The sequence below is a fragment of the Pelobates fuscus genome, chromosome 6 (assembly GCF_036172605.1).
Source record: "Pelobates fuscus isolate aPelFus1 chromosome 6, aPelFus1.pri, whole genome shotgun sequence".
In the NCBI taxonomy this organism is placed as follows: domain Eukaryota; kingdom Metazoa; phylum Chordata; class Amphibia; order Anura; family Pelobatidae; genus Pelobates; species Pelobates fuscus.
In genome coordinates, this window is record NC_086322.1 from 163,241,701 (window position 1) to 163,313,789 (window position 72,089).

The 72,089-nt window shown below is 41.0% G+C and overlaps 1 protein-coding gene across 1 annotated transcript; it reads right to left on the minus strand.

The window, feature by feature from the left end:
• Positions 1 to 6,017: 6,017 nt before the first annotated feature.
• On the minus strand, positions 6,018 to 49,939 carry MGARP (mitochondria localized glutamic acid rich protein). The gene is made up of 7 exons (XM_063458441.1): positions 49,749 to 49,939; positions 40,679 to 40,782; positions 38,994 to 39,087; positions 34,528 to 34,746; positions 13,412 to 13,606; positions 12,408 to 12,460; positions 6,018 to 7,693 (listed from the first exon to the last, which is right to left on the minus strand). Exons 1-6 carry the CDS (start codon positions 49,828 to 49,830, stop codon positions 12,414 to 12,416), a joined length of 741 nt encoding a protein of 246 aa, XP_063314511.1. The 5' UTR covers positions 49,831 to 49,939; the 3' UTR covers positions 6,018 to 7,693; positions 12,408 to 12,413.
• Positions 49,940 to 72,089: the final 22,150 nt, after the last annotated feature.

Here is a 72,089-nt window from a genome sequence, read left to right on the forward strand (position 1 = left end):
GCAGGCTCTTGATGTGCGGCCATGCAGCAGGCGGGAGACTTGAATTATGCCCAGACTCGAACGGCACACAGCTCCAGTCCGACCTATCTTGAAGAAGGTGGTACAAGCGATGGGACTGATTCCAGAATCACACGGGGGCATGGAAACCCTGATGATCATAAAAGACTTACTCAAATGCCACACACACCACCATTCCAGCGGGACAATGGGCCTACTACTGGGATCCCAGGTGTCCCTGCCACTACCATACACAGCTGAGATCAGGTCTCCCTTCTGGCAATACCAAACTTTTAACTCCAGTCATAGCCATATTTTCCTATCTCCTGCTGGGACTGTCTTTTTAGCTAAAAGGGGGGCCCCCTAAGGGTTAAACTCGTAGAAAAGATGTCTGTTTTACTCTCCTTTTAAAATACTCGTGTCATATAAATCCTTGTTTTAAGCTTGTACAATCTACCTTTTACTAACGTAGGGTCTCTAGCCTGTAATTTTCTAAGTCTTACAATACAATCTACAATTCAGCATGTTTCTTTTAACTATAAAAAAAAAGTGCAATTGTTTCATATGTCATGGCACTGTATGCAAATATCTGACCATAATAAGCTTGCGGACGCTGTCGTGGCTATGCAAGCCGGTATGTTATTCTTTTATTGCACACTAAAATAAAGAATTTAAAAAAAAAAAAAAAAAAGAATACAGGATGTAGTATTCCCCTCCTCCATTATGCTGGACAGGCCATGCGGTCAAGCAGGAAGTTAATTCTTATTTGTATTGATTGGTCAAGAGAATGTGCGGGTGGAGCTTAATATGGGAGGAGTTATGTGCCTATATAAGGAGCCTGCACTATTGTCCGGGGCTCAGAACTTGCTGTATTTTGGTGACATTAGTCCCTCTGAGTCCCGATCGGTGATCCAATAAAGAATCTCTTCCTTCCTGAAGAAACCTGTGTCCATCTCTCTGTGCTTTGCTTACGTCAGTTTCTCCGGTATCAGTTGCAAGGAGGGGATCTGTGCAGGGTACATGGAGGAAGGGGATCTGTGCAGGGTACATGGATAAGGGGAGGGAGGCTGTGTTGGGTACATGGAGAAAGAGAGGGGGCTGTGCAGGGTATAATGGAGGGAGGAGGGTTATACAGGGTACATGGAGATGGGGGGCCTGTGCAGGGCATAATGTAGGGGGGGGGGAGTTATACAGGGTTCATGGAGGAAGGGGGCTGTGCAGAGTATAATGGATGGAGGGAGCTGTGCAGGGTACATGGAGAGAGGGGGGCTGTACAAGATGCAGGGAGGGATGTATAAAATATTAACAAAGCCTGGTCTCTGCCAGGCTGCTCCTAATCTTCAGCGAGCACAGGAAGTGACTTCACTTCCTATTCGCCGGGCCCGCCTCTTCCCTTCTCATACAGAGCAAAGCATGGAGGAGACCTGGCAGAGCAGGATGGCTGCCAGGTCTAACTCAGAGGGGATAGGGGGGGTCACTTCACTGGAAATATGGGAGGGAGGAATTATTGCTTTCTGGCTGGGAGGATCAAAGATAGATCTCTCCAGCCAGAGAATGGCTGTTAAGCCGGGCCCGTGACTGGCTCGGGCCCTCGTTCCACAACCGATCTGCCTGAGTGTTCAACCGCCCCTGCCAACATTACATATAAACACAGCCCTGCAATCAAACGCAAACATTACATTCAAACACATCCCTGTATTAAAACACTAAAATGATATACAAGCACCGCTTCAGTCAAACATGAACACTACACACAGAAGCTCCCCTGCATTTAATAGCCAACACTAATTACAAACACACCCCTGCATTCAAATGCAAACACTACACACAAGTACACCACCATTCCAGTGGCAACAGTACATACAAATGCACACCTACATGCACAAATATACTCTATACAAAAACATCACACATGCTTCTATTCAAACGCACAAACACTGCACAGAAATAAAGCCCTGCAAAAATGGGCAAATGGTAGATCCCCAGCTGGCATAGCATTGTTGGAGATGTATGACAGATGTCGATCTACCTCTTGACCACTCTTGCACAAGAGGGAGGCCCAAAAACCTTACTTACACCAGGGCCCTCTTTACATTAGTTCTGCCACTGGTGCAATGTGTGCAGTGGTGCAGTGTGTAAGGGGTGCATAAGGTCTATATTGTGTGTGGGAATAACGGAGCAAATGTATATTTCTTTTTTACTTATTTATTTATTTAAATAAAACCTTTATGGCCACTGCATCCTTCTTCTTACCTTTGGCCGTGGATGAGGTGACTTTGTAAGCCCTGGTGGTCCGGTGGTGGACAGGGAACTTTAGCCTGCAGCTCCTCTGGCTACAGACTAACTTCCATCCTCTTGTGATATCCGCGCTCTGTTGGAGCGTTGCCATGGCAATGCACGGCAACAATCCTAACTGCCTGCTCACAAAAGAAACTTACAGCCTCCCGGCACCTCCTCTCCCCTCTCCTTCAGGCACGAGAAGGCAGACAGCAAGGTTGGCTTTGCATGCGGCTTTGCACGGGCCAGCAGGGGAGATGAAAGGATCATACCTGTCGGCCTCTGCCCGTGTCTATCACAGCCCCAGGCATTTGCCCAATTGCCAGTCCCCGCTATGTGACTCTCTTTAATCCTGGAGGTTTACATTTGCAGAGGGGGCAAGAAATATGAGTGCTTTTTATATTCTACATCAGGCAGTTGGCCTGTTACAAAAAGGAAGATCAATAGTACGGTGCTCTGTCAGACTACTCAGATGACTGTCAGGAGAACTGCTGCACAGAAATGTCAGAAGAAAACCATGACCTAAAAATACAAAACCTAAACTGTGAAACTTCAGAGGCTGCCATCTTGTGCTTAATTCTGGTACTGTCATGTATTGTAAACTTTAGTACAGCACTGCACATGGTTAGATAAAAAACATAATCTCTCTAAAAATGTAATCCCTCCTTTTATTCTGGTCACCAGATATCCCAAACCATTTAATACTGGTTTGGAACAGTTCATCAATCAATTTAGAAATAAGAAAGTATAAAGATGATTCAAAATGCTGATCTTGGTTAATCCAAGTTACTTTGATCTGTGTATTTCAACACATTTATATCTTGTAAACATTTAGTTCCACGCTTTTATTTCAGATTAAAATGTTTATGAGATGATTTAAGTTTTTTTGTAAGGAAAATGCCAAGCAGCATAAAAAGTAACGCTCACTGTAGTGGTTATGGTGTCAGCAGGGTTGCCACTTTTCTAAGGGGAAAAAAACAGCCATGCTAATTTTCATAATTAATTATATTTGCGTGACATCACAGGATATGACCATATATAGGTGCACTCAACCCACTCAACCCTTCGTCATGGAATCCAGGGTGCTCCAATGGACAAGTCCCAGTACCAAAAGTAAATGTAGAAAATAATCCAGGCACTCCAACGAATTCCAAAGCAAAGGCAATTTTATTAGAACCAGGAACCAAACGGCAACGTTTCGACCCCTTAGGGCCTTTGTCAGCTTTGTCAGTATATATATATACACACATTCACAAAGTATTTTTTTTATTATTTGATGCACTCAAATAGATACACACCCAAATTCAGAGATACACAAATACACACATTACAGATATCCACATACTGTCCCAGATACACACAGAAATGAAAAATGTAAATAAATAAAAAATACATATTTTTAGCCACCCTCCTGTTTCCTACCTTTTGGACGCGGTGGGACAGGGAACAGCAGGTAACAGTGGTGCTTGTTGCGGATGATGGTCTGGTAAAGACTTCCCCTCTCCTGCTGTATCCCCGTGTAGCTCTCTGTGCATCGGGAGGAAGTGAGGGGAACTGTAATTCCTTCCTCCCGGCATGGATGTCGCACAGGGGAATTTGAAGGTGGGTGGGTGGACGGACAAACGTGTCTGTGGAATGGGAGCGGACAGGAGTTCCATGCTATGGAATGGGACTGGAGGTGGGCGGCGAGCAGAGTCAGTTACCTAATGACCTGCCGGCTTGCAATTCCCCTGCACGGCCTCAGCGCTGGGAGGAAGAAATTACAATTCCCTTCACTCCCTCCCAGCCTGCAGAATGCTGCACATGGATGGAGGGAACAGGCTGACAAATCCAGGCGCCAGGACAATATTCTGAGTCGCCTTGGTGACCTATAGCCTGGGATTTGTCGAGCTCTGAGTTAATCCATGCAGCTTTGTGAAACTGTATCTTTAGTGTATTCTATGGACCACAAAGGAGCAGTGGTAGAGTTAAAACAGCACCAACTCTCACCAGCCTCAGCACATCACTGGTTTTCTTATAGCACCTTTTCCCACTTCTGGTTGTTAAAATAAAATTAGAAAGATAAATAATAGTAATATAAAAGCAAAAATTATTTTCAATTTAAGATATATATATTATACACTTTACTGTAGTTAATTCATATTCTGAATGTGTGGTGGTTACAGATGTCCCAACACAAAGCACAGCTAGCTCTCTGCCTACTAGTGTAGTTAATTCAAATTCTGAATGTGTGGTGGTTACAGATGTCCCAACACAAAGCACAGCTAGCTCTCTGCCTACTAGTGCCCCCCCCCCCAATCCCTCACTACCCGTGTCCCATCCTATTCTTCACTACCCGTTTCCCATCCTATTCCTCACTACCAGTGTCCCATGATCCCATCTCTCACTACCAGTGTCCCATGTCAGGAGGGCTGACACCCTCATCCCTCCAATGGTAATGAGTCAGGCTGTTTCTGAACAGTTTGACTTCTTACCTTGGGTCCTCTAGGTGCTGCTCCCCACCTACACCCCCCGAGAACATGAAGTTCCTCAGCAGGTCTTAGCTCAGGAGAGCTAATGGAAGATTCTAATGAGGAACTTCTGGCTCTCAGGAGATGGTAGTAGAGTGGAATCAAGCAGACACCTGGGAACTCCCAGCACCATAATCACTACAGCAATCTGCGCTGAATATAATACCTGGATAGTTCCTTTAACACTGCAACCACCCAATTTTAAGTTATCACGTCTTCTGATAGAGACATGGCAAACACATGAAACTTGAACTTTGTAACTTATTACACAATACTGAACACAGTTCTCAGAATTTTAAAATCTACACCACTAGCCAGACCTAAAATGATTTTCTATCAATAAAGTAAGAGATCTTCACTGCACTGCATCCAAAAAAGTTACTATGAGAAAACTCCATGAAAAGTGTTAATTTGTTAAGATATATATGCATACATGGCAGATATTCAACCACTAAAAGTATGGGCTAACTTGCAGTAGGTTTACACTCCTGAAAATGAGAAATTGAAGGGGGTGGACTAAAAACTTGCTGAACGCTAGTGAACACTGTTCATTGCATTTGAAGGGTGTTCAATATAGTTAAATTAATGTAATCAAGCTGAAGGGGGAGGATCTGTTTATGGATCTGCTGATGAAGTGCCGTTCACATATGCGCAATGCCTCCAGCTAGTTTTTTCGTTTTCCTTTCCTCATTTTTCCAGGAGTACAAAGCTATTTGTAATTTTGCTCACTCTTTAGTCGTTAAATATATCTTCATATATTACTTTTCATGAAGTTACTTGTGGCCCTCCAGTGGATACCAGATGAGGGCAGTGACAATATCTTTATTTAAAGAAAATTGTGAATCAGAGAAACCAGCACCAGGTCACACAGCTGAGAAGGAGTGACTAAATTAGGTTGTATGGCATATTAGCCATGTGGGTAGTAGCTCAATTGTTATTTCTTTTATGTAATGATAAAGACTATTTGGTACAGCAAACCTTCAACTACACCACGATCTCTGGCCTGGGAATGGGAAAGTCAGCAGCATATAATCAGTTCTACTCAAATGAGTCAAAAACCTTATAACGTTACAGGTTGCATGTTAGCACAGTTTCATGTCGACGCCATATTTGTAGTTTTCAGCTCTACTTGTCATTGACTAATGGGCAAGTGGAAATTTTGAGCACCACTGAAAGAATCAAACCTGTATTTAAGCAAGCAAGATGCAGTTAGTGATAATGACAAAAAGCATGGTTAAAAGTTGTATTTATTTTTCAAGGTAATATTTCAAGCTGTAGGTTTCCTAAATGAGAATACTGCAAGTATGTTAAGAAGAACATATTAGGAATGTTTTTGAACCCTGCCCGCTGTGTATCTGTGCTAAAAAAGTGGTACATACACACCTCAAGCATTCGACAATGTATTTAAAGAAACAGAGTGAGGTAGGACTTCAGGTGTAATAGCAATTCACAGTGGTACGATGAGTCTCCTATGTGGTAATACTTTAAGACCTATTTGACTCCTTTTTTCACAAAAGGTATTAACTAGTGACATATGTTAATATACCTTCATAGTGAAAGAATAGAAGGTCTAATAACAATGCAACAGAATTCTACAGTGTCAATACATTTAAAAATAATCACGAATCAATTTTTTATTCTAAATAAGCCATATTCACATTTGAAATTGAGAACCGCCATTAAAGCATGATTTGGGTATTACCCAAATTCCATTCCAATGAGTATGTCACTAAAATTGGCTCATGTTGGCTCATCCTTGAAAACTAATTTCAGACCCACAAGTCTAAACTGGTATTTCAACCAAGGAAAAATTACTGAAACAAACCTGCAATCCTGAGATACGTTTAAAGCTTTACTCCATATTATATTTTGTGCTCCTGGTAGTTTTTGTTTGATTTGTAAACCTATTTTACGATATGTGTATTTATGTAATAAAAAAAAAAAAATCAGTTGTGTGTTCAACACCACCTTAAACAGAGGAGGAGCAACAATGTACAGTGCAGTTATCGATTAAAGTTTCCTGATCCACGAATGATGCAGACTGTGCAGATATTACTGACTAGCGTGTAACAATGCATAGCATACAGTTATCAGAACATGCCCAATTGTGCATACTTTTTCCAGTCTATATACAGATTGTCTATAGCATGCCCATGATCCTAGTTGATTAAATTCCATTGCAGCTAAAACAGAGATGGTTGTATAATTTCTTACAGTGGTAAAATAGTCTTTGGAATGTGTATTGCTATAATTGAAGTGAATATGCAGATTGTATTTTGTATTTAGATGATGAATCCCATGCATGATGTGGGGCAGAGACAGTAGTGCATTGCTACACCCCTGTACCTATGGTAGCCAACCCAGACAGTTTTGGTTTTACAGGAAATGCTCAGGAATTTAACAGCAAATTCTAGTCTAACATTGACAAAAAGAAAAATCTATAACCACTACTGAATTTCAAGTTTGGGGACTAAATTTTGCCAATTATAAGCTTGGCAAATAACCCCTATAGTGTTTCAACTGTTATTGAATTGCAGATCTTAATATCCCCAGATATAAATATATAGTTAGCTATTACTTGTTTATAAATATCTTTGTAAGGGCTTTCCAAGTTCGGATAACAGACTAACATGGGTGGATTGTGTAGGTTCCAGGGACGAATTTCATTTCACATCCTTTCCAGGTGACAGTTGACAATAACTCAGATCTTCACTTCCATTATTGATGGAGTTAAATAACCACAGCGTGTATACCCATTTGTTGGGCCAGTCATCTTAGCACCATAACAGAATAACGGGAAGGAAAGAGCGAGCACTCTATGAAGGGTTCAGGAATGTGCATTCGTGCTGGTTCCGGATTGGTGGCAGAGAGTAATTTGGGCATCACAGTAACAGTACCTTCTCTACTTTCTGTGAAGAAAAAAAAATCAAAACACAACATTAACCCTTGAATTATCCATACAAGAGTAAGTTGAGAGATACAAAAACAGACCATAAATTAGATTCTGGAATTTCTTAGAATTCATTTTATCAAAGACTCTTTCCTCATGCACTCTGACAGCTCAGGCCATTACTTTTAGAAAGGATGCATCCAAAACTACCTGCCATTTTCATTCAGCATAAAAGTTTTACGCACTGTACATTTTCTTCTCCACTGGATTAAAACAGTAGTAACAAGTGTGTTTTGCGAATCACCAAAATTAATACATCCCTCCTATAACCTCACCTCTGGCAACGACAGAAAAAGTAGGTGTTATAACAGCTCTACGTGGAATGAGGGGTGGGTTATGTTAATTACAATAATTTTAATATTTGGGTCCTCCCTGTCCTTCATGAGTAACGGTTGCAAAACCCATTCATATTTTTTTACTGCCACTATCCATATAGAAAATGAAAAAAAATAAAAAATAGGCACAAACACATATCTAGAGATTATTAAAGTGACACTACAGGCACCCAGACCTTTCAGCTCATTGAAGTGGTCTGGGTGCATAGTCCCAGGTCCCATAACCCTGCAATAGTAACTATTGCAGTTATTGAGAAACTGCAATAAATTAATATCCAGGATTAACTCTACCTACAGTGGCTGTCTACATACAGGCTTTCCTATGGGGGAAAACCTAATGCGAGCACAGCCATTGCCACCCAGGTGCTACCACAATTTATTTGAGGACAAAGTTAAAACAGCAAACGTTTCGAACAGCAGCAGCAGGACATTAGCATTGAGAAAGGGCTGCTGCTCAAAACGTTTGCTGTTTTAACTTTGTCCTCAAATAAATTGTGGAAGCACCTGGGTGTGCACACCTATACTGGATGCGCAGGACTCGTGTTTGGTTTTTGGTAGCTTTTTGAGAAGTCAGCTGACAGGGAGGATCGGATTAGCAGATTTCATGGCTCTCTGCACAGCCTCTGTTCTGATCAGAGCAGGAGTTTTTTGGATCTATAGTTCAAATGATCAGTTTTCAACTTCTGAAAGCTATTAGCTCCCAGAACATTTGCTGTATAATTAGGTTATTGTGTTGGTGCCTGGAATGTCCAATGAATCCCTGGACCCTCTAGGCAATTTGTGTGCTGCCTTATGGAGTAAGGGATTGTTCAGTTCGGGGGAATAACGCTAATGAGGGAGGTGTTGTGAGGGGAGGAGGTGTCCCCCTTTCATTTTAATCCTCTCTGCAGCACACCTCAATGCTCAGTCGTGTGCCTACAGTGTGATTATGTACCTGGTGTCTGACGAGAGGGATAGCTGTAGCTTACTGTGCTCTCGTCTGACTTGGGCACAAGTGATAGGGAGGCATCCGCAGTCTCTAGCAGTTTCAGTGGGTGACCAGTGCTGAAGCAAAATAATCTAAATTACACTTTGTTGTCCTTGCTAGCATCTCTTTGGGGGTTTGCATCATGGATTACACCCCATACTTCTGCTTTACTGGAAGAAGGGCACTCCAGGTTGATTAAAGGTGGTTACACCAGGCCCTGGCTTTGATCGGAGGCTGTCTCTGTAGTGCAACAAGCATTGTCCTTAAGAGTCCCGAGGTCCAGTCTTGTCCCAGCAGCGCAGAATTCTGAGGACAATTTTGTCTGAAATGCTCCACTAGGTTACATTGGTAGCACTTTAATTCAAGGGCTTTGCCAGAGGGAGCAGAAGTTCTGACCAGTTGTGTGTTAACAGGCCAAAGCACAACCCTGGTCAAGGAACTGCTGGTGGAGCGATTTTGAGGCGAGACTGGTTGCAGTGTAAGGGATACTCTAGTGTTCCGCTGGGTATGCAGGTGTCATCTGCCACCCTCTTCTACTGTGAGAAATTTGGTCTCTTACCCAGTCACTGACTGCTAAAGCAGTCAGCTGGAAAAACTGCTCCAACATCAAGCTGGAGTACAGCCTCTAATGTAGAAACTTGCTACCAGCTTGAGACTGCTTGGTATAGTCAGTATGCATATTCTCCATAAAAGTTCTGTTTCCTCTTTCACAGATACCTTCTGCCAATAGGCTTATGGAACATGTCAAACTCACGGTCCACGGGTCGCATGCGGCCCACAATGAACATCTTTGCAGTCTAGCAAATCTATTCATTACTATTAGGGGAGCAGAGGTGGGAACAATCCTGGACTGGTTCCAGGAGGTAGGGGGCGCCGTGAGGTGCATCTAGGGGTGCCCCCGGAGCAGTGCTTACGGTTAAGGCAGAGTAGGCACCGGCTGTCTCCACATTGCAGGTGCCTATTCTGTTGAAATTTACCAGGCCGGGGGGTGGGGGGGGGGGGGGGTAGCAAGCTGGTGGCAGTCAATGCCACTCAAAATCCTGCAAGTACCCATCAAGGTCTTCTTTCTGGGCTCCTACTACTTGAAATGCATTGAAGGGTAGTTTATTCCTCCTACTTCCAGTAGCGCTCTGTGGTGATTCAGCTTTCCCTTGTCTATTTTGTATTTCCGTTTGTGATATTTGATGGACTTGTTCATTATCTAGGTCCTGGATCTCCACTAGCACTTTGGTGACCTCTGCTGTAACCTGTCTCACCACATCCAAGCTGGGATTGGGTCTGTAGAAGATGTGCTCAAACCTCCCAAGATGCTGCAGAACTATTACTTTTCCTGTCACCTTCCATAAGATTGCCATCAGTAAGGTTTTAAATTTATTGCAGACAACCTGTTCCTCTGGGATCCAGCAGATCCAGGGTTGACCTCTTCAGCCAGCAGTAGGTCTGCGCCATAAGGAGGTGTCCTCACCATTGGGACAAGTCTTGGGTCCTGCAGATCAGATGCAGTCTCCATGACTTGTCCCAATAGTGGTCTGGAAACCCTTAGCAGAAAAGGGACATACTACAGTTTTTGACCAGTTGGTACAGGTGGTGATTGGTCCCTGATCTGTCTCGCTTTGGGGTTTGTTGCTTTACCTCCAGCACCAGGGACCCTAAACATCTTCCAAAGGGAACTAGATTGCTTTATTTTAAAACTGTGACATCCCTTTAACAATGCTTTATTCAACTTATTGTAAAAAACCGTGCATGCAACATAAAACATAAAAGCAACAATCAGGGCCAGCCCAAGACATTGTGCTGCTCCAGTCCAAGGATAAAATGCTGCCTTCTCCCTCATCAAAGCCACGCCCACCAAAATACAGTGTGTGTATAGTGGATGCAGAGAGTGTGTAGTGGATGCAGTGTGTGTATAGGGAATATATTGTGCGTGCTGATGATGCAGTGTGTTGGAGATGTAGAATAAGATAGGAGATGTAGTGTGTGTGCTGGTGATGCAGTCTGTCTAGGGGGTGCAGTGTAAGTGTGAAATCTTTTGGATGCAGTGCGTGCTTGGGATGTAGTTTGTATGTGTTTGTGCTAGAGTGCAGTGTGCGCTGGGGATGCAGGGATATCAAGCTTGATAAACACCTCTTAGTAGGTCTAAATGTTGTTTTGCCTTTTTGATCCAATAAATCTGCCTGTGGCTTTAATTCCGTGAGTGCCTGAAGATTTTTTCCTGTTTTATTATGTGTGTTTTAGATTTGCTGGTCCCGCTTCGGTGCACCCAGTTTTAAGTGGATTTGAGTGCGGTTCCTTTCTTCGGGTTCAAGATATGGGTGGGAGTCTGCCACTCCGACCTGGCCCAAACTCCAGAATTATAAGTACATTTCAGAGTTCCGGAACTTTAGTGAGAAACATGTGCATAGCCCCGAGTCCCCAGCCAACCGCAGGAATTCTCAGGGGCACACCCTGGAAGAAGGGCCGATCGGGAAAGACCCAGATTTTCCCAAACTGCCTATTATCCTGTTTGATAATACCAGGAATGGCAAAATGCTGCCCCTGTCAAAGGACCGCATGGGGCCATGACCCATGGACGGGAAGCCTCTGGCAAGAATACAATAAAATGTCACAGAAGGGAGAGTCAGGGGAAACCGGTAAAATCCAAATTGCAAAGCATGGTGTCTGAATTTCACATAAAAAAAGCAAGTCAGAGTCATGGTACTGCATTAAAGTCCATGGTCTTTGGGATCTAGACTTAACAGGTTGCAGTCTGTTAGTGTCACAAACTGTACTTACTGCATAAAAGCATTATAACCAAAAGCACACATTATTTGTATATTCTGCTGTTGTTTTTAATAGGCTATACTGCTAGTAATGTCATTAGGGCCTTTACAATTACCTAGAAGCAGTGGCGGCTCTAGACTTGGCGATGCCTTAGGCGAAACTCATACATGAGGCCCCCTACTAACACCATTAGGCGGCCGCCTAAAATCTCCTAATTAGAGAGCCGCCTCTGCCTAGAAGTAAGGTAGTTAAACAATTGTATCCATTTTTGAGAAGCACTGTATGTGACAAATTGTATTTTTGATTATATAATAATATTGTAAGATTAGGGATATTGTATGTGTCTAAAGCTTTCCATTCCCCTAATATTTCTATTAATGACAAATAAATGAAAAATAAAAAATTGTGTACATTTGCATAATTTTAATTTGTAGGCTTTTCTAAACTGCAATCTATACACAGAATTGCTGTTTAATCATGATTATGTGTTAGCTTTGTTTCAAATGTTATGCTAATTGTATTTTGAAAAACTATCTACTTCGTAGTGAATGGTTTAAGAGAGAATAGGTACAACTTTATTCTCCTGTCTTTGGTAAAATATTGAAACTTACCTCTATCTAGGAGCTTGCAGCCACTTTCTCTGATTCTTCAATCTCATTATACTCTGAAACAATAAAATGGAAACGTTCCTTACCTTTGTACTCACCAAATGTTTACGCACACTGTGCTCTCTCACATCTCTATTTGGCAAATACATTTTTTTTCATTTAAAAAACAAAACAAAAAACAATTATTTCCCATATCGATCAAATACGGAAATAAAGCACCTTGGCCAGTTAGCTGCAAAGTATGCGGAGAACAAACCAAGCCCAGACCGGCAAATGGGCAAATCAAACAGATCCCCAGTAGGCCACACTGGTATTGAGCTGAGGACTGGCACTTGAGATGATGGGCCACTGGGTTATATATAAGCTAGTCACCAGGTTTCTCATCTTCCTAAGGCCGCTGGGTAGCTATGCTGTAACATCTATAGGTCAGTGTATTCTGTATTAGCCTGATAATGGAGTTCTTGCAGTGTAATATGTGATAGTAAAGGAGCTTATTCATATGCTAGTGACATGGTTTCACACTGCAATTCAGAAATGATCAGTGTTCCATGCAGGAAGCAGCACAGGTCTCTACTGCTCCAACGTAATGGCTGCAGGGAAAATATGTGGGTGGCACAAGAAGGTAGATATGCGGGTTGGGTCAGGATGGGATGGGCAGAGTATAGTGTGTTCAGGGCATTTTTATTTTTTTTCTTACCGATCTAGGAACAGGGGAATGTTTTGAAGGTTTCCCTTGGTTTTAAGGAATCAATGAGTCCCAAACATCTTTTTACCTGATCCGCCATTCACAGAGCAGGCATTTTACTGTCAGACATACATCACAGAAAATGAAGGGAAAGTCGGTGAGTAGTCTTAGACACGTACGACAAAAACAATTTCTAGATATCTATTAAACATGGGAATAAAACACCTTTTAGCTGCAAAGTATGCTGAGAACCAACTAAGCCCAGACAGGGAAATGGGCAAACCAAACAAATCCCCAGTAGGCCATAAAGTTAAAAACACACCTTCTGTAACCTGTAAAGTCTCTTCAACAATCTCCTCTGGTTTCCTTGCCGAGAGCTCAGCCCAGTCATCTGTAGGTGAAGCCAGTTCCTCTACTGCTGAAGCCAGGTCCTCCAGGACATTGTCTGAAACTGCCTCTAGTACTGGAGAAGAAGAGCCACCTAATACTTCTTCTGTAACTTCAATTATTTCTTCCACTGTAAAAAAACAAAAACAAAACCCAGGTACTTTTTTTAGTCTAACATACTCACATGAACGCTGAGACAATGGACTTTAAGCATGTCTACCATTTCAATTACTATACAAGATAAACCAGAAATTATTAGAAGAGTGCAGCTTATAGAAAGCCTGAGCTTGATGGCCAAAATATTAGTTATCAAAGTTTAACAGTGACCTAGCTAGGGAGAAGATAAGGAAGTTAAGTCCAAAATACAAAAATACATTAGATTATTAAGACTATAGTAAAACAGAACATAAAAAACACAAGTGTCTCTTGGAGATTGAAATTATTTTGTGATTGGACACCGGCTAGTTTAAGGAGCCGAACAATTTTAGAATTTTTGACTTCTAACCTGGGGTCTGCCTTGCACTGCTCTGTGCATTGACTACAGCCATCAGAGATCTGGTGAGCCAAGTTAGCTCTCGGAGCTAAGCTAGGCAGTGTTTGCTTTAGCAGAATGGCTGAGAGAAATCAGCACATGCTGAAAAAAAGCCAACAGATCGCACTCTTTGCACCCAAATATTTATTGAAACTGCTATGTTTACAATAGTGTTAATCCAGCCTCTAGTGGTTGTCATTGACAGCCGCTAGAGGCGCTTCTGCGCCTCTCACTGATTTTCACAGTGAGAAGATGCCAGCATCCATAGGAAATCATTGAGAATGCTTTCCTATGGACTGGTTGAATGTGCGCGCGGCTCTTGCCGCGCATGCGAATTCAGCCGATGACGGCCAAAGGAGGAGGAGAGTCCCCAGCGCCGGGCTGCTTTAACCCCCTTCCTCCCACTTCAGCCCGGCGGGAGGGGGACCCAGAGGGTGGGGGCACCCTCAGGGCACTATAGTGCCAGGAAAACGAGTTTGTTTTCCTGGCACTAAAGTGGTCCTTTAAGTATTATTTATTAATTAAGGTGTACTGCTGCATCTACAAACAGATGTTCCAAAAAGGGAAGTATATGTCTAGCAAGATACTTTGATGAAGTAAGAGAAATATATTTTGCAAGCTGATCAAATATGTTATAAAACAATGTCCACAATTAAATGAAAGATATACAATTCTATTTTTAGAAAGTAGTGATGTGTAGATTTGGTCATGACCTGTCTACCTTGTGACCATGAACTAATTTTTGTCTATAATCATTAATATTTGCTAAATTGCAGACCAAGGACAGTCTGCAGCCGTGAGTAATCCCCGGGGAAGAATTTCTGCCCTAACATATCTGCTTATAAATTTCCCCCAAAAATCTGGCAAAGAGATCTACATGTGGGATATTTTTGTATGCATGAGATGCAGCAAAATATATTTTTTTTTTTTAGTGGAACATACAAAGCATGTGAAATTTACTATTAAAATTCAATATGTATATGCGTTTCCAAAAAAAAAAGTACTGAGAAATTCAGCAGAGGTTAAATGATAAAATGGCGTAGGGAAATACTAAAATTTTCATATACTAAAAAAGCCCAGAATGCTTTATTTTGCAAATGTTGTGCAGTGATTCGAGTAAAGTGCATTTGGGGGCTGCTATTTTGTTTCAAAAAAGACATGGGCCCAATAAATAAATAAAAAATAAAAAAAAAAAAGTTACAATTTAAAAACTAAAATTGTCAAGTTAGATCGTAGAAGAATAAAAAAAAGTTTATTTTTATTTTATTATTTTAAATAAAGTGGATATTGTGACTATAATGCCCCTTTAAATTAGTTAATGAATACATCTCACTTTAGTTAAAAACCCTAATAGTATGTATGGGTGCAGTTTTAAGAGAAATCCTTAAAATATGGTGGATCGTTTCCAAACACTAAAAGGTTAAATAAAAAGTAAACTATTTTGCAATAAGGTTGGAATTTGGCTTTTCAGGGGACTGTGTGTGATCCGTTGTGTCTGCATTCCTCAAGTTATTACATTCAAAATATGTTATTCTGTCATAAAAGCACATTTCTCCCCAATGTGATTCCAGATAGTGGTGTTGAATTAGGGGATTTAAAATTGATTCTTACACTGACAATATACATTTTAATATTTACATGACCACTTTGCACAGGATTAAATCAAAGCAGTCTTGTGCTAAACTACCAGCTTTATAACAAGTGAAAAATGCTGAGTGCACATCAGTTCCCAGGCACACTCAATGAGAGAGACCTTACAGCTGTAACCATGCAGCCAGTACAGATTCTTACTCTAATACGGTCTGTCGCTCGCAGATATCCACAGAGAGCTGACTCAGAGGAGCCTAGTGAAGCCAATATAATGTAACATGGCTGGTGTAATCCTGCTGGAATTTGCCTGCAGTGATTAAAGCATTTGTGATTAGCAGCAGTCCCGGATACTGAACTCTGTCTGCACAGCACCAATATGCTATATAATCTGAGCTTCACTCTAACAGAAGACACTGATGAAAGATTAATATAACTGCAGTATATAGAGAGTCAATACGGTAAAGGGGAAAAATAATCAGGCTGATTGCATGCACTGGAAGAAGTTTCATTTTCATACTTTCTGTAATTTTCTTTTCCTGATCATTCACCGTGACAGCATTAACAAATGGGTTGACAGCTCCCCTCGCAGCATAAAGGGCAGGAATCGGAACCCTGAAATGAATACAAGTAGAACTGCACCCTACCTATCAGGTAGACTGTGCACAGAGTTCTACAAGAATGCAGCCCTGGTGAAGCATGGAGACAATTTCTCTTATTCCTGATCATGGCAGCATTATCTAATAAATATATTCATATACATAGCGGAAGAGACAGAGAGATCACAGAGGCTGCAGGTCAGAAAACCAATGGTATTGCCATTTAATCACAGGGGCCAGCCTGAATAAATACAGTGCAATATAGGAAATAAGTTAAAGATAAAAAGTCTTATTACATGTCTTGGCTAATACAAGTCTAACTCCTGGAATTAGCAATAAATACCTTTCTTACAAGTATCTTTCTTCAATTTGCTATGGGGATACAGTAAGAAGAATTATTAAAAGAGTAGCTTCAAAAAACACAGCCTGATATAGATATTTAGGCAAAATTGACAGAAGCAAATTGGCTTCTTTCAGTGGTGGAACAAATGTAGAGAGGGTGCAAGGAATATTTTGGGACCCCCTCTATTGTAAGGTGGGCCAAAAGGTAGACCCTCAACTGTCGTACAATTCCCACAATAATTTGCCAGATGAGGATCTACCATTTGGCTATTCTTGCAGAAACGGTGTCATATTTGCGAGCATTATCTGTAGGTGTTTTTACTATGTATTTTAAGCTGTTGGATACTAAGCTACTGCTGCTGTAAGCGCGGTGCTTTATCTTTGTGTTTGATTATCTGTAGGTGTGTTAATATAGGGTGTATTTGTGTAAATATCAGCGTTTCAAAATGCAGTTGTGTTTGAACGTACTGTTCCCATTTACCCCCTTACACACTTTATACACACACACACACTTTGCGGTAGTAACATCACTGCAAATGTGTGATTTCTGTTGGAAAAGCAAACCTTATGACTGGTGTGCAGATTTTTGTTTAACATTGTATTAACTATCCACAGACTTCAGGTGGAAGGGGTTTTAAATCACAATTTTTACATATACATTTAACCATTAACTACATAAATTATTTGAGAGACCTGCCTGACAACCCAGGCAGACATTCCAGAGAATTAAATTGGCAAGCCCTATATTTAACCACATAGCTTTCCAAAACACCATAAAACTTTTACATGGGATGGGGGGGGGGGGGGGGGGGGGGTATTGTTCTAGTCTGACTTCACAGAACACAAATATAAGTTAAAAAAAATATATATATATATATGGATCACAATGCTATTACCAGTAAAAGTGCAGTTTTTGTCTAAAAAATAAAAAATAATTATAAACAAATACAAACGCTAACTTTGGCAAGCATTTGTGGCCCATTTTGAATACCCTGGGTTGTCTACTTTTTCAAATGTCATGTCAAGGTATCTGGGTCAGCAGCGCTGGGCGAGAGGCTCATGAGCCACCTTCCCCAGCGCCGGGCCTATCCTCAAGGCGCACAAAGGTCGGGGCGCCGAGAGGATCCCTGTCACAGGGGGGCCGGGAGGTGGCCATCTGGCCACCTCAGGGCGCCCCTGAAGCTGTGCGCTAGGTTAGGCAGAGGTGCCTGCTCTGCCAACAAATCCCAGGGTAGAGAGGGGGTAGAGAAGGAAGGTGGCGAGGGAGGCGATTTTTGAAGTCTCTCACTCCTCCCTTGCACACCCACTGATGCCGGGAACCGGAATATCACATAATTCCGGCCCTGGCATACTAAACAGCGCGCTGGAGGAGTGAGAAGCTGCCCCACACTGGACCCCAGGGAGGTGAGTGTTTGACTGTCAGAGTGTGTGTGTGTGTGTGTGTGTCTGCAAGAGCGTGAATGACATGAGGGGGGGGGCGGCAAAATGGATCTTTGCCAAGGGCGGCAGAAATCCTTGCACCGGCCCTGCCTGTAAGTTTGCAAAAACCCATACAACCTGTACACTGGGGGCACTGCTGAATGCGGGAGACGTTGCTGAACACATATTGGGGTGTTCTTTGTCAGTAAGACATAACAGGAACTGAGAATCCATGCCTAAAGTACAATGCCTGACTGCAGAGCGGGACAATCACACGTATCTGTTGCTCCTGCACTCTACCGCACAAAGAACTGATTCCCGCTGAGCAGAATCTGTAACCCGATTCCTCTTGGCTCCCTGGCGACTCTGGACACCGGGGCCTACACGATGATACCAATCCCGAGGTTCTCCGCACTGTTCCCGGTCGCCCAGCCGTTGAGGCCTACACATGTGGCGGACGCGGGGGAGATGGCCGCTCTCCCGCCGTCCCGAAGCAGTACGAGACAATGCGTGAGCCACCGTTCCCCCCCCTCTATGGACCGGAGGGGGTTATCCCGGTCCCCACTACTCTGACACACACTGCCATGAGGACTGCAGCTGCCCACCCAGGCTGGGGCCTTGAAAGCGCCGAGCCCAGCAACATGGCGGATGCAGCACCGAGGCCTCCACCCACACAACCCCAACTTACCAGCCTGGACCTGATTTTCCAGAGATTCTGGGTCTGGCTGGAGAAACTCCTCGCCAGCATCTCCCCCGCTTACGGAGGGAAGAAAGGGAGGATGGTGAAGAGGAGACGGAGCGGACCGATCCCGGGTGAAGCATGCACCCCTACCCCCGCTAAGACCACTGTCAACCCACCCGAGCCAAGGGTCACAAGGAGGCACCCTCCAAAGCTTCAGCCACCTCGCCGGAAGTCTTCCCACTGGCAGTGAAACACCGAGGCCATCTGCAGCGCCCGTTCAGGGAAAGGCCCGGCTCACATGTATCCCCAAGCCTGTGGCACACGGATCATGCAAATCACTAATGCCGATATACTCAACGAACATGACGGTTTAGCTCATCACATAACTATACAACTCTGTAACTCATCTTTTTAGACCGTGACTTCATTACTTTAAAAAAAAAAAAAAATACTGTGCAAGTACGAATGTATACCCCATTGTGACTAATTTGGTTTAAAGATTCATTTTATTTGCAAAAGACTGGCACGGCGATGGGGACCAGGTTCGCGCCCAGCTATGCCAACCTCTTCATGACGGAATGGGAAGAGAGAATGGTATGGAACGGACATGGCTGGGCGTTATATTGACGATCTCCTTTTTATTTGGAAAGGCCCTATTTCTACGGCCAAATTATTTTTAGACTTCTTAAACACTAATAATGATGGTATAATTTTAAAAGCGGATTTTAGTAAGACAAATGTAACCTTTCTGGATTTGGATATTTTCATTCACAATATGAAAATTAATACAAAAACTCATTTTAAACCGGTTCACGTTAACAATTTTATTGGAAGAGACAGCTGTCACTATAGGAGTTGGCTCGATGGTATTCCTAAAAGCCAATTCCTTAGATTAAAAAGAAATTGCTCAGATGTTGAAACATATAAAATCCAGGCGAATATGATGACGAATAAATTTATTGAAAAAGGCTATGACGAAGAAAAAATTAAAGGAACCCTGGAAAATATTACTAGTCTAGAGAGAAAAGACCTCCTAACCCAAAACAAGGGTCCAAAAAACAGTAGAAATAATGGGACAGATTTTATATTGCCTATTGTCCTTGACTACAATAATAAGAATAAACAAATAAAAAAACTAATCCAGAATAATTGGCACCTCTTGAAGGAAGATCCCATATTAGGAAAAATTATCCCAGACCGTCCAAAAATTATATTTAGAGGAGCCCCAAACCTGAGAATGCATCTCACACAAAATTACACAAAACAAAAAAAGTCTGAAGTAATCAACAATTTTATGAAACACAAAAATGGATTTTTTAGATGTAACTGTTGTGTAGCATGCAGAAAAACTAGTAAAGCTGACCGATGTATTTATAATTTTAAATCAAATAACACAAATAAAAGCTATAATATTAAGGACACAATTACATGCATGAGTAAAAATGTCATATACCTACTAGAGTGCCCTTGCGGACTTCAATATATAGGAAGAACAATAAGACCATTGAAAATCAGAATTGGAGAGCATTGCCGCAACATAGAAAAAGGACTAAAAACTCACCTGGTATCCTCACACTTTGAGCTACACGGCAATGATCCACGTCACCTAAAATTTATGGGTATTTCAAAATTATCAAAACACTGGAGAGGTGGTGATATAATTAATAAATTGGGCAAAAAAGAAATGGAGTGGGTCTATTTTTTAGACACGCTCCACCCAAAAGGTTTAAATGCAGAGTTTGACCTTTTTAACTTTTTATAGTATTTTTTACATTTTTATCACCTCTGCATTTTCTATTTTATATTTTTTATGCTTATATTTATATTTATTTTTATTTATTTTTTACCCTCCCTTTTCTATATTTTTTAAAAAGTGACACACCACCTCTTAAGTACCACTCTAAGAACTCTTATGCATGGTTCACTTTATGCATGGTATTTTATAACTATGTCCATTGCTTTATATTTATATTTGTATGCATTTTTTTTATATATATATAAAAAACATATGTTGGCCACCTTTTTAGATATGTGCCCCTTTTGTCTCTTTTATAATAATATCTACCCTTTATGTATTTATATACATGCACATGTTTTAATAGTCATATATATCCTCATTATCTTTGTCTTTTCAAATGTATGCCATAGGTACTTGTAATATTATTATAATATCTATTTACTATGTTTATTCTTTTCTCTCCGTATAAACTATATTCTATTTCGGCAAATTGCCGAACTACTAATCCCATAGTACTGTGCACGGCGATATGTCACTTCCGGGTGACGTAATTATACCCATGTGAAAGTGGACATTATGAACTATATGCCCCATAAGACACTAGGAGCTACGTCACTTCCGTGTTGCGTTCAACACAAACAGAGGGAGACTACATGTCCCAGCATGCCACGGAAGGCTATGATGACGTCACTTCCGGGCGACGTGCGCGACCCGGAAGTAGGAAACGAAAACACACCAGGACTTAATTCTATCAATCAGGAACACCTTTATAAGCGGATTTTACTCAAACTCGGACTTAATACTTCTGAAGAAGCCCTAGACTGGGCGAAACGCGTTAAGTAATAACAATTTGTTTTATTATATATTTTATATCTAAATAAAGTTATAGTTTTTACTATTTTATTTGCTGTTCCTGATTTTCCTGAATCCTGATATATCCTGATGTATATCCGTTGGTGGGGATTATACCACCGTATGCTGTACACACTAGAGCAAGATATTTGCTCTGAAATCTGTAAGTAGGATATTTTTCCTTTTCTTACCAATATTGTTTTCAAAACACACTATACTATTGGATCGTATCTCTATCTTTTCCATATACTACTGTGGAGGATTGGACCGTGCACTGCATCACCACTTGATATCCTGAGACGGGGATTGTACCGTCTAGGCGCTATACGGCAGAGCTCTGAGTAGCTCTGCAAAGTGTGAGTTAGTCTTTTATAAGCTTTTACTACTCCTATTTGCCTGATATACTGCACTATTATTGTTTTGTATTTTCTATTGAAGGTTCCATACATCTACTGTTATAGAACACTTTGTATGTATACATCTTTATTATTATCACTTGTACTATTTGGGCGCGGTTTGCCACTTTTTTCTTTGATTGTTTCACTATTTTGAGTAGGCGCTGGGAATTCCTACTCGGTTCACTGCTGCCCACCTCTAGTTTATTTAGTGAGCGCCTATTCCCTTTGTTTTTTGTGTTCCCATTGTGACTAATGTCTGAATAGCATGAGGATTGCCTTTGGGGTACCCCGTGCAAGTCTGTTACTCCATATGCACTGCAAAATAAAAATAAAAAATGACTACCCAAAAGTTGACAAAGACTGGTGGTAGAATTAGTGCATAGAAAGTGTTAAAATACAACCATTTGAAATACCCTAGGGTGTCTTTCTTTGCAAAAATATATGGTTTGATGGGGGGAAATTACATTGGCCGGCTTCAAAAATGTCCCAAATAGGACATGGGTGCATGATGACTAGCTGTAAAAATTCCAAGTTGGAAAACTGGAACGCGCACCCGCCAAATAAGGTATTTTAGCCACCAGAGAAGCCAACACACCGATACATGGGTGATATCACTGTACTCTGGATATGTTGCTGAACACATATTGGGCTGTTATTTGGCAGTAACCCTTAAAGTTCTCAGTACATCTATTCTTAAATTGCTATGTGTGTAAAAAAAAAAAAAACACAATTTTTTTTTTCATTTGGCGTAGAATGGTGGTAAAATGGTTGCATGGGGGCGTGGCCTGACACCGAGCTGCATGGACGCACTCTAACGAAGCTCCTGCTAACCGGGTGATTCAGGGCTCAAATAATCGGTCTGCAAACAATTTAAAGCATACTTACCGGCACTCGACCTGTTGGAGATGTCGCAGAGACAAAAAACTAAAACAGCAAAAGCTGATCGAGCCTCCTTCTTCTTAACGAAAACGGCGACATCACACATGCAAGAAGGCCGCAACTTACAGGAAGATGGCGGCGCATCTCGATCCGTAGAAGTCCCTCCTACATCCCCGATGTCCTCAGGAGCAGGACCGGAGGATAGCCCGCTCACAACTACCGTCATGAAACGCATGCTGTCGGACCTCACGGATACCATCCAGAGGAACATGGCGACGCAAATGCAATCTCTCACAGCAGACCTCAGAAAAGAGATACTGGAGGTAGGCCAGCGCACAGCTCAAATGGAGCAAAAGATGGACGACTTCGCCGAGGCACACAATGGTCTCGCTGTAAAAATACAAGAGCTGGACACTATTCTACAAGACCATGCGGTCAAAATGGCCGATATGGAGGACCGATCGAGGCGTAATAATTTACGCATCCGCGGCATTCCGGAATCAGTACTAAATCCAACTCATACCTGCAAGATCTCTTCCAGGCGCTGTCACCGGAGATTCATCCAGACCAGCTCATTATCGATCGAGCGCACAGACTAAGAAGGCCGAAACATCTCCCCAGCTCCACCGCGAGAGATGTGATAGTAAGAGTACACTTCTACCACGCTAAGGAGAGGCTGGTCAGAGCGTCCCGCAATCCAGGTATGCCAGATCCCTATCAGGACTTAAAAATCTTCACAGACCTGTCAGCTGCTACCCTACAGTTTCGTAAAAGCCTGACCCCCCTTACGACAACTCTACGAGCAAAAGGGATCATATACCGTTGGGGATACCCTGCTAAGCTGCTCATTCAGTACCAGGACTCGCTTCACGCGGTAAATTCCCTGCCGGCTGGCAAGGAAAAATTCAAGATATGGGGACTGCCAGTTGCTGTACCGAGTGACCCTAATCAACCTAAGGTGCCTCGGATGTCGCCGGAATGGACCCCTGCCTGAAGTAGAGAATGGACATTGCAGCGAGAACTACCTCTCCTCCCAGTAGGGAGTGTTAAGTATACCTGTCCTCGATTGCTTTATTCCAGCAGCCCTTATTATCTATATGTTATTAGTTAAATAATAGTATAATCTGTTATGTTCCTTTTCTTTTCCCTCTTCCCTATCTCGTGATGTAACTCAGGGAGGAAAGTTTGCGGCTTCTAGAAAGCCTCTACACTCCTAGAAACAGAGGGTTTTGACCAGGTGCAAACTGAGAAAATAAAAAAAAAAAAATGTATAAAAAAAAATAAAAAAAAAAAAGGGGAAAAAAGGAAATAAATAAATAAATAAATAAATGAATAAAATAAATAAATCAATAAATAAAAATGACAAAAAAAAAAATAAAAAAAAAATAATAAGTTGCCAGACACCTCAGAGTGTATACATTGTAGATACAGCTAACATCTCATGCCAGGCTAGTAGCCCTGAAGGCCACCAGTGAGCCACCCTAACATCAGGCTCATTTTATGTACCCCCTACATTGCGACCAAGGTCAGCTTGGCGCGCTTCAGCTCTCTCGTGTAGAGCTCAAGAGGGGTTTCTACCCCTTACCCCACCCCAAGTTTATCCCCTCCTTGGTTCCCTCTTTCACCTACCTCCCCTGGTTTACATTAGCAGACTATAAATTAATATGGGACACAGTACCCTACAAGAGACGTATAATAAAACCCTACTGGAACAACCAGTTCAATATGTCCGCGATTTGCTTGTCATCTAGAGACCATTGTATGATAGACGAAAAGAAGGTCTTCTCGCTAACTTTAGTTCACCCATATTCAACATATGCTATAGCGAAATCTGTACCCAGTTACCATAAGAGTAATAACGTATAATGTGAAGGGGTTGAATACCCCAGGGAAAAGGTGTTTATTGCTTAAAGACCTGATCAAAGCTAAAATAGACATTGCATGTATCCAAGAGACCCACTTTAAGAAGGGCCATACACCTAAGATTTTTCAGAAACAATTCCCAATACAATACCATGCGCTATCGACAACCAAAACTAAGGGCGTGTCTATCCTCATACATAAAGATGTGGCATTTACTGTACAGAGGCATCATATAGATCAACAGGGTAGATTCATAATCCTGCAGGGCCTCATCAATGCAGTCCAATATACGCTGGTCACGGCATACTTCCCTAATGAGAATCCCAATCAATACCTTAAATCTCTTTTAACAAAAATAGACCAATATCGCCAAGGTAAACTAGTGTTATGTGGCGACTTTAACTTCACCCAAGCACCCCTAGACAGATCGACCCAGTGGGGAAGTAAGACCCGTGCATCTCAAGATAAGACCCATAAGACCATCTCCAAGACAATCTCGTTACACGACCTCTATGATGCCTGGAGAACCCTCAATCCTGGGACTCGAGATTATACCTTCTACTCGAGGGTACATAATTCGTATTCTCGAATTGACGGGTTTTTTGTAGATAGAGTGACCTTGCCTTATGTCTCCGATTGTCAGATTGGCGAGATAACGTGGTCGGACCACAGCCCGGTCATACTAGTGCTAAAAGATGACTTCCAATACAAGGGGAAAGGCACTTGGAGATTAAACGACTCCCTACTGAATGACGAGAAATTCACCGCTACCATTGAGACTGAACTCATAAACTACTTTAAATTTAACGCTGTCCAAGAGACACCGGCCTCCACTGTTTGGTCCGCACATAAGGCGGTGCTTAGAGGCCTGTTTATCAAACGAGCTTCACACGTTAAACGAATCCAAGATTCGGCACTATTAGAATGCCACACGCAGATAGCACGACTCTCAGCATTAAACAAAACGCAGCCCACCGTAGCAACAGGGAAGGAACTCACCCACCAATATGATAAACTGAGAGATTTGACAGCAGATAAAACTAGGAGACTGCTCCATAAATTAAAGGCTACGGCCTACCACCAGAGCGGTAAAGCTACTAAACTGTTGGCAGCAAGATTACGCAACAACTGCAATGTACAAAAGATAGCACACCTTATAAATGATAGGGGTCAAAAAATATTAAATCCCAATGACATTTCTCAAACATTTGCGAGATTCTATGCCAAGTTGTACAACTTACACCTTCGGACTGATACATACAGTCCAACTATAGATAGCATCAACAAATACCTCAACCAGACACCTTTGCCGCAAATCACCCCTGAACAAGCCACAGCACTCCAGCAACCCATAACCTTAACAGAAGTCAGTGCAGCCATCAAGTCCTTGCCTTTGGCAAAATCACCCGGTGCTGATGGTTTCACCAATGCATATTATAAGAAATTTACAGACACATTGGCACCCCACCTATTACGAGTCTACCAACAAGCCTCCCTGTCCGGTTCCCTGCCCCCGGAGATGCTGCTGGCCACAATTATCACCATTCCCAAACCCGGTAAACCCGCAGATGAATGCAAGAATTTCCGTCCGATCTCCCTCCTTAATACGGACGCCAAAATCTATGCTAAAATAATCGCAAACAGATTGAGCGGCTTACTGCCAGGACTGATCTGCGATGACCAGACAGGGTTCGTCAAAGGGAGACAAGGCTCGGACAATACGTACAAATTGATGCATACACTGGAGCAGCTCCGGAGGCCTAGCCGGGGGGGTCTGCTATTAGCCTTAGATGCGGAAAAGGCGTTTGACCGCCTCGGCTGGGCCTTCTTGAGACAAGTTCTAGCGAAATTTGGTTTCCCCCAACAGACCATCACCCAAATTTTTGCACTATATTCAGCTCCCAAAGCCAGAGTTCTACAAGCCGGGTTCCTTTCGGACCCTTTTGAGCTGTCTAATGGGACCAGGCAGGGATGCCCACTTTCTCCTTTGCTATATGTGTTGGCCCTGGAGCCGCTCTTGGTTGCAATAAGATCTCATCCCAATATTACAGGTATCCAAATCGGATCTAGAGAAGTTAAAATAAGTGCTTTCGCGGATGACATCCTTCTCTACATAACTAGGCCATCTGTATCCCTACCTCATATCATGTCCCTTATACAGGACTATGGGGCACAATCTTACTATTCCCTTAATACCTCCAAAACCCAAGCACTTAGTATTGGTGTACCGGTTAGCGAACTGCTAGGCCTAAAAGGAATGTACCCCTTTGAATGGCGAAAACATGACATTACTTACCTTGGGCTTCTATTTTCTAAGAAACAAACGGAGCTTTATACGGGCAATCATGTTAGAATTTGGAGGGAATGTATCTTACAACTTAAACGATGGTCCCCCCTCTATTTAACGTGGACGGAAAGGATTATGGCACTGAAGATGTCTATCCTTCCCAAATTACAGTATATTTTTAGAACTCTCCCGATACCCGTCCCGCGCTCCTTTTTTAAACAGGTTCAAAAAGATGCGGATAGCTTTATCTGGGCGGGTTCTAGACCAAGAGTGATCAGGAAACTCTTACAAGCTCCTAAAAAGTTAGGAGGGCTAGGACTACCTGATGTGCAGGCCTACTATCACGCATCCATATTGTCCTCATTGCTCCCCCACCACACGGACAAGACACCCCCTCAATGGGAGATAGAAAAACACTTGCTGAAGCCTTTCTCGCTACCCAACATTATGTGGCTTCCGAAAGCCTATCGCCCGACCTTGCCACTCCCATCTGACTTAATCGACTTAAAGCTACAAATATGGGATAGACATAGAGCAACACTTAGCTCTCCCACTAAACTCTCCTTAGCAATGCCAGTGGCTGCTCTCCCGTATTGCATACCTACCTTTCATGCCAACCCTTGGTTAGAAAACAAGCTAACGCACCTGTATCATATCCTCCAACATGGGGCACTAAAAGCATTCTCCACGTTGAGAGACACAAATAAACTCCCTCTAACCTCGCAATTCTCATACATACAGTTGAGTTCATTCCTCCACAAACCAGGGAACACTGGTGAGAAACTGCTAACGGAAATGGGACAACCCACGCTGTGGGAACAAATATGTATAAATGGGTCTTTGCCACTCACATGTAAACCGACCTCCATGTGTTACCGACTCATAGCTGATACTATGTCATTTCCTACTACTACCATAGCGCGACAATGGAATGTAGACCTGGGAGAGTCTATCTCCCCCACACAATGGAATACCTTATTCCAAGACATGAATCAGCTACTTACATCCACCTCCCTAGTGGAACAACAACGTAAGACTGTGTATAGATGGTACATGGTACCCACACGTCTCCATAAATTCTACCCTAACAGCTCCCCCATCTGTTGGAGATGTGGGATAATGAGAGGCGATGTCCTCCATATATGGTGGCACTGTCCAACCCTTAAACCGTTCTGGACGGAGGTTCACTCATTCCTGCGCAGCCTGACAGGCACCTTTATACCATTCACGCCCCAGGTGTGTATCACACTACTCCTCCCACCCGGAACTCCAAGAGCAATGAGAAAACTCATGTATCATATTCTCATCTCCGCTCACAAGGAGATCGCAAGAACATGGAAATCTAATGTATGCCCGTCCTTCTCCAAAACTTTAGCTGCCCTGATAGAGCAAAGAGCATACGAGGGAGCATACACTAAGTTGTGGCCTCCATCTCAGACCTCTGTAAAGGCATGGGAGATTTGGGACACATGGAGATCGGGTCAATTGAGTTAATCCCGGTTGAAGGGAAATATGGATATTATGTATAAATATGCACATTGTCTATCATTATTCATCTGATCATTACTGGCTGTTCGGCACTGTAAGAACAATTGTTGTACAAATTCTATGCCCATCGCAAAATATATTCTGCTACCCCCTTCCCCCCCACCTTTTTCTTCTGTACCCTCTCCCCCGTTCATAATCTATGTCGTCGTTACGACATAAAATACCAATAAAAATTGTCAAATTTAAAAAAAAAAAAAAAAATGGTTGCATGAAAAGAGTCAAAATAACCCAATACCTTAGGTTGTCTTCTTTGAAAAAAAATATACACATGTGAAGGGTTAGTCAGGGATTCCTGACAGATATCAGTGTTACAATGTAACTTTAACAGTTCATTTTGAAGAAAAAAAAAAAATGGTTTGGAAATAGCAAAGTGCTACTTGTACTTATAGTCCAATAACTTTCCAAAAAAAGCTAAGAACATGTTAACATTAAGTATTTCTAAATTCAGGACAAAATGTAGAAACTTTTTAGCATGGGTGTTTTTTGGGAGTTGTAGATGCGTAACAGATTTCGCAGGTCAAAGTTCGGAAAAGTGTGTTTAAAATGTTAATCATATTTTATAATTTATTGTATAATAAATTATATGATATGATGAAAATAATGGTATATTTAGAAATACCATTAAATGGCGAGAAAAACGGTATACAATATGTGTGGGTACAGTAAATGAGTAAGAGGAAAATTACAACAAACAGCAGAAATGTAAAAACAGCCATTGTCCTTAATGGTAATATTTAATTGAAAAAGGTCTGGTCACTAAGGAGTTAAATGCAGTGGTGTGTACGTACTGTTCCCATTTTAATGCAGTGGTGTGTTTGAATAAATTCTTGTGTTGGCATTTTAATGCATGTGTGCATCTGAGTAGTGTTGGTGTTTGAATGCAGGACTGTGTGTGTATATGTGCTTTCATCCCAGTATACAAGATAATTTACAGATTGTTTTAGCCACCTTCCTGTTTCCATACCTTTTGGGTCCAGGAGGGTTAATTCCCTAGGATCTAGCTGCAGGGTAAGGCCGATGGGAGTCTCACCCTCTCAGTCTACTTTCCCCACCTCGTCTTCTGACCTGTTAAAGGGCTACTGTGCCTGGCCGGCCCCTGACCTAGCCACACTGGCTCTATTGCCACCTGAGTTCTTTCCAATACAAAGAATATACACACAATGGACAGCACTTCAAAAGTGAATCCCAAAAGTCTGTAAGTTTCACCATACCTGGGGATATTTATCAAAATGTTATGAAAAGTGGCGGGTAAATGTAATCATTATGTTGATCGTATTGATCTAAAGTGATCTAAAGACTGCAGGCTAGTTCAGAAAAAAAATAAAAAAATGTGGAAATATTTATAAATCTACTGCTGGTGAGCATATTAAAAAATTACCACTCAGACCACTTCATCTTATTGAAGTGGTCTGGGTGCCAGGTTTAACCCTTTTTTCTATAACCATAGCAGTTTCAGAGAAACTGCTATGTTTATAATAGGGTTAATCCAGCCTCTAGTGGCTGTCTCATTGACAGCCGCTAGAGGTGCTTCCGCGTTTCTCACTGTGATTTTCACAGCGAGAAGACGCCAGCGTCCGTAGGAAAGCATTGTGAATGCTTTCTATGAGACTGGCTGAATGCGCGTGCGCTGGAGAAAGAGGTAGTTTAACCCCTTCCAAACCCCTAGAGCCCGGCGGGAGGGGGACCCTGAGGGTGGGGGCACCCTCAGGGCACTATAGTGCCAGGAAAACGAGTATGTTTTCCTGGCACTATAGTGGTCCTTTAACCCTGCAAGTGAAAACAATGCAGTTTCAGAGAAATGTTTACATTGCAGGGTTATGACTGCTTCTAGTGGCAGTTTTCCAGACTGCACTAGAGGCACTTCCTGGCCTTTCACAGAATTTAACAAAGTGAGGACATCCATGGTCTTGAAAATCCCAATAGAAAGCATTGCTTTCCTATTAAAAAGGCCTAATGCGTGTGCAGCACTCAACACGCATGCATATTAGGTTTCCCCCATCGCCGATGTCTGAGGAGGTGGCGAGTGATTCAGCACCGTACATGTGTGCATTTCGGACCAGTGAAAGAAGAGGATGGAGCGAAGGAGGGTTTAAAAAAAAATTAAATAAAAATACTGGAGTGTAATAGAGCGAGGTTTGAGGAAGTTATCTTCCCCTTAAAAGGGAGAAGATTTCTACATCTGTTGTCAGCGTGCTGTGCATGCTGACGACAGATGCAAAATATGCATAGAATTGACATTGGCAGCCTAGAACGGGTTTCTGGGCTTCCCGTGTCACACGTGCTGGGGTGTCAACGAGCTCCCAGCACACAATTACAAATATCTAAATATGTGCAGTGTTTCAGGTAGAACACTGGACATATGGACTCCTAAGACCATGACCACTTCAAATCACAAAGTGGTCATGGTGGTTGGATTAACCCTTTAATATATTTTAAGGCTATGTATGTACTGTATGTGTGTTTATTTTCACAAATATGTATATTTACATTCATATGTTGTACGTCACATTTGGATTTTGAGTTCTGAAAAAGCTCCTTACAAACTCTGGGACTTCTCACCCCACAGATACATATAAAAAGGTATTAACTTATAGTTTATACAAATAATATAGCAAGTGCTCAGCTAATACTGGCTAATTAGTGAATCATGCAGTTTTTAAGTAAAGGATTCTTAATAAAAAAATTAAAAAAAAAGTACTCCCTCAGGTCCACAAATAAAGCACACCAAAAAGTGTCGCACAAAAAAAGGCTTTTATTCATGTAAAAAAATACATTTGAAATAAAGTGCAAGCATGCAAAATGTAAAACCATATAATAACGCCTAAACCTTAGTATAAAGTATTTTGTAGTCTCCAGCTCTGGCTTAATATACCGGATGAGCACTTTATGTTAAGTTTTATGTGATTATTTATATGGTTTACATTCTGCATGCTTGCACTTTATTTCAAATGTATTTTTGATGATTATATGAATTAAAGCCTTTTTAGTGCAATGATTTTTGGTGTGCTTTGGTGTTTTCCTTTATATTAAACTTATAGTTATTATACTTATAGTTTACCGGTGTGGTTCCAGAATTAATTCAGTTAGCAGTCCCATCAGGTTGGGCTGGTATATTTGGGATACAGGAGTCAGAATCCATGGGGTCCTGTATTGTGGGTTCGCTAGGTGAAATGATCTTCCCAATCTATGTTTTAGCTGTGTTGCATCCCATTTGTGATGACTGCAGCTTAGACATATGGAAAAAAAACTCAACTTTACTTACCAAAATGTTCATTTTCCATAGTCCAGGCAGCAGTTAGGATTGCCCTCCCTTTCTACTATGGATCAAAATACAGCCTTCTATTAGCTTGTCGTTTATTGGGGAGCTCAGGGTGGAGTTGCCATTTAGAGGGCTAGGAAGTGAGGAGACTCTGCATTTTTTTTTAACCTTTTCAGGGCTACCTGTCCTGCAGGGGAGTAAAGGGCACTGTTGGATGTGTGGAAAATAACCATTCCTTTACATCATTAGTTATTAACACTCAGAATGAAGTCAACTGCCTGAAATCCTTGAAAATATTAGAATCAAGTTACCTTCCATCAATTGTACTCATTATTCCATAATCATTGTGTTTTATGGGTCTCCCATGATATGTGTAACTAACAGGGTTATTCAATCAAAGTGTATTTTGAATTTAAGGCCAAAGTAGCAGAGTTTGATGCATAGCCGAGTAAGATAATTTTACCAGTTCAACTATTTTGACCTTAAATGTAATAATTACTTGAATTCTCAATTTAGTGAATTAGACTGATAGTATATTTATGTGTGTTTTAACTTTGTAAGTTAAAAGATCTGTTGCGAATGATGTAGAATTATTAAAAATCTTTATTGAACTTGTATTGAATTATTGCACTAACTCCGTTTTAACCTGATACTGTGACAAATCCTCCATTTTGTCCTCATAACCTGACTTCTCCATTTCAAAACTACATTACATGACAGAATTTCCCAGCACAACTAACACAATAGACAAAGACTGTATTTTCCATAAAGACATGACTACCCAGGAACTGCTGAATTTCCCCTAACTCGCAACATAGTATAAAGACAAGGCCATGAGAACACTGTAGTAATGAAATGTTCTATTCATAAGAGACCTTGCACCTGACCACAAGACCTGACATCACTGACCGTGTAAAATGACGCTCAAGCCCCCCTTTCCACCGAGTAAACCTCATGCTAAGGGAGATGGCGCTTGAGCCCCTTGTCCCCACCCGTGTCCAAAACAATACCACCTCTCGGTGGGTGGACACGAAGCTAACCACTTAGTTTTTGAGCCAATTAATTATACTGATAGGTGGACACTAATCCAGACACTTAACAATTAATCCAATTAATGATGTTTATTCACTGATATCTTGATAATCAATGATGACGCAAAATGCCTCTTAAAAGGGCCTGCGAGCCCGCTCTTGCTTCACTTGCCAATAAATTTCCTCGAAGTTATTTTAACCTGAACTCTGTGTGTCAGACTGAATTACTTCAGCGTATATACGCAATTCAATTCTCTTTAATTTGGACAGGAACATATAGACATTTAAACATTTTTGGTTTACTGAAAAAGTACCATAACACTAATGTCTTGGAGCCAGATACAACAGAACACATTCAGAGGTCTACAAGCAGTGAACTCGCAGGAAGGGCTTCCGTCAGAAATTTTGGGACCTCTTAAACTGTTCAATGTCTTGTGCCCTGGGGCTTGCCCCAGAATCAGCCTACAAGGAAGCAGTGTGTGTAGTGGATGCAGAGTGTGTGTTGTAGATGCTCTCAAGTGTGTAGTACATGCAGAGTGTGTGATGTGTGTTTGTAGTGGATACAGTGTGTGTAAATTTGTTGGGTAAGTTAGAAATGTTTTGTGGGCAAAAAACAAAACAAATTTTTTTACAATTTAGTTTTATTCCTGATTTCCACTTCTTACCTATGGCCATGGAGGGAGGACATTACACTTCCTTGTGGTCCATGAGTATTGTGCAGGCCTCTAGCAGTTTTTATATTGAAGAGGAAAGGCAGTGTTTATATTACTGCCTAGTAACACCTCTAGTGGCAGTCACTAAGATGGCCACTAGAGGTGCTTCCTGTATCAGTGTTCAGTGCCTCCATGCAGAACCGTCCTCAGAGAGATGCATAGATTCCTGAAAGAAAACATTGGATTGACTGATGATCTTAGCCAGGGAGGCGGAGCGAGGGGGTCTCGCCGTGTGTGAAAAAAGGTGAGTTTAAACACTTTCACAATGTTCTGAGAAGGGAGCCAGTGACCTCAGTAGTGGGTTTATCACTATAGTGTCAGGAGTACATTTGTGTTCCTGACACTATAACGTTCCTTTAAAGGGGCACGCCCTGCAGGTTGCTGAAGTTTTTTATGTATGAGGAGCATTTCCTCTTAATTGCAGTTTATAAAAATGCTGATTTTGATTTGAAATCTGCACTTTTAGAATTATCAGAAGCCTCTGACTGGCCATTTTCATGTGCTGGGAAACAGGAAGGGGCTTGCAAAGGTCGCAGACAGCAAATCTGCAGTTATTACAAGCGGTTTTATAAATACCCGTAATGAAAAATGCACCAATAAATTCACACATTTTCATTTGGGGGTATGTCTACTAAATGTAATATATATATATATATATATATATATATATATACACATACACATACATACATACATACATACATACACACACAATATTTTTCCATTTGAATGTTACTTTAACTTAGAAACTTGTATTCTGTGGAGATCACATTAAATCTAACACAAACTATCAGATAAGCTATCTGATACTATCATGTTTTGTATCAGGCTATCAGTTTGCCCACTGACAAATAAATGATCAGTCTATAATTTTAATGGTAGGTTTATTTTAACAGTGAGAGACAGAATAACAACAACAAAAATCCAGAAAAACGCATGTTAAAAAAGTTATAAATCAATTGAAATTATAGACCGATCATTTCTTTGTCAGTGGACAAATGTTCAAAATCCACAGGGGATCAAATACTTTCCCCCCTCGCTGTATATAAACATTCTGCATGAATAAAAACTTAGGGTTGAAATGTAATTGTATCTACTGACTTGCCAAATTAGATAAAATCCCTATCAGTAGGTTACAGTTGATAAAAATGTCCAACACACCAACATTTGGGTACACTAACAGGCTGTAACCATTAAACATGTATTCTACTTTAGCAATTTCAGTGCTTACATTTCTTCAGCATTAGGCAAGATTACACCTGCAGTTTACTAACAGATTTGGTTGAAACTAGAGCTAGACTACTGAAGGTAATTCTCTTAACCTGGCGTTGGGGTGACCTCAGAACTTGCAGTTATCTCCTCCACTGCAGGAGATGCTGTTTCCTGCTCTTCTATCAGAGGTAGCTCCTCTTCCAAAGATGCAGTTTGGATAGACTCTTCTTCAGTAACATCTTCTACAGTCACTGCAACAGCTTCCACTGTTACAGATTCAGCAGCCTCCTCAATGGCCTCAGACACATCATTGGGTTCAGCCTCCAAACCTTTTAAATGATTTGAATAACATTGAGGCAGTGCTGACAAAGAAAACCAGTCATTACACCATCAAATCTGCACATTTCCTGCAGGTGCATAAAAGCACAAATGCAAAATGGTGAGCCCATTCCATATAACCTGAGTAAATGTTGTATGATAGGTCAGGGTTTTAACTCTGCTTTATATGAATGAAAATCGTACTTGTAGGGTTGTGTATTTCAATTCAAACTGTTATATACTATAGAACTTTACAGTAGTTCACCCTGTTAAACAAGAAGGTCGTTGTGGAATACAGTTGCCTATTTAGACTAAAAGCCATTGCCAGTGAAGGTGTTAACGCACCGGCAGGGTTCTAAATTTGTCCTTCCACCCAGTGTAGACCACAAGCATGTACTTTTTCCCCCTAAAACTAAGCTTCAATAAATAGACATTTTTATGCAGATTTGAAGCTGGGGAAAACTATTTATATGCTTATTTATAGTGTTCTTACTGCAAGACTGATAGTTCATGCCTGGTTAATCCCCAAATTTTTACCTGTTGGCAGGAATCTGTTACAGGAAGGTTCTGAATTCACGTCCAGTTTTCTAAAGTTTTAAAACAGGGCCGCTGCTGCACACCATAAAAACACAACCCCATAATTTAAGGACAGTACTATAACACTAGTTAAACAGTAACACGACTGACCCAAGGTGGCTTCTCTATGTGCACATGGACTGCTCTCATGCAATTTGCTAAATAGGATACTGAAGCAGAACTTCTGACTGCCATGCATCAGCCCTGGTGTTTGTTAAATGAAGTCCATGCTGTATAAGGCCGTTAATAAAGGAGATCCTGACCACAGCAAACCTGTTATATTATTACAAAATGTGATGGTTATTACCTATGTGCTACCGTTTTTGCATGAGTGCATTTGTATGCTTGCAACGAACAGCAAAAGGGTGAATGGCAAAGACTAAAGACATGAGGGATGAACATAAAAGCAACAAAGGGGCAAAAAGGGAACAGTATTCTGGTTTTTACCCTTCACACCTGTGTATTTCCTCAATGCACACCCACAATAAGGGTAAAGCCCCCTAGTAATGACAATTAGTAATTGTACAGTTAGTAGCATGCCATTAAGGTGATCACGATATTTGTGTTATTCATGCACTTAGAGAAGATTATTGAACCAATTGACACAAAATCTAAGAAAGCCAAGTGAGCAGTGCTATTTGCTGCCTTGCATCCATTCATTTTATAAACATTTAAATCACATGCCTAGTATAATTAGATTGGGAAACATACTACTCTCATTGCTATACCTAAAGCAGGGCTATTTTATTGTAGATATTCATATGGACATTGTATATATATTAAATCTAGGTTTAAAGCCATCATGTCTGAGCACGGTAAAACTAACGTTGTTTTGCTTTCTTCCCAGATTTCCAATCAGAAACATCTCACTTTGTCCCCATGACCACGTGTCTGGTTAGTTTCTTGCAAATACCCCATTAATAGCTGCATTTGATAAGAGGAGCGAGGCTTATGGCCATACATTTCCATCCCATAAACTAGTTATGTGCAGCATTTCACATACGCTGCACATACAAACACCAAGCATCAGGACCAAGAATGAAGTCGTCATGGTGCTTGGCGACATCCTTTAACGCATAAATGGAAGCGATGTATGCAGAGAGACTGCCAAGGCAAAATCTACATACCAAGCTGCTTCATTAAAGAAGCACTCTAGGTACCATAAGAACTTTATAGCAATTAATTTATGGCGTGAGGAGGTCCTGGACACAGTCTATCTTAAACCCCCAAACGTTGGCAGCCGCCACCTGAATGCTCTGCCTAACAACTTACTTTTTTTTTTTTTTTTTTTTTTGAGGCTTCAATCAGGAAACCTTGAACCGTGAAGCCGCTGATAGCTTAAGAGCGCCAGCCGATGCTCTCAATTCAGAAAATGGAGTGAAAGAAAATGTAGGTATGAGGACTGCAGAGGCTTACCATTCATTGCCTAGCATTGCCTAACAAAGTTGGATGAATAATGGAATGAAAATTCTTCATTATCTCAACAGCATTAGAGGAGCTAAATATGGTAACCAAAAAAAGGCAACCAAAGCTTACTGTCCCCGGAACTACTACAATATGCTGTATCAATGATGATAGATTATACAGGGATGGACAAGGCTATCTATTCCCACTGTACATGTATGTCAATTAGCCCCACCTTGTGCATAATAAATAAGACCTATTAATCTAGATTCGCACATCTACTCAAGCCAGGATACCCTTAAAATCTGTCCTCTGATTAGTGAAATATAAGAGCTCTGAGCCTGCAAATCCCAAAGGGATCTGGACAATATCGGATGCAGCTTCAGTGACCAGACTACATTACACATGGATAGCAAAACTATTGCAAGTTAAGCCTTGCGCACTAATAAAAGCAAGCCAGATACAATTTGTTAGTTACATAATCACATCCAAAATCCACACAGTTATATTTTAAAAGTTATTAGCTCAAAAGATAGTAAAAAAAAAAAAGCCACCTCTAGAAGAAAATACTCAAAACCAAGAGAAATTAAATCTAAGTTGAAATAACGAAGGACAGACAACCAAAACTCAACATTCATAGTGGTCTTTTATTGTATAGGCATAAGCAATCATCCAGTATTTATTTCTATTTCTTTGAAAAGGTTACAATATGGCTTTAAAAGCCACATTTATTGATGGCTCATACCCCAATTTACACAAGGGCCTTAAACAGGTTGAACAAAAAAGATGAATAATCAATAGTAGTTTTAAGGTAGAATGCTAGGCAAAAAATCATCTAGTTAGGCTGCACGGCAAGATGGACTGTCCGTTTTTGCTCGTATAGCTTGAAGTTTTGGAAGATATTTCCTTGGACCTTATTCTGAAAATTATAAGAAGTAAAGTGACAATTAGAGAAAAAAAAGAATGTGTGAGCCCTAAATGATTAATCTTTTGTGAGAGCATACCAGAATAGAAACACAAGACACATTCATACACAGTCACATTACACAAAACACGTAGGACGTTGACTGCTGTGAACAACTTACAGATTGAACTGGATTTTTATATGATATGCAATTATTGGTGACACAGAATCTGTCTAATAGTATTTATTAAGTGTTAGTAAATTATATTATAATACAAACCAGATATGGAGGGTTGCTTCTAAATTCTATAGAAGGAGATTCTTTTTTTTTTTTTTTTTATCTGTCAAACATGTCTGCAAAATGTGTTTACCCCAGCAGAACACAGAAGCTGAATTTACAAACCGTAAGTTGTTCAGAACACAGGTGGTTATTTATATACTGAATAGGCTCTAATTGATAAGGGAAACGCCAAATACAGTCTAGATAACACTAGAATTACACAACATTTTCACTTGTTTTGGTACAAATATATGAGTACACAGCTGTAATGGTATATGGTTTGATTTACAAACAGTGTCACTTTGAATGTACTTTTTTGGGGGATGGAAGATGGTTTACTATATAAATCATAGCCCATTCAGTATATGTATTGTGCAATAAAATAACACAGACATAAAGATTACATAGATTACGTTAATAAGGGACAAAGATACTTACTCTTGCCACCTGAAGAGACAAAAATAATAAATATGAAAAAGCGTCGTCAAACTACTGTTTAATATTTCAAAAAGCTTTAAAAGCACATTAAACTGATAATAGTATAGCAACTAAAAGATAATACGAGCCTACCTAACACAGCTTAGATGTCATCAGGCAGCTGCATATGTTTTGGGAGCTGCCATCATGCCAATTACTGTTGCTGGCAGTTCAAATAAAAAATATATTTGTTTCTACAATTATATATATGCACAAAAACGTGCTCACACACACATGCACAGCCACATGTTTCTCTTAAATGCAGCGTTTCGGTCTCACATTCAGGATTGCATGACTATACTGATTTAAGCCTGTTTTTCTGCATCTGGTAAAGTAAACAAAGTGCTGCTGTTCTTGTTTGGTTTATAAATTATTTATATATAAATTAAGCTCCTCTTTAAATAATGGAAACAAATATAAATATTTATCATTTGCAGTGTTCCACAAAGCTTGTCAATATGGTTTTATGAAACAAGTGGTCTTGGTGACATAAGCATTCAAAGCTGTTGTAATGTGCAATGTTCCTGAGCAAAGTCATGAGGAGAAATGTACCAGGAGTGCATGTGTGCATTATTTGGATACTTGTGTGTAAGCTGACACAATTGCTGTATTTTTACCTTTTGCACTCAGCTCAGGTTCTTCTTTGGACCGGCCAAAGTAGTCATGGCGATCCTGGAAACGAGCACGGTCTCTGTTTAGGGTTCTATAAACCTACAAATAGGAATCAGCAGCAAAAGTAAATCCAACAGGCTTAGATCTTAATATAATATTCATTTTTATGCAAACCCAATACTTAAAAGGCCCACTAAATGTTACTAAAAAGACAACACACCAAAATATATGCTCTTGTCATAAATTGAATATTCCAGGTACAAATAATTTATATAATCCTTATTTTCTATTAAATAACGAGCAATCCAAAATTATGTAAAAAAAAACAACAGAGGACAATTGACCTTTACATTAGGGTGGGCCCTAGTATATCTCATAATCATCTATATCCCAAAATGCCTAGAAAAGTCTAAAATAAAAACAAAAAACTGTATTCACATCTGATCCACTTATGTTAAAATACTTTTTAAAAATGTTTTCAAGACCTGTCCATTATTGTGGACATGAAGTCAAAAGTTTCTATTGTTTGTTGCGTTGCCCTCTAATCAAATCTGGAATGAAAAGTTTAATTTGCTAACTGCCTACAAGCTAAGCTTGATCTCCCCACCCAACCCAACTGATAGTTTTGTTTATTTTGTCCATACACTACCATTGTAATTCAACCCTTTCCAGGTCCACATTTGTCCAGAAATTAGACAAGAAGACAGAAACAATGTAATTCTGTCTTCCCAGCTGCTCTTAAAATACTTATTAGTGTGTATTATGGAAAATAATGCCATTGACGGATTCTGGATATATAATAAACCATGAGACTGTGGGTATATGAATACATTCAGAATCAGCCGACCGCCCACTGGACCCCAGGAAAAAACGATCCACTCCAGCTCTCCCAAAGGCAGAGAAGCTGGGTGGAATAGAATTGCATCAAAACAAATAATACTGTGTTTGTATGTATGTGTGTATCTGTGAAAGTATCTGTCAGTGTATGTGTGTTGTGTGTTTCTGTCTTGGTGTGTGTGTTAGTGTGTATTTAAGTAACAAGCTCCCTCTCCGATCATGTGGGAATGTTGTTTAGGTGACCAGCTCCCCCTCCGATCACGTGGGAATGGTGTTTAGGTGACCAGCTCCCCCACCAATCACGGGGGAATGGTGTTTTACTTTTCTTTCCATGTCGTACTGGCCCACCTCTATGGCGGAGATAATCACGCTTGATGATCTCTGCTAATCCAATGCTTTCACATAGGAAATCACTGAGAAACTATTGCGCATGAGCTGCAAAATGCTACGCCAATCAGCATCAGCTCAGAGATACATTGAATCAATGCATCTCTATAGGGAATGTTCAGCGCCTCCATGCAGAACGTGGAGGCGCTCAATGTAGGTGCTGCATACTGTGCAGCACCGAGATAGGAAGCACTATAGTGGCTGTCTGAGTGACTGCCACTAGAGATATCACTGGGCAGCATTGTAAACACTGCTTTTTCTCTGAAAAGTCCGTGCTTACTTTGAAAAGCCTGCAGCTGTAGTGTTCCTGGTGACTATAGTGTCTCTTTAATAATTGTATTTTTGACGTTGAAAATAAAGATTTGTACGTTTAAAAAAAAAAAAAAAAAAAAAATTTTTACTGGCTCCAAGATTCAGAGCAAATATGTCAAGCCCTGGCTTAATTTAAGTAGAAAAAAAAACTTACGTAAAAAAGACCTCCAGTAAAAGTGACACCAACAAACAAGTAGTAAGGCAGGGCAACTCCAGACGAGCCAGGAACACTAGCAGATGACATTTTGCGGGTGCGAACTATGGGGAGCAAATGGACAAACAGAACAGTCAATTAATCTTCTGACATTCCAGACCATTTATTTTTTTTATCCCTATATTTCAGAAGTCTGCATCATCATTATGCTGTTCAATGTGTGAGACCTAATTTTTCTTATTTAAATTTTCAGCAATGTGAACACAAAATTTTATACATTAATAAAAAAATTAAAAAAAATAGAAAATAAAAAAAGTGAAGTGTTCTGCATGACTTATGTAGTCACTTTTGGTTTTATATAGCCATTTGGAGAATTATATGGAAGGTTATGGACACGAAAATGGGTTAACCGTTCATTTCTGTTAAAACAATCTGAATTATTTTTTTAAATAAATAGTCTAAATATGTGTTGGGCATACAATTTTTACACATTGTGAGTGTGGGAGAACACATGTGATCTCTTCATTTTTCTTTAAAATCAAGCTGTTGAAATCCTCTATACACAAATAATAGCATGATAAATACTTTCTGACATTCAGAATTACAAAGGCAACTGCACATCCCAATTATTAACAAAACAGGATCCATGTATAACAATGGGAAGCAGGGAGATATATTAAAAGATCAATTCCTGCTTAGGATCTTCCATTCGCTCTCCCAAGCATTTTTTGAGAGGTTCAGCTTAATGCTTTTTTGCCAATGATTTAAAGGGACACTCCACTAACCAAATACAGAAAAATAAAATACAATTTTAAACAATCACTGTTTAGTACAGGGCTTGACAAATTTGCTTGGAATCGATGAGCCACCTAAAAGGACACTATAGTCACCAGAACAACTACAGCTTATCGAATTTGTTCTGGTGAGTAGAATCATTACCATCAGGCTTTTTGCTGTAAACACTGTCTTTTCAGAGAAAATGCAGTGTTTACAATACAGCCTACTGATAACTTCACTGGCCACTCCTCAGATAGCTGTGAGAGATACTTTCTGGGTCATGGCGGCTTAAAATACATTCAAACAATCAGTGTCTCCTCCCTCTGCATGCAGACACTGAACTTTCCTCATAGAGATTCATTGATTCAAGTCATCTCTAAGAGGAGATGCTGATTGGCCAGGGCTGTGTTTGAATCATGCTGGCTATGTCCCTGATCTCCCTCTTTGTCAGTCTCAGCCAATCCTATGGGGAAGCATTGTTATTGGATCAGCCCACCACTTCTGATGATGTCAGCAGACTGCTTGTTTTTTTTTTTTTTTTTAGGCAAACAGCATGCAGAGTTACAGCTTCTGGCTTGAATACAGTAAGATTTTTACTATATTTATGGAGGCATGAGGGGCCAAGGGAGGTTATATGGTGGTTTTAACACTATAGGGTCAGGAATACATGTTTGTGTTCCTGACCCTACAGTGATCCTTTAAAAAAGTTAGGAGCCAGCTATTTTTAAATAACAAAGCTTAATTTTAAGTGACAAAAATAAAATTCTTAAAGGGACACTATATTCACCAGAACCACTACAGCTTAGTGTAGTGGTTCAGGTGTCTATAGCCGGTCCTTACAGGCTTTTTAGTGTAAACAGTGCCTTTTCAGGGAAGTCTTTGCAAGGTAAATGCTCTGAGCAATTGCCTGCCTCTTGACCTCTTGAGTTTACCTCCACTGAGCTAAGCAACCAGGAAGTAAGAGTTTGAAAGCCAAGGGGTGTAACAAGGTTAATTTATAAAAGTGCCAGTTTCTATTAAAATCAGCACATTTTGCAAAATGAAAAAGATGACACACTCTTCCCACATAAAAGGGGTTTTGAGTGTTGCTTTAAGCCTTGAATTTCATAGCTTAGTTCAGGAGAGCCTGCTTAGTATAGGTAAAAGATTAAACAGTTCTTAAACACACACTGTAGTGGTTATGGTGCTTGGAGGGTTCCTTTTTATTTAATGTTTCTTTATTCAATAAAGATTTTCCACATACAAATACGTTAGAATACCGTAACAATGTCTACTAACTAAGAGAAAATAGGAAATATATATCCTTTAACAAAATACACATGTATACGTAATTATGTAATAAGACACACATAAACCAACAGAAGACCTATTGATCCTAACTGTAAAACCTACACTCTATGCCCCTCAGCTACAATTATTTGTTAATTTCAATCAAATAAAATGTATTAAATATTTACAACTTTAAGACTCAGAATTACTACATAACCAGTCCTGGTATTTATTCTCTTTGAATTTATTCCATGCCTCCCATCTTGTATTATGTTCCCTGATTCTCCCCTTATTCTGAAAAATAATCTGTTCGAGTGATTGGATTTCGTCAACTAACTCAATCCATTCTTTGAATGGGGGTGGGTGCCTCCAGTATCTTGGAATCAATAATTTTCAATTTGTGGTGGCCATCTTGCAGGACATTCTGGGGAATTTATTAAATTAACTGATTTATGTTTATTTTTCAAGAATATTGCATTGATGAAATGGAAAATGAAAAGAAGAGGATCTTGCCTTTAATTACATTTTCAAAGTAAAATATGTTTGTATATTTCATGATTACTCAATTCCATAGCTGAAATTGCGTCTTATGACCAGAACATTAAAATGCGGGGCAACTCTAAGCAACAAAACTACTACAGATCAGTTTGGTGGTTATGATGCAAATAAACTAACCTGATACCACATATTTCACTAAATTACTCGGGAGCAGTTTGAAAGAAGATCAGGCTCTTCCCAGAACTCATAGCCCCCTCCTGTCCAGCTGTAAAGTCAATCTAGGATTTACAAGTCAATTCAAGTCAACAATTGGCTGAGAGTACTGGGATCAGCTTAACATTCTAGGTAACACTGTAAAACAAGTGCTCATGTGGGTAAGTTGCAAAAAACTATGCAAACGTGGTATCCAGCTAAAATTCTCAAAATAAATTTACTATTTCTGGTTATATATGTGTGTTATATATATGTAAAAATTATCAAAGAAAATCTCAAAAAGCTTGTACCTCTATGGTTCTTGACGATTTAAAAAAAAATATTATTTTTATTTTATTTTTAGAAAATTTGAATTGCAAATCCACGTCATAGTCAGATTCAGGGAGTTCATTTAGGTGCATCACACATTTAAAGGAAAACTCCAGTGCCAGGAAAACAATCTGTTTTCCTGGCACTGCAGGTACCCTCTCCCTCCCACCTCCCATCCCAGGTAGCTGAAGGGGTGAAAACCCCTTCAGGTCACTTACCTGAGACCCCGCCGATGTCCCTCTGCGGTGGTTTCGGGTCGGCGTCGCTCCTCCCAGTAATCACGTCAGCCGGTGGGCGAGACTGATCCCACCCGCCGACTGAGGAAACCTAATGCGCATTAGGTATCCCCATAGGAAAGCATTGAAAAAGATTTTCAATGCTTTCCTATGGGGAATTGAGCGACGCTGGAGGTCCTCACACAGCGTGAGGACGTCCAGGGACGCTCTAGCAAAGAAAATCTTTGCTATGAATCAGGAAGTGCCCTCTAGTGGCTGTCTAGTAGACAGCCACTAGAGGTGGAGTTAACCCTGCAATGTAATTATTGCAGTTTATAAAAAACTGCAATAATTACAGTTGCAGGGTTAAGAGTAGTGGGAGATGGCACCCAGACCACTCCAATGGGCAGAAGTGGTCTGGGTGCCTGGAGTGTCCCTTTAAGTGACAAGAAGCCATGCAGTAGTGCTCTATGTAAAAAGGTAAGAGGGGAACAAAAAAAATAAAAAACATTTTGAACAGTCTTACAGGTGTGGTTCTTACAGGGTGGGTGTCTTACAGGTTTAAAATCTGTTGATGTACAATGGGAGTCATGGTAGGATATAGACACCTAGAGTAGAGCTGCTATGGCTTGGAAATAATTTTATTTTTGGGTCTGGGATAGCCTTACAGCCAATGTCAGACAACAGTTTTCAGTGTAGCTCTACATCCATTTTAAGATCTAGAAACACCTGGCCTCACATATCATTCGAACATGTAATCTGTGTGTATTTTAGCAGAATATATATAGCAACAACAACAGTCTACATTAATGGGCAGTTTGCTTTTTTAGACTTGGAGAGTTTTTTTTTTTCGTTTTGTATTGCTGAACTAATAAACAGACTTCTGAACAACGCAAGCAATGGCTACTTTATTTATTCATATCTTGGTTTAAATGCTCCTCTTTAAGTTTCTGCCCATTCATCTGATGACATCCTAAACATTATCATGTCATTCCAAGTCACTATACATCTAATCAACTTAAACACACACTATGGTGTGCCTGCACCTGAATCTAGTTAAAGCATTCCCGCAAGCTGTGTGATGAAGTGTGAATTAAATTAACTCGAGAGCTCTATTAATGTACTCCAGTGCCCTGCAGACAACAAACAAGTAGCAGTTTCCCACTGTCTACACCCTTTCTTAGTAGAAAATATAGTTTAATTAGCCAGGGTAGATAAAAATCAATGGATTTTCTGATATATATATATATATATATATTTCTTTTAATAAAGTGGTTTTTTTTGTTTTGTTTTTTAAAAATTCGTTTTATATAGGTGCTTTTTTTGTGAAGATTTAGTTTAAATAAAGTTCTTTTAAAAAAAATAAACATTTTCAAAAGTGTTTTTTTTTTTTTTAAAACAAAAGTGCTTTTGGAGGACAAGTCCATCCAAAGATAGTTTTCGATTTAAAAAAACATTAGCTACGTGGAATGAGGCTGTATATAATCTTTACATTATTGATAAATTAATTTAATGAATCCAAGTTAAGCCTGTGTCTGCAGAGACAACATGCACATTTTCTCAGCAAAAATGTTATAAAACATACAAAGTTCGGGGGCGGGGTCTGACCTTTGAGCCTTTCAGACGTGTGCAGCACGAGCTGCCGCTCTTCCTACTCCTATACTCACCTGACTGCCCAGATGCACTTCAACCCGCCCCTCCCTCCGGACCAGTGGGGGTTATCCCGGTCCCCATTGGATCCCCATTGGATGTTTTAGTAGCACTCACTCCTTGTTGTTGCAAGCACGACGCTCTGCAACACAAGATGGCGGATGCACTCCCTCTGAGCACACAGGAGCTGAGCCTCTCCAAAAAAGCTCTCCACAGCTCTACTGCTCAGTGCCTGCTACGATTGGAAGAAATATTCCAGCGATTCTCGACACAACTACACAGACGTGAGCGGGAAGCTCGGAACGAGTCTCAGGAAGGAGCCAAGAGACACGAGACCCGGAAGGCGGGAAAGTCCCGTCCAAGCACTAAGCAGCCATCTACTCGACCATTCCCGTCAGTATAACCCGAGACTCGGCAGAAGTCTTACAACGCGATTTTGGGTGCAGAAGAGTCACCGTCGTAGGCATCAAACTACCACCACAGCTGTCAACTACCCCCAGGAGGGGAAGATCATGGAAAGCGAAATCCACATAGCCTGAGGAATGGTGAAGCTGGGTTTGGGACTAGAGGAGAATACACCTTCGACATCAGTATGCGGCCAGTACTAAGCAGGACTTCCCCCGATAGTGCCATGGTTTTGCCACTTATGGGAGTCGGATGAACCCAGCATTTCGCCAACCATTCGAGATATAGGCCCCTCTTAAAATGGCGAACTGCACCTTCTCTGCACTCTTCATTTTTATTTTTATTTTACATTTCTACCTAATCTTACCTAGTTTCACTTTGTCTGGCACAACATTATAACACTTAGCCTAGTCCCAGTGGTTCACTCACTTGCATTTACATGCTAAAACAATGGTTAAATTTGTCTAGTCCCAGCAATATGCCCAGTGGTCATATCTAATACATATTTGCCTCTGATTAGCCTGTTATTACTTTTTTTTTTTTTTTTTTTTTTTTTTTTTTTAAAGGTGCTTTTATTTTAAGGCCATGCTTCTGTAATACTCTGATATTATTGAGCCTGCTTTTGCTGTTGTGGTATCACAAGCTCCATTGTTATCTTATGCACAGCAAAAACAAAGTTTAGAAAAAAAGGCCTTCATTCTGCAAATGATGTATGTACACATAATTAACTTTTTTGTTTTTTCAGGACTACAAGTTCTTTTCTAGCATTGTCCACCCACCACCCTTTTATTTTTAAAATAAAAGCAATTACTGACATCTTCCACAATCTCCTCCAATCCAAAGCTTGTCACAGAGAAGCATCGGATTTGAGATACACACGTTTGGCCAAATGAGCAGCATTTTATTGACTTTGTTCTTGAGGAGAAAGTGCCTCTTGTTGCTGTCAGGAAGAACGCCACTAGAAGTTGAGAGATCTATTCCCACTGGAATTTACAATCTTCTAGATACTTACTGTATTATGTGTATACAACGCCCCCTATTTTTTGAGCCCAAAACTAAGAAATACATATTTTAAACCTCTATAGCACTGAAATCTAGTTTGGCTGATCAGGATGCCCCACCGGTCCCAGTCCTCCTCACACTGGGGTAGGCCGCTCCCCAAAGTCAGTGATTCTCTGGACCGCCGCCCTCCTGTTGGCGGCAACAATGCCCTCTGCCCACGGAAGCCATGCTGTGGGGAATTACCCCGGTGGACCTTTCGTTCAGGTACATAGAAGCAGGTGTGAGACTCTGTGCTGAACGTGGCATTTGCCTGCTCTTCCACTTCCGAGGTACCCTACAGAGGATGTCCGGGCAGGCCTCATCCTATCTGTAGTCTGGAGCCAGGAGGTCTTGACGTGGCCCAGAGTGATGTTAGGAAGCATGCAGTTGCGCAAGATCTCCCAGATTCTTGCACACACCTTATTAGCCACTTTCTCAAGCACATATCTAATTAAGCTGTCAGGCTCCACGCACAAGTGTTTTGTTTTTTGTTTTTAATCCGTGCAGAGACAATCCGTGTATAAGACAACCCCTAATTTTAGTTAAAAATATATTTTTTAAAACATTAGTTTTATACATGGAAAAATACGGTACATTTCTTACTAATCTAATGCTTGTTGACTGATTTACACAAATAATCTAAGGTGGTACCTCATATTGCTACATTCAATTCTAAATGACTACTCAGGAGTTAATTTTGCATATGTTTTAATATATATTTCGTGAATTTGTATGATGGTCTTCATTATTTTACATTTTTATGTTGTAAGGGTTAACTTTTCCTATGTGCAGCCAACCTGTGTTTTAGGGTGGGTATGTTTTTTGATAGTTATTTATGAAAAGTTTTATTAGGATCTCTCTTACTTACGAGTAAGCTCAGTTTATTCTGGACGAAACGAGTCAGATGTTTTCACCATTTTTTATTTTTTTTTTACCATAGCTACAGTGTGCCTGGACTGTGTTATATATGTTTCCACATCTCAATAATATTCCAATAAAGATAAAGTTTACTGGTTTTATCCATTTTATACACGCTAGAGAGACAATGCATCTATCCTTCAGAAACTTGCCACATTGTGTGCAGACATCCAGCTGTAACTCCAGAAACTGAAGGAAAGATGCATGCCCACTCTTTAAATCCAGAAGTCACAACAGCCATCATAGCCCAGGCTGTATCTGATCTCCATTTCCTACCATGTGACCTTCAGATAGCACTTTCCTTGCTCATAAATCCCCTTTAGTGACGTTTGTGCTGATAATGAGGCAAACACACAGGTAATGGAAACAGTATCCAGGACATCCATTATTCTAGTGGTTTACAACAGAGAAATGCTGTTTAATGCTTGGGGGAGGGTAACTGCAGAACCTTCTGGCATATTCTGGCAAATTGAGAAAGTTTAAACAAAACCAGTTTATTAACTGTAAAAGTAGTCCGATTCATCCTCTCACTGGAAACATTTAGAAGACATACAATGCTGCATCAATGTTTTATGCACTGTAGAATGAATAATATATACATTTCTAGTGTTGTGTCAGGATACATTTTAAATCCCTGTCCTAATAATTTGAAGGTCTAACCCTCACTAAGCCTTTAGCAATCCTCAACATAAAGGAAGCTGCCAAACTTCTTATATAATATCTACCCATTTGCCCTAAAGCACAGAAATACATCAGATTTCTAAGAAGGGGGAAACAACAGAAGGCAGTAGCAATATTTAATTATTGCTGGTAAATCAATAAACCCTGTTAGTCCTTAAAAAAACATATATATGACCTTCAAGCTGTGCTTTTCATACAATACCTGGGAGCAGACCCAGTTAGTTCAGGTTAGTTAAACCCATGTATATTATAGATGACATATAAATGTATAGCTGACAGTTTATACAGCACTAATATCACAGTAACTGTCAATATGTATGCAGGATGCACAGTGTGTGCTCATTACAGATAGGGCAGCAATCTGCATTAAGTCTTATCTGTAAAGGAAATCACTGGGGTTTACTGTGTATGTCCTGACATCCCCAGCTATTTAATAGCACTGCAGGATTTAATTATAATATATCAGTGTGTCAGTATGTACAGCTATCAATGTAGGCCAGTTACATTAAGGTCACTAAAGCCATGTGTTGCCCTGAGCAGTCACTATAATGAGGATAATAACATTGCAACACAGGGCAGCACACGCCTATTTCATCAGGAAATAAAGAGAAACGTGCACTTTATATAATCCCCAGGCATCAGGCCAGAGAAAGAAAGCAAAATATCCAATACTTTATAACCTGATTACTGGGATTACCTGCAGCTTTAACGACAAAAAGCAACAGCCACTGTCTTACCAACCGACAATATATGAAAATATACACACACACTATATATAAATATACACACTATAATAAAATATACACATTATATAAATATACACACAATATATACACTATATATATATATATATATATATATATATATATATATATATATAAATACACACACACACACTATATATAAATATATTTGCATACAGATATACACATACTATATATTGATATACATGCGCACTATACACACACACATTATATAACCTCTCTCTCTCTCTCACACAGTGGTGATGGTCATGGTCAGTTCCCGCAGTCAGTCAGTCAGTCAGTCAGTCAGTCGGTCGGTCGGTCACACGGTGTGCCGGTGTTATAGCTCACCATTTCGGAGCAGAGCTGCGGTGCCCCGGCTGCCGGTGGCCAGGGGTGCCAGTCTCTGCCAGGCTGCCCGGTACAGGTGCATGGTGTGCGAGCTCACGGTGCGGACTGTGTGAGGAGAGCGGAGCAGAGCACGAGCTGGCTGACAGCACAGGCTCTGACGTCACTAGTGAGCAGGAGAAATGGGACTACACTTCGACCTCCTCCTCCCACTGTATAGGGGGGGGGGGGGCTGTATTATACCATATTAGGTAACAAGGTAAAGAGTTACTGAGCATTGTATTATACTGTATATAGCAGGCACATCGTGTGTCATATCATATAATATATATAATGTACAGCTTATATAATATAATAATGGATATTATCACAGCACTGGGTTTATTATAGAGCAACCTGCAGCATGTCCTCCTTATGTCCCTGACTGATCATTACCTATTCATTACTAGGCAGCCCTTAGCAATGAACCATTTAAATCTGCTATAGGTAAAAAGTAATATATATATATATATATACATACTGTATATCGATATATATATATTTTTTAATCCCCCCCCCCCCCCCATTATCTCCTTTAATCTCTCCCCCCCCCCCCTCCCCCCCGTCACATTGTGGTAGCTCCTGGCCCCGCCCCTGACATGCACTCTATGTCTCTGCTCTGGCTGCTCCCGGTGTGCAGGCTGTGAAGGTCACAGTAGGAGGGAGACATGAAGCGCGGGGCTGAGAGCACGCGCTGTGTGTATTGTGATTTACACTGACACAGGAAGGTCACTGAGCCTGGCTATCTACACTGTCATCTATCACCCTGTGCTGTGTCAGTATAGGAAACACTGTGCACAGTGTATGTTACAGCAAACTACAACTTAGCTATATCATTCTGATAATTATAATTTATACACATATATTATGTTTTTATATTTACACTGCATACAAGTCCTGACAGCCAGAGCACACGGTTTTCACGTGTTAAATCTAATTCAACACATGTAAAGACTATAGTATTTGCCTATAAAGATAATTACATTTTTATATCAATAAAAACTTTTTAATGCAATAGAAGAAAACAATTGGTGACAGATTTAAGCATGGTTTGTGTATTTAAATGCAAATATGTATTTGTGTGTAGTGTTGGCATTTGAATGCAGTTGTATGTTTGTATGTACTGTTGTTTGAAAACAGTGGTGTACTTGCTTTTAGTGTTTGTATGTACAGTTGGTGTTTGAGTGCTTGGATGTATGCACGTATACTACTTCGCACATACACACTGAAACACACAGGTATACACTGACACACAGATGCTCACATGTACACAAACTGATACACATACACACACAGATGACACATACAAACATTTACACACACATATACACATACATAACACATATACACACACAACCTGATCCTCCTTTTCCTACAGAGCACCACAATTACGGAACAACCTCCCGCACACTTTCAAATCTTTCCCAGGCCTAAAGTCCTTTAAGAGATCCCTCTCTACATATCAAAAAACAGAATGCACGTGTCATGGTTGATTATATATTTCCTACCTGTTCTATGTTACATTTTGTATATATTGTGTATTAATATTGTTTTTGTATTTTATTGTACCCTATTGTATCAATGCATTGTTTTGTGGACCCAGAACATACTTGAAAACAAGAGAAATCTCAATGTATCTTTACTGGTAAAATATTTTATAAATAAAATAAAAATAAATAACACAGATAACACAAAACACATATACACACAATGATCACAATTTACATATGTTTAGCCAGTCCCCTATTTCCATAGCTTTTTGGTTTAGGAGGGTGACTTGGAGTCCATGTAGCACCTGGTTGAGTCTGATGGTTGAGCCTAACGGTTGTGCTGTTAAAGGGGCACAGCGCCTGTCCAGGCCTCTGATCAAAGATAGCCATTGGGTGGCGCTAAGTGCATGGACCATCCAATGGACCGCTTGAGCTGGCGGGAGGTATTTCCACCACTGGAAATGAAGCTACAATGCTGCTCTGTGCATGATTTGATGGTCACATCAAGCCACACAACTGCTTTAGTAGTATGCTGGTGCCACACAGTGCCCCTTTCCACATAATATACCACTACTGCATTCCACGTCATAATAATGTATATATTTAATTGAATTTAGTGGGGTGAGAGATAGAATAGTTATTCTCATCCTTTCATGGACCAAGGCACACAACCATCTATGACTTGTAACTTAACTAGAGATATCCACACTTCTAGCCAAAACTACTTATTACTTTGAATTCATTTCCAAATGGGAATTCCCATTTTAATGCTGATGCTTATTAAAGGAACACTGTAGGCACTATAACAACTTAATTTTGAAGTTGTTATAATGCATTCAATAAGTCCACTCTTGTCCTTTAATCCAAGCCATCTGGATAGGAGAACTGAAACTATTACTTCCTGCTCTCATAACCTGTCATACTATGATGTCACACGGTCATGCGCAATGTCTTTCACATCTTGTCATAGAGAATTAGTGTATTAAATTATTATCTATGACAAGAGATTCTTTTTCAGATTGCTGAGAGCACAGGCCATACCTCCCAGATGACATTGCACTAGGAGGCACACGCGCAGCACTGAAGGAGACTCAGCACCAGAGAAAAGGTAAGTAAAATCATTTCTTTAAAGTTTCAGAGTCCACATGGGGGCTTAAAACACTATAGGGAGACTGCAACGTTAGGAATACAGGTTTGTGTTTGAAACAAGAGTGGCTTTTATGGGAAGAAAACATCAGAATCAATTAAAATCTTATTTTGTAGTTTTTCCTGACTGGTTGATTGCTAATATGTTGTATATATTTGATTGTATATAATAATATGATGTATATAAACTGATGTTATTACTCGTATCCCACTGGATGATTATACTTATAGAGTTTATCCCCTGTTTTATTATTATTTTATATATTTTCTGTATTTATTATTATTATTATTATTGTATCTTATTGTGTAAATGATTACATTGTTATTTGAAAAATATTCAATAAACATATTTGAATAAGGAATACAGGTTTGTGTTTGGTCCGGGTTTTAAAGTCATCCATCCAGGGCTTAAAAGAGCCCACATTCCACCTGCTGTGACAGTAGGTGACCACTTGCAGATGGGGCGGAAGAATAAAAAGCCAAGGCGGGACTGGCCCTGGGTTCACTGGGCTGATATCGGCGAGCTGTTCAGGAGGCTGCATGGTGTGAGTAGGCCAGAAATGGCGGCTGACCTGGACGACATTTTAGATATCTCTGAGGATCACCCCCTGCAGAGACCGGAGAATATGCGCTATTACTCTCCAAGCCTCCTCCAGCCGCTGAAAGTACCTCATTCCCTGTCACTACAGAGATCATCACAAGCCTTCTTGCTGATCTCTGCAAGAGCCTGTCAGCTGACATAACCCACGTGCGAGAGGATGTCAGATGCTTCATTATTATTATTTTATTATTTATATAGCGCCATCAGATTCCGTAGCGCTGTACAATGACATAACACGGCTAACCACGGTAGAACACACCACTAAGGCACAAACTATGCAAATCTCAGAATTGCAGAGGCAGGTGAGAGATTTCACCTTTGATACCCAACTGGCGGCTCTGGAAGATAAGAGAAGGTGGAAACACCTGATGATCAGAGGAATTTCTGAGGGCATCACTGTGGCTGAAATGCCACATTTTCTGTGACGGCTATTTATGGCCCTACTACCTCTTAAATCAGCAAGGGGCATTCAACTGGATGGCATGTTTCGCCTGCCCACTCCTGAGTCCAACCAGACCAATTTCAAAATGGGCAAGATAGGGCACCAGCAGAGGGAAGACCCCATACAAATTCAAAGGCAAGGAACTCACCTTCTACGCAGACCTCTCTTGTTCAGCTTTGCAGTGGAGGAAATCACTCAGACCTCTAACTACTCATACCATGGCCTGAAATACCATTGGGGTGGTCTCTGCACACTGCTATTCCATTACAATGGCACAGAGCATAGGGTGACCTTTAGCCCAACTTCTCAACCCACTGCCACTACCTGGGATCCAGCCAACATCACCCCATTTACTCTGTCACTTAGTGGAGCGACTAACTTGGACAACTTATCACCTGACTTGGACAACTTATCCATTGGAACTTGAACCTTTTCTTTTTTTTTCTTATTCTAAGCCATGGGTGAGAGTCCAGTTGAGGCCGACACTGGGCATGCTCAGACCCAGTTAGCTTCATTGCTTCTACCACCTACCCCCCCAGCTCCAAATGGTTCCTTCTCTCCCGCAATCTTTAAGGAGAGCTGCTTTATACAGTATCTCACAAAAGTGAGTACATCCCTCACAATGAAGAAATGACACTCTGCTACAATGTACATAGCCATTAATGTCTAAACCATGGCAACAAAAGTGAGTACACCCCTAAGTGGAAATGTCCAAACTGGGCCCAAAGTGTCAATATTTTGTGTGGCCACCATTATTTTCCAGCACTGCCTTAACCCTCATGGGCATGGCATAATTAACCAGAGCTTCACAGGTTGCCACTGGAGTCCTCTTCCACTCCTCCATGACGACATCACGGAGGTGGTGGATGTTAGAGACCTTGCGCTCCCCCCAGGGCCAGATTAAGAGCCCAGTGGGCCTGGAGCTGACAATTATGATGGGCCTAATTACAGAATCTTATCGACCAAAAACACTAAAACAACCATACCTCCCAAGCGTCATTTATCTGATGGAGATGGTGTTGGAGGGAAACTCAAAAGATGCAGCTATATGAAGTTGATGATGTTGCTGAACTACAACTTCCATGATTCTCAGCCTGTCTATTTAATTCATAGAATCATGGGAGTTGTACTTCAGCAACATCTGTAGGACCGGAGTTTGGGGAAGCCTGCTCTATACTAATCTCTCTCTAATTTATGCTTTCATCTTTCAAGTAAATCCATAACCCCTAACAGCAGTGTCCAGTGAAGCAGGAAGTCAAAGGGCAGGGTAAAAGGGTGTGCCACTGACGTGAATCACGTGACCAGACCTGCCAAACGGGGTGAACATGCCCAAAAAGGGGGCATGTCTGTCCAAAGAATTGAAAGGCCAGCCTGGCATGAATACTTTTTGGGCCCTTTGACTTCCTGCTTCACATACTATGCAGGCAGCACCCTGAGCTTGACATAAATGCATCAAATGATGCGCCTACTCCACACTTTTATTGTCAGCCAGTCCACACAAGTTTTGTTGCCACACATCCCTCTTAAGCTTCCAAACTTAAAGGGACACTATAGTCACCAGAACAACTACAGCTTATTGTATTTGTTCTGGTAAGTAGAATCATTCCCTTCAGGCTTTTTGCAGTAAACACTGTCTTTTCAGAGAAAATAACTCCACTGGCAACTCCTTAGATGGCTGCTAGAGGTGCTTTCTGGGGCAGTACTGCCTAGTGTGCAGCACTGCCATTCAGTGTCTCCACCCTCTGCATGCAGACACTGAACTTTCCTCATAGAGATGCATTGATTCAATTTATCTTTATGAGGAGATGCTGATTGGCCAGGGCTATGTTTGACTTGCTGGCTCTGGCCCTGATCTGCCTAGTTGACAATCTTAGCCAATTCTACGGGGAAGCATCGTAATTTGCTCAGACCACTACTTCTGATGATGTAAGCAGACAGAGTCAGTTCAGAGGCAGAGCCAGCAGCTGCAGAATACAAGTAAGATTTTTCTATACTTAGGGAGGCAAGAGGGGGCCAAGGGCTTGATGTTGTTTTTTGTATTATAGGGTCAGAAATACATGATTGTGTTCCTGACCCTATAGTGTTCCTTTAAGCAAGAGTTAGGGTTGCCACCTTTCTTGGAAAAAAATACCAGCCTTAATAATTTGTATAATTAATTATTTATGTGTGACATCACATTATGTAAATCACAAGGAGTGACATAAGAGAAAATTCTGTAAAATCACCAACAAACTACTCACAGTTTGATTCTGCTGTATAGATGAATTGCTCCCAGTGTCTCCCTGTCTCCCAGTCTCACAAGTCACCCAGTGTCTCAGTGTCCCTATGTATCACAGTGTCAGTGTCCCCATGTCGCCCAGTCCCCTAGTCTGCCAGTGTCTCAGTGTCCCCATTTCTCCCAGTGTCCCATGTCTCAGTATGTCCCCAATGCACTAGAATACTAGGGAACACAGTGAGACATGGGGACACTGAGAGACCCGGGGACACTGGGAGACATGGGGGCACTGAGACACTTGGGAACACTGGGAGACATGGGGGCACTTGTGAATGCAGACATGGGGATACTAGGGAAACATGAAGATACTGGGAGACATGGGGGCACTGAGACATTTGGGAACAGTGGGAGAAATGGGGACACAGACACTAGGAACACAGAGACAAGGGGACACAGACACTGGGAGACATGGGGACACTGAAACATTTGGGTAAACTAAGACACTAAGGACACTGAGAGACATGGGAACACAGACAGTGGGAGACTAGGGGACACTGAGACACTAGGGACACTGGCTGGGAGACAGACACTTAGGGACACTGGGAGAAATGGGACACAGACATTTGGGGACACTGGAAGACATGGAGACACAGACACTGGGAGACATGGGGACACTGGCTGGGAGACATGGGGACTCTGAGTCACTAGGGACACTGAGAGACATGGGGAAACAGACACTGGGAGACTAGGGGAAACTGGGAGCCATGGGGACACTGAGCCACTAGGGACACTGGCTGGGGAACATGGGGACACTGTGTCCCTAGTGTCTCCGTGTCCCAATGCCTCAGTGTCTCCTAATGTCCCTATGTCTCACAGTGTCCCCATGTCTCACAGTGTCCCCTAGTGTCTCAGTGTCCCCATGTCTCCCAGTGTCTGTGTCCCCATGTCTCCCTGCTGCCTTTCCCCCCATCCTTCACTTACCTGAGCTGTAGAGCTGATGTCTGGACTTTCTGTGCTGTGTACCTGCTCCCCCACGGATCAGTGAGTAGTAGAAAGAGGCAGGGATATGCTGTAACTTTCTATCCCTGCCTCACTCCCCACAAAGTGACCCTTACTGGCCGGTGTGGGTATTGCAGAGTAATCTTCGTTTATACTGAGAAATACACCTGCATTTGTATTGTCAGTATTACTGCAATACCGGCACGGCCAGGCAGCCTCAAATACCGGCTGTGCCAGTAAAATACCAGTCAGGTGGCAAACCTAAGAGTATGTAAAAATAAAAATAAAAAGTTTAAAAAATGTATTTATTTATTTTTAAATGGGCCTCTTCCAAAGGCCTGGGCCTGAAGCTGCAGCTCCATCAGCCCCTACGTTAATACGGCCCTGGCTCCCCCACCTTTTGTTTGAGGATTCCCCACAGATGCTCAATAGGGTTTAGGTCTGGAGACATGCTTGGCCAGTCCATCACTTTTACCTTCAGGCTCTTTAGCAAGGCAGTGGTCGTCTTGGAGGTGTGTTTAGGGTCGTTATCATGTTGGAATCCCTGCGGCCCAGTCTCTGAAGGGAGGGGATCATGCTCTGCTTCAGTATAACACAGTACATGTTGGAATTCATGGTTACCTCAATGAACTGTAGCTCACCAGTGCCTGCAGCACTCATGCAGACCCAGACCATGACACTCCCACCACCATGCTTGACTGTAGGCAAGACACACTTGTCTTTGTACTTCTCACCTGGTTGCCACCACACACGCTTGACACCATCTGAACCAATTAAGTTTATCTTGGTCTCCTCAGACCACAGAACATGGTTCCAGTAATCCATGTCCTTAGTCTACTTGTCTTCAGCAAAATAGTTGTGGGCTTACTTGTGCATCATCTTTAGAAGAGGCTTCCTTCTGGCACGACAGCCATGCAGACCAATTCGATGCAGTGTGCGGCGTATGGTCTGAGCACTGACAGGCTGACCCCCACCCCTTTTAACTTCTGCAGCAATGCTGGCAGCACTCATACGTCTATTTCCCAAAGACAACCTCTGGATATGACGCTGAGCATGTGCACTCAACTTCTTTGGTCTACCATGGCGAGACCTGTTCTGAGTGGTACCTGTCCTGTGAAACCACTGTATGGTCTTGCCCACCGTGCTGCAGCTCAGTTTCACGGTCTTGGCAATCTTCCTATAGCCCAGGCCAGGTATAGGCAACCTTCGGCACTCCAGATATTGTGGTCTACATCCCCCATAATGCTCTTACACCCATAATGCTGGCAGAGCATCATGGGAGGTGTGCCGAAGGTTGCCTATGCCTGGCCTAGGCCATCTTTATGTAGAACAACAATTCTTTTTTTTTTCAGATGCTCAGAGAGATTGCCATGAGGTGCCATGTTGAATTTCCAGTTAACATGTTTAACACACCTGCTCCACACCTGAGACCTTGTAACACTAACGAGTCACATGACACCAGGGAAGGAAAATGGCTAATTTGGCCCAATTTAGGCATTTCCAGTTAGGGGTGTACTCACCTTTGTTTCCAACAGTTTAGACATTAATGGCTGTGTGCTGAGTTATTTTGAGGGGACAGCAAATTTACACTGTTATACAGGCTGTATACATACCACTTTACATTGTAGCAGAGGGTAATTTATTCAGTGTTGTCACATGAAAAGCTAGAATAAAATATTTACAAAAATGTGAGATACTGTATATCAGCTCAAGATACATAGTTATATTGCGTGCTCTTTGTATTACTTATTGGTTTGCTCATGTTATAAGGCATACTATATCTCATATACCTGTTGTAACATATGGCTCTAACCCACACTCTGCCACTTCACTATAAATTGAGCTTATCATTTGTTTTATCCTTATTTAAAAAAAAAAAGTGTGCAATTTCAGACATACTTATCTAACCTTTTTTTTGTTAGCATTGATTTCGCTTTTATGTCTCTTTACTCTTGAATGTTAATGTATGTACTTCAAAAATAAAGAATTTAAAAAAAAAAAACCACTATACTGTTCCTTTAACCCCTTAAGGATCAAGCTTCATTTGCTTTGGCAGAGAAACTTCAGAGGCAAGATCTATACAAAAAAACTGCTTCATTAAGCTAAAGTTGTTTTGTTGACTATAGAATCTCTTTATGGACCAAAGCAATTTTGCTATATGTGTGTTCAACCACAGTTTCCATCTTTTTAATTTATAGCACCAACACTTGTTATATAACATGTTTTAAAGGATAAAAAGTAGTAGGGGGTGACAGATGGCAGTGAGGGTAGTAGGGGGTGACAGGTGGCAGTGAGGGTAGTAGGGGTGACAGGTGGCAGAGAGGGGGGTGACAGATGGCAGTAATGGTAGTAGGGGTGACAGATGGCAGTGAGATTAGTAGGGGGTGACAGATGGCAGTGATGGGGTGACAGGTGGCAATGAGGTTATAAGGTGTTGACAGGTGGCAGTGAGGGGACTAAGGGGTGACAGATGGCAGGGAGGTGGTGACAGATGGCAGTGAGGGGAATAGGGGGTGACAGGTGGTAGTGAGGGGAGTACGGGGTAACAGATAGCAGTGACAGATGGCATTCGGGGGTGAAAGATGGCAGTGAGGGGAGTAGGGGGTGACAGATGGCAGTGAGGGTAGTATGGGGTGACAGATGGCAGTGAGAGGAGCCGGGGGTGACAGATGGCAGTGAGGGGAGTAGGGGGGTGACAGATGGCAGTTAGGGGGGTGGCAGTGAGGGGAGTAGGGGTTGATAGGTGGCAGTTAGGGAAGGAGGGGTTATATTTGGCGAGAGAAAGTGGTCTCCCTGTCCGGTCTGCAGCTCTGCAGAGTGTGAGCTGCAGACCACGTGACAGGAGTCTCGCAATCTCCAGAAGTCAGAGCGTTGCCATGGTAACCCACGGCATGCTCTGATTGGCTGGGGACCACGAGACACTTCAGTCTGCAGCTCACACCCGGTGGAGCTGCAGACTAAAGGCTGGCGCTCTGGGCAGGCAGGAGGGGCCTCGCACCTGGCAGCATTATGGGCAAGCCGCCGGGACCCCTCCCGATGTCGTGCCCTCGGTCATGGACCCGACAAGTCACTCTGCCCTAAGGTGATTTAGGCGGCCACCTAAATCACCTAATTAGAGAGCTGCCAGGTTTACTATGCCCAACAGCATTAGTAAATCATGAGTGGACTAAATGCATCACAATACAAGGCATGCATAAGAGACTGCACATTTTAGGAATAAGGGTTAAACAAGTAGTCAGGAACGTCAGGTGAGTTTAAACATGTATAGGTAGTGAGGTGCTGTGTAAGATGACTGATACAGAACAAGCTTCTCTGTGAGTAATATATCAGATAAACAAAGGAAGTTGGCACAGTTGGGCTGATTAGCAAAATTGCAGTCAGTCGTGTGATATGTCAGGTAATTGGGTACCGCTAGTGTGGACCGTGAATTAAGGCCAAGCTCTCCTAAGAAGACATACCTAATCTAGACAAATGCATCCGCAGGAGGTGTAGTTAGTGAGTGGTAGTGGGGATATCGTCACATCTGTCGGCAATAAGATCATTAAAGGCCAGGTGAAAAGCATTGGAACAATAAAATAACAGCATGAGCTGTTGTCATCCATATTACACTGAAACTTAAAATCAAAATAAACTGGGTTAATATGGCCATTAGTTAAGCATTTATGTCACAAAGTCCCCAACTCCCCCAGGAACAAATGGAGCAATTCAGGTGATATCCCAGACATGGCCAGTGGACTGAGATGGACATGTCTCAGAGAGTCAAAGGGCTTCAAGATGTGCAGGCCCTAGAAGTAGTTTGTAAGCTGTCCTATCTTTAGTGATCGTGAGAGATGTGGGGATATTTATGGGATAATAATAGTAAACAGATGAGAATTACCCACTATTTTTAATTCTCAGATCCCAAAGAACGTTTATCGTTATAAGTGAAATGTATATCATATAATAAAATCACAACTGTTATAAAAATAGATAATTTTTTATTGTGACATTTTAAATAATAATAATGAGTAACATGCGTGACAATAATCAATGAATATTCAGTATAAAACAATATGCAATACAAAGTGGTAATATAAAAAAAACATTTCCCAATGATTACGACGTTTAGAATCTACAGCATTAGGCCGTCAAGACAAGATTTACGATTGTCTTTCACAGAGAAACGAAGTGAAACTCACACACAGAGCTGCAGCGTAGAGCAATAAAGCCATAAAAACTTTCAGCTGGCAGTTAGAAATAACCCTTTCAATGCTGGCTAGACCTAGGGATTTAAGATCTACTCCAATGTAATTTTAAATAAAATAATATTTAAACAGTCAGTAATCACTTCCTTGACCCATCCAATGAGAAATCTTACTATGTTATATAAGCTGATATTTTAATTAATTTGTCTAACAGATATTTTATCTTATTTTAGAGCAAATCAATACAGCTGGATAAATGTCACGATATGCTAACGTGATATTTCACATAAATACAGAATTAGGGTTTTATCTGCAGAATAAAAGTGTAATAATGTATTTCTTATTAATAAGATTTCTAAATATGGAAATCTGAACGCGCTTTTCTCCAGTCATATATCATGCTATTAATTTTAATAAATTTTAATTAATTAATGGAAGCCAGTATATTTACCAGTTAAGTAGATATTTTCTCATCAGATATTCTCAGGTAGCTTGTTTGTCATGGGTCTCTTTCTCTGCATGGAGTGTAAGAGTTTCTGAGTGTCATAGGCTTCTCTGCATTGTCCCCCTCCTGGCTCTGCCTTGATCGATCTCTCTGTCCTGAATCCCTGAATGCTTGACTTTTTAAAGGGGAAACGTTATCTGTTCGTCAGTGGTTTATGACCAATCACAATGCTGTGGGTGTGGTTCCTTTCTAGGTAACCATTTTAGTATTTGGACTGTAGATGGCAGTCTTGTCCCACTAAACATACCTACCCAGGAAAGAGTTAACTTTTCCTGGTGGCTATTTTGACGTCATTTTCGTTATCTATATGGTTACTATAATTTTAAGTATCCTTTCACTTCAAAGGGTCTTTCTCAGACTATGTGTCTCCATTTTCTGTAGTAATTCCTAATATGACAGTTTGTGAACTAAATATGAACTTAAATACAATGGGAATCTGTTAGATATAGAAAGTAAAATGTAATTATTTAATCTTCTCTGTCACCTATGTCTGGGTTTAGAATTTATTCTATTCCATTAGCATTTAGACAGTCTATCCATCCCCCGTTCTCATTTCTTTATCTGTTTGGTTTGTTTATACTACACATTCCATTCAGCTCGGGCAAAGCGGTCAGTTTTAGAGAAAGGATAGAAATTCTGTGTCTCTTAGTTAACGTGAAACTTGAAAATAACAAAATGGTCTGTTCAACAATGCCTTCAGAATATACACTTTGTATTTCTATCATAGCACAAAATGTCTGCCGATATAAATACCCTGACAGAGACCAAGAGTAGGTCCACCGATAGGCAAGTACAGCCTTCTGCAGGACCTGAGATGCAGAGCACATAGATTTTCACCGCAGCAAAGTGGCTTTGCTCAAGTCCTGTAAGAAGGTAAGGAAATGGTTCTTGAATCGTAGTAGCCGCTGTTTGTCACCGAAGGTCTGGCAGCAGAGGATAATGTCCCATGAAACATTCAATGGTGCTTGAGAGGGTGTTGAGATGTGGTAAAGGTGCTTGGAGAGTTTTGCAGGTAGGACAGAAGATAGGAGCCTCCTGAGAAAGTGAGGTAGCTCATCTGTGGGCCAGAGTCTGCCACTGCGCATATTTAAATAAATCTCCGTCGCCCCTTGTTTTCCATTTCATCTATTCTAATAGCAAGCTGTAAGTGTAATTTTTGCATGTGCTGCATGAATTCATCTTGTGTGGTCATACCCTGCTACACATCTAGGATGACTTCTTCAATAGCTTGGAGTCTGTCAGTCATGTCCTGTACTTAACGCGACAAAAATGTAAAGCTGTGAGTAATGGTGTCTGCTCCTGATCTGCTAGCTCCGCGCCAGGGTTGTGTAAATTTGCTGTTGTGCCACTGTGAAAAATCCCCAAATCATGCTCAGCTATATCTTCTGAGTATCATGATACCCCCAATGTGTGCCCTAGACACAGTCTTGCAAGAGACCACTCCTTTTCAGCTTTTTCGGTGTAAATTTTCATAGATGGATTTGATGGCTTTATGTCAGTTTGGGGCGTTGTAGCAGTTTGACTGTTCACCCCATGAAGGCCTACCAGTTGTGAAAGTAGGGTATCTTGTATTGTGTATATTGTGCCTTAATGTGTCACTATTTTCTCACCAGTTTATGCCAAAATATGTAGAACATTTTTTTTCTAGATATTTTGTAAATATGATGTATTCCACTGTGATGTAAAAAACAAAAAAAATTTGCTCAGCGTTATCTTCTGAGTAGAACAATACCCTCAATGCATTGATTTGTCACATATTTTGATATTGCAGTACCATATAAGAGACATGATCACCTAAGGAAGGGAATCGAACTATCTCTATGGAGCAGACTGCAAAAAATCTGTTCACCCTTGTTAGCCGCTTCTGAAGAATGCAGTGCAGGGAAGTCTGCTGGAATACACGTGCTGCTTGCACAGCTATTATCACGGACTGTCTGTTGAGAGTCTGCAGTCTAACCGCGGGTGAATGGTGGAGACCCGACGCACGTTTCGCCGGCTCTTTAGGGGGAGGGATCCTGAAGTTAACATTCCGTTTTAAAAAGAACATGGCTTTTTAATAACAGAATTGAAAATACTTTGTTGTACAACCAACAGAAATTCTCCTTAGTGCTATGGGTAAGGATTTGCAACAGTGATAGCCACATTAAGCTTAATCATATTAAGGATTATGTCATTGTTTTTATTAAATAGTTGTCAAGCTTGATTTTTGCCTGTGAGCTAAAAATAATCAACCACTCCCAAAACAATAAGTCTCATGTTTGACACAGTACTTTTATTTAATTACTGAAGAGTAAAACAACAAAATTATAAACACATTCAGGAACTACAAAGTTTCATTTCATCTCAAAAAGCTTTCAGCACTCACCTGGAAAAAAAAGAAAGAGAGAATACAGTAAATAAGAAATTATGAACCATAAAATTACTTAGGTTATGTATTCTTTATGGTTTAATTTAAAGCTGTGATTTTTTTTTTGTGCCAAACAATATGCTGATAAACGCAGATGGCAATAATTGATTATGGGGATGTAATATAGGCACCTGCACCGCAATCCCACCGTAATAAACTCAATACATTGTATAACTCGTTCTGCCGATTTGTGCTACAATATAATTACAGGACCCACCATTGTGACATGCTAAAAGAACTAAACTGGCTGTCGCTGGAATCCAGACGCACCCTTCATCTTTCCAGTCTTGTGTTTAAGAGCTTTTCTGGGAAGCTCCCGCCCTACCTGAGCAGAATACTCTCCCCAGCTGTTCCCACCTCCTATAACATCCGATCCAGTACCAGCACTTTATTTAGCCTACCTCAATACAAAAAGAAAGCAGCCCGATCCTCCTTTTCCTACAGAGCGCTGCAGTTATGGAACGACCTCTTGCACACTTTAAAATATTCCCTAAGCCTAAAGTCCTTTAAAAGATCCCTCTCTACTTACCTCAAAACAGAATGCACGTGTCATGGTTGATTATATATTTCCTACCTGTTCTATGTTAAATTTTGTATTTATTGTGTATTAATATTGTTTTTGTATTTTATTGTACCCTATTGTATCAATGCAATGTTTTGTGGACCCAGGACATACTTGAAAACAAGAGAAATCTCAATTTATCTTTCCTGGTAAAATATTTTATAAATAAATAATATTAGGATGCAGTACTTGTCAAACAGTTTTAGTATGATTTGACAGCTTACCAGGATCCTGATGGTTGCCCACAGCTGTATCCCCTGCATTCAGTTTTCATCAGCAGTAGATCACAGAATTTTCTATAGCCTAAAGCAGGGGCATCAGCTATGTGCTCTCATCTAATGAATGCAGTGCTGCATCAATCATGCTTTATTCTGCTGGATGCAGAGTACTGGAAGACTGAATGCAGAGGAGGCCCCTGTGGGCAACCCATATAAGTTGGAAAACAGTACTAAAACCAGTTTGACATCTGATTGTTGGTCAGCTCCAGAGCACCCCTGGCACCATAACTATAGCAGGCTGTTGTAGTTATAGTGCTTACGGTGACGCTTTAACATTATATAAATATATACATTTATCATTATGATACATAATATACTGACTGCATAACAAGAGGTTATCTCTGAAAGGGGCAGTGATTGCTGTGATTAATCCTCTGAGGAGTGCATCATGTACTTTGATTGAGGAATATAGGAACATGAACACACGTGTTGGTTTCAACAGAGGTGTGTCCGTAGTGGTTATGAAACTAGTAGGGTAATGGTGGTTTTAAGGAGATTTGGCACAAATGGAGGGTACCACAAGTATCCGTGGTATAGGCCCTTGTTTACCATATTAGCAATGTGGAAGTTACAGTTCTGCATTCGTAATGTTAATTTACTATATTTGGACACCATTGATTGGGAGATACTCAATAATGGGTGCCTGGAGGAAACGGTTTGTGTCTAAAAACTTATGAACAATTTAAATAAAGAAGCACGGGCGGGTAAGTGCTGAAAACCTACACACGATATTCACTACAATGGTGTGTGTTGGTCATGCTGGTGACTACCTCTTTAAAGTAAACTTGTTACGACAGAAATAATAATGTATTTATTTTTTAAATGTACATTTCATAAATTGTATTCTATATGTAAACACTGCATACACAAACAACCTTTCAGTAATATCATCTAAGAACTGGGGGCTCATTGCTGGAATCATTTGAGGGCTCCACAATGTAGGCAATTTATGACCAAGCTGGTACATTTATGTCATTCAATGTCTGGTGCTGATCTGCATTATACAGGAAGCAGTAAACAGTGCTATGTCCTCAGGTTCCTGTACAATGTTCAGAAGAAGAGTGAATGATAGCACTACACAGAGCATCACATATAGCAGAATATCTGTTCACTTATGTAGAGTAGCTGATGACATAAAGAGAAAGGGGTGCCTATAAACTGTAACTAAAATGTAATTCTGTGTAAAGGGTTCAGGCATCACATACTTATTATTGCACAAATGACAGACTGGATGCAGTTCGAATCTCCAGGTGTTGTTTAATATGTTTCACTTACTGTAAGGTTGTTGAGTGTGATGTTCATTCTTCACTCCAACCCATTTCTTCTTTTGTATTCAGAAACATCATCATTGTGCTCTTTGATGAGCTGTAAAAGAGATATGACAAGTTTACATGAGAGTGTAACTTATCCTATAAATGCGTGTAATACAAGATACAAAGTGTTCTGGTTTTAGGGAGAATGTTATACAAGAAAATACTGCCTAATGACTACATAATGCCTGTGTGTATCCCTGTGACTTTGCAAGTTCAACGTCAGATCTGGAAGGGTGTCACTGCGCAGCACATAAATGGAACATTCCACACGCTTACAGCACATCTGTTAGACTAAGTGTTTTAGACGTTAACAGCGTTGTCTTTTTGTCACTTTGTAAAAGTACTTTTTTCAAGACAAATTGGTGTGTGCGCGCGCATCTGTATGTATCTGTGTTTGTGTCATTGTTTGTATATGTGTCAGTGTGTATATCTTTAGGTCTGTGTAATTGTGTGGGTGTGTCATTGCGTGTATATCTGTCTGTATATTTGTGTGAGTCGTGTGTATTTGTATGTGTATCTGTATGTCATTGTTTGTATCTGCGTATTTGTATGTGTGTACCTGTATGTCAATGCATCTGTGTCAGTGGGTGTATCAGTGTGTCTCTGCAACTGTGGGTCAGTACATCTGTATCTGTGCATCTGCTTGTGTATCAGTGTGTGTCAATGTTTGCATCTTTGTGTCTATATGTGTGTCAATGTTTGCATCTGTGTATCTTTCTGTCTGTACATCTCTGTATCTGAATGAGTCAGAATCTGCATGTGTGACAGTGTGTGTATCAGGGTGTCTGTATGTGTGTCACAGTGTGTCTGCATGTGTGTCAGTGTTTGTATCTGTATGTCTATGCATCTGCATGTGTGTCAGTGTTTGTATCTGTATGTCTATGCATCTGCATATGTGTCAGTGTTTGTATCTGTATGTCTATGCATCTGCATATGTGTCAGTGTGTGTGTATCTGTATGTCTGCATCTGGGTGTGTCAGCGTGTGTATCTGTATGTCTACATCTGTGCGTGTATGTAACAGTTTGTATCTGTATCTCCATGTGTGGTAGTCTTTGTATCTGTGTGTCATTGTGTATGTGCATCTTTATGTGTGTCAGTGCATCTACATGTGTATCTGAATGTTTGTCAGTATGTGTATCAGCACTGTGTATATAATATCTGCCTGGGGTAGAGGGGGAGCAATGGGAACCTGGGACAGAGAAAAGTGGGAGAGGGGACATCAATTCTTCAATCTCTGATTCTTATATGAAATAACAGCAACTATATTAATTACAAACATGCTAATATGAGGGGTACAATTTATGGAAATAGGCTGTCAAGGTTTAAACAAGTGAAAAGGGGTTAAGAACCACTGTTCTAGCAGATGGGGCAGAAATGTGGCAAAGAGACACTTGCTAAATGGGCAATAGAACACTCGAGAATTATACACAAATATATGCATGTATAAATCTGGAGTGTACCTTAACCACAAATGAAACCAGCTAACATGTGTTTCCTGCACTAGAGTTGTCAGTATGTAGGGATGCACTGCAGCCACAGTACTTACCAGAGCCCAGACAGCAACAGTGCTTCCCAGTGTTAGGCTGACACGCAACCAATTGGGTCTTGATGGACCTAGTCCCCTTTCAGTATACATAGAACGAACAAATGCTTTAAAAAACAAACAAAAAACATCAGTTCAAATGTTAACTTGTTCTGGGATTGTAAAGCAGTATATACTAACTATTAAAGCTATAAAGAGGTTATTACGCTTTTCTTACCCTTCATGTTGCTGCTATTGTCTGAAAATTCCAGGACTAAAGAACAAGCCTACTTCAGTAATGAGTGCCTAGCTTGATCAACTAACAGAGTTTACAAGACTGGTGAGATTATTTCAACTCTTGGAGGTTAATCCACTTAACAATGGAACTGCAAAAGTTGGGGAAAAGTAGCTGCTCGTAAAAATAAATAAATGTGCAACTATAGGCACTGCTTTGATATATTCGCATAAATTTTGAGCTTTCAGTTTAGTAATATTTGTATTTTTTTAGTGAATAAAATAGGCTCAGGTCATGGCAAACGTGCCAAAAGGTATATGGTTTGATCAGGATTGTTCTGTGTCAAAATTTGGCAGTTTGACTAGTCATAAAAAAGCAAAAAAAAATTATATTTGTGCCATATTTGCACAGAGGTAAAAAAAAAAAAAGTTAAAATATCTAGAAGTTTGTGAGTTTTGCTACTCACAAACAACCAACATTGCTCTTGTTCATTTATTACAGGCCTGGGGACTGCACTCATTAAGCCTCTGAACTCTGATCATAATACAGGACGTCCAGCATATATGGTGTCTTGTTCTTTTCCCAATGCAACCCATGCAAACATAACATTGTCAGCTCTTTATAAGGTGGAAGGGATCAGATGCATAAATAGAAACTACCCATGCAAATATGGGAAAATGATGCTCCACAGAATAGTCAGTTGTTTATACACGGACTAAACCATATCGAATTGAAAAGAAAATGTACCGTTTTAGAATATGAAAATATAAAATTATTTTTCCAATTCAGCTCCTTTAACCTAAAACTAAATGTAACTCGTAGCAGAACTGGAAAGAAAGGAATACTAATGACAAAGTCTCCAAGGTCACCTGGAATTCTAAATATTTTGAGCGCAAAAAAATATATCCAATATTGTTTGTCAAATAAGTGCCATACTGGTTAGGGACTATTAAAATACAGATGACCTTTCTGGGACACGCAGCAATGTATACATATACTAGGAACAGTGGAGAACATATTGGTGCCCAAATTAGCCAGGACAAGTCCTATGCCAGCCCTGATCTTCGGCCTCTCTTATAAAGCCAGTTTGGGGATAGTGATTGGAAGCTATGGAGTAGTTTATTTAATTATAATGCAGTTTATAGACAGGTTCACACAGAGCAGACACTAAATCACACAATATATCGGTGCACGTACCATTAAGCTCTACCATTTGTTGTCCCTTACAGTCTAACCAACAGAATTAGCATGTTGTTTTTAGTCATGTTTTATTTTATGTTTTTAAAACTTACATCTTAAAGGCCTCAGGCTCCGGGTGGCTGCTAACACCAACATGGCAGCTTACAGTACGGCAAATCCAGCTCGATAGCTCGGCTCTCACCGCAAGGTCTGAGGAAAAGCAAGCGAGCACCGAACTGCGGTCAGCCAAATAAATCCTAATGCTGCGTGAACTGAATGCACATGGCAACAGTGCTAGCAGCGAGCCTTTCAGGGAGCATGGCAGTGTGTGATTAGAATGAGCCATTCAGGGAGCATAGCAGTGTGTGATTAGAACGTACTGTTGTGAATTCCAGAACCCCCCAACAACCACTTTTATCCCTGCAATGTAAAACATTGTCCTGCACAACGGCAATATTTGTATTGCATAGTTTAACCCCTTAAGGACAGAGCTTCGGAAGCTTGTCTTTCACTTAATGACAACGGCATTTTTTGCTGTTTGCGTTCAACTGCAATTTGCATTTTACTAATTTATTGCACCGACGCATATTATATACCATTTTTTTAAAGGACAGAAATGGCTTTAATTTGATGTAACATATATACACATAAATGCTTATTTATTATAAAAAAAATACAGAAATATGCACAAAAAAAAAGACAAATTTTGATTTTTTTTACAGTTTTTGCAATAATAATGTGTGCACAATTAGTGCAGGTTAAGGAAAGTAATTAAAAATAAATTAATTTAGTTGTTCTGATTTACAGAATATATAATGTGTCTGGGATTTTAAGTTTTTTTTGGTAGTTACAGGTCACAAAGCACAAGGAGTAAAATAAACATGAAATGTGGAGCGAGTTTAGAATTTGGTATGTTTGTCTTGTAAGCTTAATAGCCATAAAAGAAAACAAAATTGCCACACAAAAGTATATATTTATATAAAGTAGACACCACAGGCTATTTACCTAAGGTTGTTTTGACACTTTCTACGTAGCCATTTCACCGCCAACCAGTGGCGTACACATGACCTATGGGGCCCCGGTGCGAAAATTGATCTGTGGCCCCCCCCCCGCACGCTTACTCTGCGCGGGCCGGGGCCGCAACACATGGCGGCGGGCACCTGGTCGCAGGGGTTGCAGGGCTGCGATCCCTGCGACCGCGGTATGTACACCAGTGCATGCAGATGCACACACACTTAAAGGACCACTACAGACACCCAGATCACTTCAGCTCAATGAAGTGGTCTGGGTGTCAGGTCCCTCTAGTTTTAACCCTGCAGCTGAAAGCATAGCAGTTTCAGAGAAACTGCTATGTTTCACTGAGGGTTAATCCAGCCTCTAGTGGCTGTCTCATTCTAAGACACTGAACGTCCATAGAAAAGCATTGAGTAATGCTTTCCTATGGGCGGTTTGAATGCGCGCACGGCTCTTGCTGTGCATGCGCATTCGGAGCTGAGAGGCGGAGGGATCCCCAGCGCCAAGGGAGTCTGGCGCTGGAGAAAGGTAAGTGCTGAAGACACACACACACACACACTCTCTCACGACGCATACACACTAGCTAAAAGACACACACATTTACTGACAGAGACACACTCAGCGACAGACAGACATACATACACACTCACTTACAAAACATACACTCTCACTGACAAACAGACATCAAACAGACTCACTAACACAAACACACTCAGTAACAGACACACACAGTAACACACTCACTGACACTCACTAGCAGACACACACTCAACAGACACACTCACAGTAACACTAACACACACAGTAACACTAACACGCACACTAACACTCACAGTAACACACACACTAACACACACACTAACACTCACAGTAACACTAACACACACACTAACACTCACAGTAACACACACACTAACACTCACAGTAACAAACACACACATACACTAACACATTTTTTTTTTTTTAATCCCCCCAGCCTCCTTACCTTTTGGAGTGCTGAGGGGATTCCCTGGGGTCCAGTGGTGCTGCTGGGCTCCTGGGGGGGGGCGGTCACCCGGGGGGCTGGCTGGTCCTGCGGGCGCGCGAGGGAGCACTCTCCCCTGAGTGCTTCCTCTTCAGCTCCCTTGCGCGCCGCGTAATGATACCGGCACCGGAGGATGACGTCATCTTCCGGCTCCGGTATCATTGCGGTGCGCGAGGGAGCTGAAGAGGAAGCACTCAGGGGAGAGTGCTCCCTCGCGCGCCCGCAAGACCAGCCAGCCGGGTGTAAGCAGAGCCAGCCTCAGGGGGCCCGGAGGTGGCCGGCTCTTGGGCCCCCCAGGAGAAGAGGCTGGCCCAGTGACATACATACCGGGTCGCAGGGGCGGCCGGGCCCCCTGGTGGGCCGCGCCCGGTCGCAGCGGCGCCCCCTGCGACCCTGGTATGTACGCCACTGCCGCCAACCTCTGCTAAATATTGGAGTAAAATTTTATTTTTGGGGGGTTTTGGCACACAAACTTATAACAAAGAACTTCTCATGTGTATTTTGTAAAGTTGGTGTGTGCTATTCCTGTACAAAGTTTTATTTTGTATTCAGTTACATCTGCTGAGTAAAATGACACCCCCATTGTATGTCTTTGGCACTATTTTGTGAAGCTACAGTGCCATATAGGAGACCTGTCCTTTTCAGTATTCACAGTCGAATTTTGAGAGACGGATTTAATGAGCCTATGCTTCCATTTGGGGTATTATAGTAGTTTGACTGTTCAAAAAAACCCCACAAAGGCCTACCATTTGTAAAAGTAGACACTCCAAGGTATCTCATAAGGTGCATATTGTGCCTTAACATGCCCCCATTATTTCACCAATATATGACAAAGTATGTGGTAAAAAAAAAAATTGTGCATTTTTTACATACGGATTGCATTTTTGCTGGGCATTTTGTATATTTCATATGTGCCACTAAGTTCAAACCCCCCAAATTATGCTCAGCTAAGTCTTCTGAGTAAAAGGACACCCCCATTGTATGTCTTTGGCACTATTTCGTGAAGCTACAGTGCCATACAGGAGACCCGCCCTTTTCAGTATTCACAGTAGAGTTTTGAGAGACGGATTTAATGAGCCTATGCTTCCATTTGGGGTATTATAACAGTTTGACTGTTCATAAAAACCCCACAAAGCCCTACCATTTGTAAAAGTAGACGCTTCAGGGTATCTCATAAGGTGCATATTG

What these genes read in the sequence shown, in the direction of transcription:
- MGARP (XM_063458441.1), bottom strand. Translation starts at nt 49,830, where the DNA reads ATGCACCTGTACCGGGCAGCCTGGCAGAGACTGGCACCCCTGGCCACC. An exon ending in CGCAGCTCTGCTCCGAAATG is followed by an intron (nt 40,783 to 49,748) that starts GTGAGCTATAAC and finishes TGCTCCCCATAG; the next exon opens with TTCGCACCCGCAAAATGTCA. An exon ending in TTACTGGAGGTCTTTTTTAC is followed by an intron (nt 39,088 to 40,678) that starts GTAAGTTTTTTT and finishes TCCTATTTGTAG; the next exon opens with GTTTATAGAACCCTAAACAG.